The sequence below is a fragment of the Amblyraja radiata genome, unplaced genomic scaffold, assembly GCF_010909765.2.
Source record: "Amblyraja radiata isolate CabotCenter1 unplaced genomic scaffold, sAmbRad1.1.pri scaffold_503_ctg1, whole genome shotgun sequence".
Taxonomy (NCBI): Eukaryota; Metazoa; Chordata; class Chondrichthyes; order Rajiformes; family Rajidae; genus Amblyraja; species Amblyraja radiata.
In genome coordinates, this window is record NW_022630575.1 from 48461 (window position 1) to 113789 (window position 65329).

Genomic DNA, 65329 nt, shown 5'->3' on the forward strand with positions numbered 1-65329 from the left:
TGACAAAGTCCATGGAGATGTCTGACCAGGGGCGTGAGGGAACAGGCAGCGGATTCAGGAGGCCAAAGGCGGGCCGTCGCGTGGTTTTGTTCTGAGCACAAATACTGCAGGCGGCGACATACTCCTTAATCCCCCTCTCCATGGAAGGCCACCAAAACCGCTGTTTGGCCACAAACAGGGTTCGACAGACACCGGGATGACAGGAGATCCGAGACGTATGAGCCCAGTGAATCACCTGTGAGCGAAGAGACTCGGGAACAAACAGACGATTAGAAGGACACCCTAGCGGAGACTGAACACCAGCAGTTGCCTCGGAAACTCTCTTCTCAATCTCCCAAGTAACCGCCCCAACAAAACAGGAAGCAGGCAGAATGGGAGTTGAACCCTTAGGGGCCGGGTCAGGATCAAACTGTCTGGAGAGAGCATTAGTTTTGCCATTTTTGGCACCAGGGCGGTAAGACAATACAAAATCAAATCGATTAAAGAAGAGAGCCCACCTTGCTTGGCGCGAGTTGAGGCGTTTGGCTGACTTGATGTATTCCAGGTTCTTGTGGTCTGTCCAAACTAGAAACGGCTGCTCGGTGCCCTCCAACCAGTGTCTCCATTCCTCCAAGGCTGTTTTAACAGCTAACAGTTCACGGTTACCCACATGGTAATTTATCTCAGCAGGAGAAAGCTTTCTTGAGAGGAAAGCGCAGGGATGTAATCGACCATCTGTGGAGGATTTCTGGGAGAGTACGGCCCCGATGCCCACACCCGAGGCGTCCACCTCAACCACGAACTGGGGTGACGGGTCAGGGTGAACCAGGATGGGGGCTGAGGAGAAGCTCCTCTTGAGTCTCATAAATGCAGTTTCTGCTTGAGAGGACCAAGAGAAAGGCACGTTGGGTGAGGTAAGAGCATGGAGTGGTGCAGCAGTGACACTAAAGTTCCGGATAAACTTCCTATAAAAATTAGCAAACCCAAGGAACCCCTGAAGTCGCTTACGACTGGAGGGTGTAGGCCAGGTGGCCACAGCACTGACCTTGCTCGGGTCCATCTGTATACCAACAGGTGATACAACAAAACCAAGGAATTGAACAGTGTTAACATGAAATTCACATTTCTCAGCTTTCACAAACAGATCATTCAGGAGCAAACGTTCTAGCACCTGGTGTACATGCTGCACATGGGAAGTCTCGTCTGGAGAAAAAATCAAAATGTCATCAAGGTACACAAACACAAATCGGTTCAGCATGTCCCGTAATACATCATTAACCATGCCTTGAAAAACTGCTGGAGCATTAGTAAGACCAAACGGCATGACCAGATATTCATAATGACCACTGGGTGTGTTAAACGCAGTTTTCCATTCATCCCCGTCCCTTATCCTCACCAGATGATACGCATTTCTAAGATCTAACTTAGTGAATACTGCAGCGTCTTTTAACAGTTCAAATGCAGAGGAGATAAGAGGAAGAGGGTATCTGTTCTTAACAGTAATGTCATTGAGTCCTCTGTAGTCAATGCAGGGCCGAAGTGTTCCATCCTTCTTATCCACAAAGAAGAATCCAGCTCCTGCAGGTGAAGAAGAAGGTCTGATGATCCCAGCAGCAAGGGCATCGTCAATGTACTTTTCCATGGCGAGCCGCTCAGGTGAAGACAAGGAGTAGAGATGGCCCTTAGGAGGCGCTGTACCTGGCAGAAGGTCGATGCAGCAGTCGTACGGTCTATGCGGCGGAAGAGATGTGGCCTTGGCCTTGTTGAACACCTCCTTTAGGTCTAGATAATATGAGGGAACCTTGGTGAGATCTGGAAAATCCTCCTCCTTAAACGGGGAGGCTGCCGGAGGGTGGTCCTGGGAGATCCCAGCAAACTGCTCCTTGACGGATCCTTCATAGACTCAGGAGAAGAATCATGCAGATAGATGAGTTTGCAGTTATTCCCCCAAGAAATTACTTCCCCAGTACCCCAGTTCATGAGAGGATTATGGTAAGACAGCCAAGGGAGCCCCAACACCAGAGGATGAAGAGGACAGTCGAGGAGATGAAAACTGATTGTCTCAAGGTGATTACCTGCCACGATGAGTTGAACAGGTTGAGTTCGGTGAATTACCCTGTACAGTAGGCGCCCATCCAGTGCACTAGCCTGCAGAGGATTTTGAAGCTGTTCACGTTCCAGCTTCAATTCATCAGCCAAGCGAATGTCCATGAAGTTCTCATCTGCCCCAGAATCAACCAAAGCCTGTAGGGAGTGCCACTGGGAATGCACCAACAATTGTACCTTCGTGAGTTGACGAGAGGAACGGCCCATAGCAGTTGTACAACGCACCAATGTCCTCTCTTTCATTGGTGAGCTTTGTCTTTTACTGAACAGCTGTTCAACAAATGTCCCAGTTCACCACAGTAAAAACACCACCCCTCCCTTAGGCGGCGCTGCCGTTCCTCCGGGCTGAGTTTGGCTCGTCCCACCTGCATGGGCTCCTCTGAAGGGACAGGTGGCAATGTAGGCTGACTGGACCGGCCGAGAGGGAAGTAGTCCCGACCAAAGATCCTATAGCGGAGCAACGATGGATTACTCTCACGCAAACGTGTAGTACGCTCATGGGCGGATTCATGGGCGATTTTATGACTCATTTTAGCAACCTGCCCCCGCCATCTTGTTCCGCCATTTTGCTACGCCCTCTTGCTTCCGGCCAAAGATTGGATCCGCAGCGGGGAGAAGGAGTGCGGGGCCCGGGGCAGCGGGGAGAGAGAGTGCGGGGCCCGGGGCAGCGGGGAGAGGGAGTGCGGGGCCCGGGGCAGCGGGGAGAGAGAGTGCGGGGCCCGGGGCAGCGGGGAGAGGGAGTGCGGGGCCCGGGGCAGCGGGGAGAGGGAGTGCGGGGCCTGGGGCAGCGGACAGAGAGAGTGCGGGGCAGCGGGGAGAAGGAGTGCGGGGCAGCGGGGAGAAGGAGTGCGGGGCCCGGGGCAGCGGGGAGAGGGAGTGCGGGGCTCGGGGCAGCGGGGAGAAGGAGTGCGGGGCCCGGGGCAGCGGGGAGAAGGAGTGCGGGGCCCGGGGCAGCGGGGAGAGAGAGTGCGCGGCCCGGGGCAGCGGGGAGAGGGAGTGCGGGGCCCGGGGCAGCGGGGAGAAGGAGTGCGGGTCCCGGGGCAGCGGGAAGAAGGAGTGCGGGGCCCGGGGCAGCGGGGAGAGAGAGTGCGGGGCCCGGGGCAGCGGGGAGAGGGAGTGCGGGGCCCGGGGCAGCGGGGAGAGGGAGTGCGGGGTCCGGGGGAGCGAGGAGAGAGAGTGCGGGGCTCGGGGCAGCGGGGAGAAGGAGTGCGGGGCCCGGGGCAGCGGGGAGAGGGAGTTCGCGGCCCGGGGCAGCGGGGAGAAGGACTGCGGGGCCCGGGGCAGCGGTGAGAGAGAGTGTGGGGCCCGGGGAAGCGGGGAGAGGGAGTGCGGGGCTCGGGGCAGCGGGGAGAAGGAGTGCGGGGCCCGGGGCAGCGGGGAGAGAGAGTGCGCGGCCCGGGGCAGCGGGGAGAGGGAGTGCGGGGCCCGGGGCAGCGGGGAGAAGGAGTGCGGGTCCCGGGGCAGCGGGAAGAAGGAGTGCGGGGCCCGGGGCAGCGGGGAGAGAGAGTGCGGGGCCCGGGGCAGCGGGGAGAAGGAGTGCGGGGCCCGGGGCAGCGGGGAGAGGGAGTGCGGGGCCCGGGGCAGCGGGGAAAGGGAGTGCGGGGCAGCGGGGAGAAGGAGTGCGGGGCCCGGGGCAGCGGGGAGAAGGAGTGCGGGGCCCGGGGCAGCGAGGAGAGAGAGTGCGGGGCAGCGGGGAGAAGGAGTGCGGGGCCCGGGGCAGCGAGGAGAGAGAGTGCGGGGCCCGGGGCAGCGGGGAGAGGGAGTGCGGGGCCCGGGGCAGCGGGGAGAGGGAGGGCGGGGCCCGGGACAGCGGGGAGAATGAATGCGGGGCCCGGGGCAGCGAGGAGAGGGAGTGCGGGGCCCGGGGCAGCGGGGAGAAGGAGAGCGGGGCCCGGGGTAGCGGGGAGAGGGAGTGCGGGGCAGCGAGGAGATGGAGTGCGGGGCCCGGGGCAGCGAGGAGAGAGAGTGCGGGGCAGCGGGGAGAAGGAGTGCGGGGCCCGGGGCAGCGAGGGGAGAGAGTGCGGGGCCCGGGGCAGCGGGGAGAAGGAGTGCGGGGCCCGGGGCAGCGGGGAGAGGGAGTGCGGGGCCCGGGGCAGCGGGGAGAGGGAGTGCGGGGCCCGATGCAGCGGGGAGAATGAATGCGGGGCCCGGGGCAGCGAGGAGAGGGAGTGCGGGGCCCGGGGCAGCGGGGAGAAGGAGTGCGCGGCCCGGGGCAGCCGGGAGAAGGAGTGCGGGGCCCGGGGCAGCGGGGAGAAGGAGTGCGCGTCCCGGGTCATTAGGTTTGCCATTTTTGGCACCAGGGCGGTAAGATAGTACGAAATCAAATCTATTAAAGAAGAGAACCCACCTTGCTTGGCGCGAGTTGAGGCGTTTGGCTGACTTGATGTATTCCAGGTTCTTGTGGTCTGTCCAAACTAGAAACGGCTGCTCGGTGTCCTCCAACCAGTGTCTCCATTCCTCCAAGGCTGTTTTAACCGCTAACAGTTCACGGTTACCCACATGGAAATTTCTCTCAGCAGGAGAAAGCTTTCTTGAGAGGAAAGCGCAGGGATGTAATCGACCATCTGTGGGGGATTTCTGGGAGAGTACGGCCCCGATGCCCACACCCGAGGCATCCACCTCAACCACGAACTGGAGTGACGGGTCAGGGTGAACCAGGAGAAGCTCCTCTTGAGTCTCATAAATGCAGTTTCTGCTTGAGAGGACCAAGAGAACGGCACGTGGGGTGAGGTAAGAGTATGAAGTGGTGCAGCAGTGACACTAAAGTTCCGGATAAACTTCCTAAAACAATTAGCAATCCCAAGGAACCCCTGAAGTCGCTTACGACTGGAGGGTGTAGGCCAGTTGGCCACAGCACTGACTTTGCCCGGGTCCATCTGTATACCAGCAGGTGATACAACATAACCAAGGAATTGAACAGTGTTAACATGAAATTCACATTTCTCAGCTTTCACAAACAGATCATTCAGGAGCAAACGTTCCAGCACCTGGTGTACATGCTGCACATGGGAAGTCTCGTCTGGAGAAAAAATCAAAATGTCATCAAGGTACACAAACACAAATCTGATCAGCATGTCCCGTAATACATCATTAACCAGGCCTTGAAAAACTGCTGGAGCATTAGTAAGACCAAACGGCATGACCAAATATTCATAATAACCACAGGGTGTGTTAAACGCAGTTTTCCATTCATCCCCCTCCCTTATCCTCACCAGATTATAAGCATTTCTAAGATCTAACTTAGTGAATACTTTAGCGTCTTTTAACACTTCAAATGCAGAGGAGATAAGAGGGAGAGGGTATCTGTTTTTAACAGAAATGTCATTGAGTCCTCTGTAGTCAATGCAGGGCCGAAGTGTTCCATCCTTCTTATCCACAAAGAAGAATCCAGCTCCTGCAGGTGAAGAGGAAGGTCTGATGATCCCAGCAGCAAGTGCGTCATCAATGTACTTTTCCATGGCGAGCCGCTCAGGTGAAGACAAGGAATAGAGACGAACCTTAGGAGGCGCTGTACCTGGCAAAAGGTCGGTGCAGCAGTTGTACGGTCTATGCGGCGGAAGAGTTGTGGCCTTGGCCTTGTTGAACACCTCCTTTAGGTCTAGATAACATGAGGGAACCTTGGTGAGATCCGGGAAATCCCCCTCCCTTGAACGGGGAGGCTGCCGGAGGGTGGTCCTGGAAGATCCCAGCAAACTGCTCCTTGACGGATCCTTCATAGACTCAGGAGAAGAATCATGCAGATAGATGAGTTTACAGTTATTCCAATAAATTACTTCCCCAGTACCCCAGTTCATGTGAGGATTAGTGTAAGACAGCCAAGGGAGCCCCAACACCAGAGGATGAAGAGGACAGTCGAGGAGATGAAAACTGATGGTCTCAAGGTGATTACCTGCCACGATGAGTTGAACAGGTTGATTTCGGTGAATTACCCTGTACAGTAGGCGCCCATCCAGTGCACTAGCCTCCAGAGGATCTTGAAGCTGTTCACGTTCCAGCTTCAATTCATCAGCCAAGCGAATGTCCATGAAGTTCTCATCTGCCCCAGAATCAACCAAAGCCTGTAGGGAGTGCCACTGGGTATGCCCCAACAATTGTACCGTCGTGAGTTGACGAGAGGAACGGCCCATAGGAGCGGTACAACTCACCAATGTCCTCTCTTTCATTGGTGAGCCTTGTCTTTTACTGAACAGCTGTTCAACAAATGTCCCAGTTCACCACATTAAAAACACCACCCCTCCCTTAGGCGGCGCAGCCGTTCCTCCGGGCTGAGTTTGGCTCGTCCCACCTGCATGGGCTCCTCTGAAGGGATAGGTGGCAATGTAGGCTGACTGGACCAGCCGAGAGGGAAGTAGCCCCGACCAAAGATCCTATAGCGGAGCAAGATGGATTACTCTCACGCAAACGTGTAGTACGCTCATGGGCGGATTCATGGGCGATTTTATGACTAATTTTAGCAACCTGCCCCCGCCATCTTGTTCCGCCATTTTGCTCCGCCCTCTTGCTTCCGGCCAAAGATTGGACCCGCAGCGGGGAGAAGGAGTGCGGGGCCCGGGGCAGCGGGGAGAGAGAGTGCGGGGCCCGGGGGGTGAGGAGAGAGAGTGCGGGGCAGCGGGGCAGCGGGGAGAAGGAGTGCGGGGCCAGGGGGAGCGAGGAGAGAGAGTGCGGGGCAGCGGGGCAGCGGGGAGAAGGAGTGCGGGGCCCGGGGCAGCGGGGAGAGAGAGTGCGGGGCCCGGGGCAGCGGGTAGAGGGAGTGCGGGGCCCGGGGCAGCGGGGAAAAGGAGTGCGGGGCCCGGGGGAGCGAGGAGAGAGAGTGCGGGGCCCGGGGCAGCGGGGAGAGAGAGTGCGGGGCCCGGGGCAGCGGGGAGAGAGAGTGCGGGGCCCGGGGCAGCGGGGAGAAGGAGTGCGGGGCCCGGGGCAGCGGGGAGCAGGAGTGCGGGGCCCGGGGAGAAGGAGTGCGGGGCCCGGGGCAGCGGGGAGAAGGAGTGCGGGGCCCGGGGGAGCGAGGAGAGAGAGTGCGGGGCCCGGGGCAGCGGGGAGAGAGAATGCGGGGCCCGGGGCAGCGGGGAGAAGGAGTGCGGGGCCCGGGGCAGCGGGGAGAGGGAGTGCGGGTCCCGGGGCAGCGGGGAGAAGGAGTGCGGGGCAGCAGGGAGAAGGAGTGCGGGGCCCGGGGCAGCGGGGAGAAGGAGTGCGGGGCCCGGGGCAGCGGGGAGAAGGAGTGCGGGGCCCGGGGCAGCGGGGAGAAGGAGTGCGGGGCCCGGGGCAGCGGGGAGAAGGAGTGCGGGGCCCGGGGCAGCGGGGAGAGAGAGTGCGCGGCCCGGGGCAGCGGGGAGAGAGAGTGCGGGGCAGCGGGGAGAAGGAGTGCGGGGCCCGGGGCAGAGGGGAGAAGGAGTGCGGGGCCCGGGGCAGCGGGGAGAAGGAGGGCGGGGCCCGGGGCAGCGGGGAGAAGGAGTGCGGGGCAGCGGGGAGAATGAGTGCGGGGACCGGGGCAGCGGGGAGAAGGAGTGCGGGGCCCGGGGCAGCGGGGAGAAGGAGTGCGGGGCCCGGGGCAGCGGGGAGAAGGAGGGCGGGGCCCGGGGCAGCGGGGAGAAGGAGTGCGGGGCAGCGGGGAGAAGGAGTGCGGGGACCGGGGCAGCGGGGAGAAGGAGTGCGGGGCCCGGGGCAGCGGGGAGAAAGAGTGCGGGGCAGCGGGGAGAAGGAGTGCGGGGCCCGGGGCAGCGAGGAGAAGGAGTGAGAGCGCGGGGCATCGGGGAGAAGGAGTGCGCGGCCCGGGGCAGCGGGGAGAAGGAGTGCGGGGCAGCGGGGAGAAGGAGTGCGGGGCCCGTGGCAGCGGGGAGAAGGAGTGCGGGGCCCGGGGCAGCGGGGAGAAGGAGTGCGGGGCCCGGGGCAGCGGGGAGAAGGAGTGCGGGGCCCGGGGCAGCGGGGAGAAGGAGTGCGCGGCCCGGGGCAGCGGGGAGAAGGAGTGCGGGGCAGCGAGGAGAGAGAGTGCGGGGCCCGGGGCAGCGGGCAGAGAGAGTGCGGGGCAGCGGGGAGAGAGAGTGCGGGGCCCGGAGCAGCTGGAGAGGGAGAGAGGCAAAGGAGGGGGGATACATTGTAGTGAGGGGGCAGGCGAGGGAGTGCCGGGGGGGAGGGGGATAATGCCTAGTGTGTGTGAAGTTGCGGGGAGGTTTACAATGTTTCTTATTTACAATGTTTCTTATTTAATGTCCCTTGTCTAGTCTGAAATAAAGTTCATTATTGGATCAGAAGAAATATAATTGTGTGTGTTCTATGATTATATACATTTATATAATTTTCATGTATGTGTGTTTATAAACATTTTATTCTTTAACAAGAATTAACAGAATTATGAACTAACAGAATGATGAATCTAACCCTATATCACACACAAAAAGTTCCCCCGCAATGTCAATCACCCTGCGAGTCGGGGCGGTTCCGGTTACTACAAAATCAACTCAAACACTGCTTGTGAACCATTTAAAAAGAAATGATTTAAAAAACATTTAAAAAGACAATTACCAGAATCAAATGTTATTGTTGACAAGAAGTATGAACTGACAGATTTATGAATCTAACACACAAAAACTGTTGCCCCACAACATTTATTACATTGCGAGTCGGGTCGGGTCAGGTAGGCTCAGGTTACTAAAATGGGCGTGGAAAAATGCCCATGATCCCCTCCATAGCGTACTACACGTCAGTACATTGCATTTCGCATGAGTAGCCTATCTTGCTCCGCTATAAGATCTTTGGTCCCGACCGGGAGGTGAAGGGTGACGCTGCCGCCACGGCTGGGAGGAGGACCGAACTGCCGCCGATCTCCTCTCTCGCTCTCTTTCTCTGAGTCTAGCGTCAATCTGGACAGCCAGGGAAATCATAGACGCGAAGTCGGAAGGCTGGGTTAGTGGAGCCAATTGATCTTTGAAAGCTTCAGACAATCCATTGCGTAAAGCATCCAACAAATCAGCCTCATTCCATCCACTCTTAGCAGCAACAGTTCGAAAGTCAATAGCAAAATCCATAACTGAGCGATTACCTTGTTTCATGGAGACCAGGTTCTGTGAAGCCTCTCGGCCAGGATTGGAGTGATCAAACGTGCGGGACAAAGCTTCCATGAACAGGACCGACGTCTGGCAAACAGGAGAACTCCGAGACCTTTCCACCGTGGCCCAAGCCTCCGCTCTACCCGACAGGTGCGTGATGATAATCAATCAATCAATCAATCAATCAATCCTTTATTGTCAGCTTGCAAGCAACTTGTACAGTGCCAGATGAAAAGACGTTTCCCAGGGAATACCGGAGCATCGCACATGAAATTTCAAACATTTCACACATAATAACACTAAAAAACAATCCAGTCCCTGATGGAACAGTATAAATAGTTAAACGCAGGTAAAACAACAACGTTAAAATACAGTAAAACCAATCATAAAATGTCCGGGGCAGCTGATATGAGTGACCAGTGCCAGTTATTAAAGTGGCCAGTGCCAGTTATTAAAGTGTCCGTGCCAAGCCACAGAATCAGGTGACTATGAGTACAGAGTGGAATAAAGGCTACACTTGAGCGTTCTGATGGAAAGGAAGCCGCTTGAAGTTGGAAATGCAGTCCACACTGAATCAAACAAGGTCTACACTTCTCCGATTCCCCCGAAGAGTGTTCCGGTCTTGCCAGGTGGACGAATGAAGACGCTGTTGCAGCCGTGGCCATCGGATCTCCTGGAGACACAGACAAGGAAACGGACTCGGCAGGCACAGGAGCCGCAGCAGGAAACAAAGAATTCAGCCGAGTAACCAGGTGTTCAAACCGAGAACTTAAAGTGTTCACCTGTGTACCGATGTTCGCCTGGAACCCCTGCTGACGCTCGCCGAGGTCCCGGAACCCAGCGACGATCGAGGTGAGTTGACCCTCGTATTGCGAGACGCACTCCTCTTGCTTCTGGGGCGCTGCACGAAAAGGATCAGAGCCCGCTGAGTCCATTGTTGGCCAGTTCGTAATATCAGAACTGAACGAGGAGGACACAAATGCAGGCTCAGACACAGGGCAGATCAGTCGTCAGAGTTTAATCGGTCCAAGTCGGTACACATATAAGCAAAACACAGAGGCAACAGTACAATCTAGGAGCAGGCAAAAACAGTTGTCGAAAAACAGTCAATGGTCGAGATCACAAGGTGATAAGATTTCTAGAGCTGGATCGAGGTGATACCAAGTAGCATACACAACAAACTGGCAATGAGAACTAAAACACAAAGGGCTTAAATACAGACTAGCAGGGGATAACGAGACATAGGTGAAACACATCAGGGTGGGGCCAACAAATACATGAGGGTAAACGACCTGACTGGAAATGGGACCTGAAACAAGAGGAGATGTGAGACACCAAAATAAAACAAGAATGCAAACTCTAATACTAAAAACCAATAAGAAACAGAAACTAGATCAAACGCGAGACGTGACATGTCCCCAATATGTAGAGAGGAGATGCCCAAAGTAGGATAACTTAGAGCTTGTGTGAACAGGGGATCGATGGCCAGCATAGACTTGTTGGGCTGAAGGGCCTGATTCCATGCTGTCTCTCTACTAAACGAATTATATAATGATTGTACGTAAATAAAAGAAGAGGGGGTAATACAGTATTAATAATCAATTGGGTTCTGCGTCTCATATCAGTATTTCAACAACAGTCATTTTAAACGTGTATGTTTTTGTTAAAGTATTGAATATACTGTTAAAGTTAAGAGTTAATGACCAGAAGGTGGATATTAGATATTTTTGTTTAGTTGATAAAATATTGAACAATTATTTGATTTGGTATTTGAAATTATTAAAAGGCTGGACAAATATTGAAGTGGTTCACTGACTGATGAAATACTCAGGTTATTAATTGATCGACCAAATAGTTATTAACGGAGTCATTTTTTAGCACTACGGGAGCTTCTAAGACAGGATTGATGGCACAAGTAACATAACAGCTGCCTAAAAGCAAAAAAAAACCTGCAGATGGTGTCTTTCTGAAATAAAAATGATTATCCAGAGGAACTTGACATGGATCGAATATTGATGATTGTTAGAATCTCAGTTTGGACATAACTTCTCACCAGTTTTTTCACTTTTCATTGAAGTCTACAAGTATTAGATAGAAAACCTTTTGCTTTCACACAATAAGAAATATATAACATTTTTCATACATTTCTTCCTTTCAAAATGATTTCTGGTCAGCACCATTCGATTAACGAGCCTTTAAGACATTTTCAGCTCCAGAAACAATTGTCATATCAACCTCTGGTCGTGATTGTACCCAAATAGATTTGATAAGAAAATTAGGTAAATAAATGATGTTTGGTGTGGGTGTGCTGTGTCTAGCTTTCAATTTGTCACCTTTAAACATGTTTTCTCAATTGCCTGAATAAACTACAGCATTTGTTGAGAAAGGTTTCACTCCTGCCTTCTCAGACGTTGATCAAGTTATGTAATTGTCTAATTTCATTCTATTTTGTTTCTTTAGCTCCCACAATAATTTGCTTTTCGAAGCCAAATTGAGTTCACAGTGACTGGAGTAACATTGGATTTTTGGACAGTGAGACAGCGAATACAGGTAGCTATAAATCAGATGGCTTGCAACCTATTGAGCGTCACAATTTGCTTTGTCACATTTATATACTTATTCAGTGGCGCCCATCACAGGCGACTATTTGTGTGCTAGCCACAGAAGCAGATCTACAAACATATTTCAATCGCTCCACACACTTAGGGGCCTGTCCCACTTAGGTGATTTTTCAGCGGACTGCTGGCGACTGTCAAGTTGCCGACAATCACGTGATAAACCAGCAACTGAAACGGCGACAGTCAGAGTGGAACACACACACACGCACAAACATATCGCTTCCTTCACTAGCCAGTTATGGAGGCAGGGGACAGGGCAAGCAGGGGGAGGCTGTCTAAAACATTCACACGGTGCAAAGCCAAGGTGAACCACACACACACCATGATGAACAGTAAGGTTGGCGCTGTAAAAAGACGGCTGAAACACAGTGAACGGTAAAGGGCCTGTCCCACGAGCATGCGACTGCATGCGGCATGGGCGACCAAACTGGAATCGGGGGCCGCGCGGGGATCGCGTGGAGGTCGAGTGATCCCCGTACAGGGCCTGTCCCACCAGCATGCGCCTGCATGCGGCGAGCGCGACCAAACGAGAAGCGTGGACCGCGCAGTGGTCGAGTGAGTGACGGCGTCGAGACGTTGTGTATGCCCGTCGAGGCGATGTGTACGGCCTCAATGCGGCTGTGGGCCGGCAGGCCATTGCTGCGCGGAATTTTTGAACACTGTCAGATTTTCAGAGCCCCGCGTGTTGTCGGGACCAGCTCCGCACAACTCCATACAGCTCCGGCGTTCGAAGTGGGACCGGCCCCGTGAGGCCGTACGGCTCAAGCGACCACTTTAGGTCGCGCTTGCCGCATGCAGTCGCATGCTCGTTGGACAGGCTATCCAGTCCTTTAAAAGGGGGGGAAGAACGGGGGAGAAGGAGTGGAGACAACTTTTAAGAAGCCAGAGATACACGGCTGTGAAGCTCGGCGGACATTTAACATCGGTTATCCTTGGCTCTGAAAACTACTGCTTACCTTTTTATTTGCAAATGAGCCAATGAAATTCACCGATCAGCACCAGCTACAACCTACGCGAACCTTCGACCTCCTGGCAACCCATTAGGACCTCCTAGCGACTCACCCACGGCACGAGAATTCTCGCTACTCTCCATGGCGGTTTCATTCTAGTCGCTGCTAATTTTTCAACATGTTGAAAAATTCACAGCAACCATAACGAGGCCGCGCCTAGTTCCCAGAATTGCGGGAACTCCTCACGACCATGAAGACGACTCCCCGGCAACCACCCGCGAACATGTGGTGACTGCATAGTCTCCTGCAGTCACCAAAAAAGTCACCTAACTGGGACAGGCCCAATAAATCTCTAATATTGCAGCAATTTTTCGTACTTTATATTCCACTCAACGCTATTCCCTTATAATGTATCTATGGCTCGATTGTAATCATGAATTTTATTTCTGCTGACTGGATAGCACGCAACAAAAGCTTGTCACCGTACCTCGGTGCACGTGACAATAAACCAAACTAAACAGAGCCATTTGTTTTGTTAATTTCCAGGAATGGAATACTTTAATTCCTTAGCACTACTTGGTATGGTAACTATAGAACAGAACATCAAAAACAGGTCAACCCTATAGATTGCTACCATTAAGGAATAGTACACACCTACACAATACAACAGGTAGGTGTTTCACACATGAATTACATTCCGGTCCTTGGAGAACAAGCCACCTGTAGATCCCATTTCACTAAACCCCATTGTTCAAACATTCAAAGTTGGTCAGTCCTCAAAAATGTGTCCAAAGATAAGTTCATAAGTAACAGGAAACATCCGGCCCATCGAATCTGCTCTGCTATTCAATCATGGAAGATCTATCTTCCCCCTCTCAACCCCATTCTCCTGCCTTCTCCTCAGGACCTTTCATATTATTAATCAAGAGATTCTTGATTGTCAATCTCCACTTTAAAATTATCCATTGACTTGGCCTCCATAGATTCACCACCCTCTAACAAACAAAATTCCTCTTCATCTCCTTTCGAAAGATACATCCTTTTATTCTTAGATTAAAGATGAACTACGTTGCCCTCTTAAAAGAAATACCGTGTGCTGGAGTAACTCAGTGGCCCGGGCATCATCTCTAAGATTTGGTCGGTGATGTTTCAGGTTGGGACCCTTTATCTGACTTCTTTAAACCTGCTTGCCTTAACTCAATATTTTGACACATGAATTAAACAAAACTATTCCGATTTATGACTAAAGCCCTTGAGCATATTGGATAATGTTGAGCAAGTTAGGGCCTTATTCTTTGGAGCGCAGAAGGTTAAGGGGGGACTTGATAGAGGTCTTAAAAATGATGAGAGGGATAGACAGAGTTGACGTGGATAAGCTTTTCCCACTGAGAGTAGGGAAGTTTCAAACAAGGGGACATAACTTGAGAATTAAGGGACAGAAGTTTAGGGGTAACATGAGCGGGAACTTCTTTACTCAGAGAGTGGTAGCAGTGTGGAATGAGCTTCCAGTGAAAGTGGTGGAGGCAGGTTCGTTTTTATAATTTAAAAAATAATTGGATAGTTATATGGACGGGAAAGGAATGGGGGATTATGGTCTGAGCGCAGGTAGATGGGACTAGGGGAGAATACGTGTTCGGCACGGACTAGAAGGGTCGAGATGGCCTGTTTCCGTGCTGTAATTGTTATATGGTTATATAGTAATGTCTAAATCAACAACTATATCTCCTTCATCCCTCTTTAGCAGTTTGACACTAATTCATACACTTCATTCACAACAATTTAATGACCACCACTTTAGGAAATTGAACAAATGTTAAAAAAGTTTGTTCATAAGTTATCGGAGCAGAATTAGGCCATTCGGCACCATCAAATCTACTCTGCCATTCAATCATGGCTGGTCTATCTTTCCCTCTCAACCCCCATTCTCCTGCTTCTCCCCCATTAACCCTGACACCCGTACTAATCAAGAATAGACAACCAAACAATGGTAAAATTGCACATTGCATAATTGGTGACACGGCACAAAGAAAATCAGAACAATAATTGCACAATCCACAAGGTTGCAGGAAGGAGAAATTTTGTTTGACAAACCTTGTAAAAGTTTTTAAAGATGAAACTGGCAGCATGGATTAGGGGAAACAATGGATTTAATAGATCGGATTTCAAAAAAGCATCGACATTAAAGCAGAATTAGGTCAATCAGCCCACCGAGTCTGCCCTGCCATTCGATCTTTGCTGATCAATTTTCCCATTCTCGTGCCTTCTCCTCATAACCTTTGTTGCCCATACTAATCAAGAACCTATCAATCTCTGCTTTAAAAATACCCAATGACTAGGCCTCCACAGCAGTCTGTGGCAATGAATTCCACAGATTCAAAGATATTTGAAAAGTTAACAACAGAAGGTTACAACATAGAATGCGGACATGGGTTTGAGATAATATGAGAAGGTGAATTGGTTAAAGATCAGTAAGTAATAGGAAACAATGGCTTCTTACTGCCCATCCCATTTATTTTGCTGCTCTTAGTGTCTTTCAGTGGAAAAAAAGACATTCAAAAGATACATAGAATACTGGTCACTGCATTGTGAAGTAAGAAATTTCCTTGTTGAAATTTCCACCCACCTAGCATTTAGATTTTAGAAATACAGTATGGAAATTGCTCTTCAACCTACCATATCCACGCCGACCTGTACACTTGTTGTTTAAGAAGGAACTGCAGATGCTGGAAAAATCGAAGGTAGATAAAAGATGCTGGAGAAACTCAGCGGGTGAGGCAGCATCTATGGAACGAAGGAATAGGTGATGTTTCGGGTCGAGATCCTTCTTCTGAACATAGAACGAGTTAACGGGTGGCATGGGTTTTGTGGGCCGAAGTGTCTGTTTCCACGCTGTATCGTTAAACTAAACTAAACTAAGACAGAGTTCTTGATTAAGAAGGGCATCAAAGGTTATGGGGAGAAGGCAGGAAAAGGGGGTTGAGAGGGAAAAATAAATCAGCCAATGGTGGAGCAGACACGATGGCGTGAATGGCCTAATTCTGTTCGAATGCCTTATGGTCTTATAAAGACTCATTTTAGAGGCGGGAACATTCACCCATTCTATAGCAATCAAATGATGCGCAATTAATTTATTTATTTTATTAGAAGTAAGTACTTCTAATGAAATGTTCCTAAGTGCCTAATATATATTTTCATAATACATTTTATGTACAGCTTCTTTTTTTTGTTCTATTGAAGAAAGATTAGAAAAATAAGTTAGATAGTAAAGGACAGAAAGACGTGAAAAATATGGTGTGTGAAGAAAAAGGAAAAAAGACGAATAAGTGAAAAAAGTTGTGAAAAAGAAAATAGAAAAAAGAGAATAAAACATTTTAAAAAAAAAACAATTAAAAAAAAAATTGAAGCACCATAGGATTCCAAAAAGACGACGAATGGAGATCAACTCGTTCTGAATTGGTCTGAATAATCCATTAGGAGTAATCGCATTCCCTCAAGATGTGCGGTGTCCAACATACTTGCTATCCACATTTTAAGCGTTGGTATTGATGTATTTTTCCAAAATGTAAGTATTAATTTTTTTGCTATTAATGAACCATAGTTAAAAAATAAATTTTGAGATGTGTTCAATTTATTCCCATCTTCCATTACGCCAAATATAATCATTTCAGTTTTGGGTTCCATTCTTATCTTGAATAATTTTGTAAATATTTCGAAAATATCATGATGTGCACATTTTAAATGACTAATTTGAGATGTTTAACCTTAGAAAATGTGAGAAAGAAACGTTTAGATATACTTCCAAAAATGTATTCTGTAGTCACTATTCTACACCATAAAGCGTGCACCAATCAGCAGGGCTGGCCTTAAGCCAATTGGACCAATTGCTCCCAATTGGGCCCCGCGCCGAAGTAATCTACTCTCCTCTCGAGTAAATCTACCTCGGGTGGAGGGGCAAGAGAGGGATGGAGAGAGAGTAGAGGGGTGGAGGGGGAAGAAAGGGGTAGACGGGTAGGGGGATGTGAGGGGTGAATGGAGAAGAGGGAGGTGGGTCGTTCCCTCACGGTCCCGGGGCAGAACTCCGGCCCCTCCAGTCGCCGTGCTCCACGCACACAGCCCCAGCTCCCCCTCTCTCTCTCCCCGGGGAGGAGCGGGGACCAATACAGGGAGGGCCGGGCTGGGGATTGGAGCAACGATTACAAACCTCGGCCACCGATCACACCCATCCGTCCCGGCCCCGGCATCTGCTCCTGCCGCCGGCTCTCTCCCTCCCTTTCCTCCTTCCTTCCCTCCCTCCTTCCTCTCTCTCTTTGCCCTTCTCTCCTTTCCTCCCTCCGTCCCTTCTTTCTATCCATCCCTCCCTTCCTTCTCTCCCTTCTCTCCTCCCTCCCTTCTCTCCCTTCTCTACTTCCACACATAACGCACAGTCAACGAACACACACACAACTAACACACACACACACACACACACACACACACACATAACTAAGTTAGGACGGGGTAGAAGCCTATAGGGTAGGATGGGGCAGAAGCCCAACATTTAATGCCTGGACTGGTTTTTCGCCAATGCTTATTGTTTTTTCAGGATCCAGTTAATTAAATTACTTTTTTTTCATTTCACAGTCACTAAAACAAGTGGTATTGTAACTATGTACTTTTCAGAGATGATCTACACATTTTGTTTGTTACTTGTAGGCTTACACATATGCAATTTTATATTAAAAAGTAGCTTAGATCTGTTTGGTCCATTAACTCGCAGGCACTTTTTAAGCGCACATTTTGATTACTTTCTATTCTACCATAGAGATATAAAGTTTATAATAGACTGTATTTATATTTCTACGATTCTATAGACCTTGGCTGGGAACCTGGGGCTCACCAAAATTATTCCCAATTCGTCCCCGTACCTCCTAAGGCCAGCCCTGTCGATCAGTGCAGTACGCACAGAACAGCTCACTGAGTCCATATGCTAGAGGTGCCATTTTGGCCCCATTGAACAGTCCCAGCTGCAGCTGGACATGAAGGCCAGTTGGGGGGCGCCATCTGCAGCCAACCTCAAGCCACAGCTCAAATTCCCTCTTTCTAAATTGTAAGAGGTTGATGCTTCTGTATTAATCACTGTGGCATTCCATCTCTTACACCCAGCTAGAAAAAAAGATACACACCACACATTACTTCCTAACAAAAATTTGTAAAACATGCTTTCTCATTCATAAACCCACGATGGCTTTGTTTGGTTGCCTTAATGTTTCTCTTTAAGTGTCCTTTAATCTTTCAACATAATTAATGGTAGCCATTAACTTTTTCTCTGTCACAAATGTTAAGCTAACGAGCTGGTAATTTCCTGCTTTCTATTTAAGGTACATTCTGAGGAAAATTACTGGGACATTTTTAACCAGAAAGATCCCGAAGGGAAATTGTTGGTCATGCAGACAGCAACACCCGTCTGGGTAAAAACTGCACAGCAGATTAATCTAGTCTGATTTGGAAATTTCAGCAAATACACAGGAAGGAACAACGTGACTCTTAATTATCCACAGGTTAAAGATGATTGTATTTTTTCTGCATGTCTTTCATAGATCCATTTTAGCAAATCAATTATAATATGCGTACTGACCTTTTTAAAATATATAAAACATCCTCAATTAATAGCAATCAGAATATACGATTTTCAACTGAAACACAAGACTTAAGGAAACCAAAATCATTATATCGTGGCTTAATGTTAACTAATCAACCATTAACTTGGACAAAATGTGAGAAAAACATTCTTCAAAAAGAGTTGGTACACAAAAATGCTGGAGAAACTCAGCGGGTGCAGCAGCATCTATGGAGCGAAGGATATAGGTAACGTTTCGGGCCGAAACCCTTCTTCAGACTGAGTTCAAAAAGAGTTGTCTTTTATGCTCGTTATGAGTGGAGTATGAATGCACTGATTTTGGAGACAACAAAGGTGTCATTTGAAGCTGTGACTTCTTATTTCATTGTTCTTTGGTGTAATATGTTTTCTGAAATTGTTTCTTTCTTCTTGTAAATAATGTCATCTTAGAATATAGAGCACAGACGCAGCGGTAGAATTGCTGCCTTACAGCGCCAGAGACAGGGGTTCGATCCTGTCTATGGGTGCTGTTTGTACATTCTCCCCGTGACTGTGGGGTTTCTCTGGAACTCTAATTTCCTCCGACATTCCAAAAGACGTGCTGGTTTGTTGGTTAATTGTCTTCTCTAAATTGTCCCTAGTGTGCAGGATAGAATCATTGTATGGGTGATTGCTAGTCAATGCAGACTCGTTGGGCCAAAAGGCCTGTTTCCTCACAGTATCCCCAAACGAAATTGCACAGCACAGAAACAAGCCCTTTGGCCCACAATGTCTGAGCTGAACATTATGCCAAGGCCAACTCTTATCTGCCTGCATATAATCCATATCGCTCCATTCCCTGCATATTCATAATCACACATGGCACTATCATATCTAGATCCAAAACAAACCCTAGCAGCATGTTCCAGGAACACATCATCTTCTGTGAAAAAAATATGCCCCACACGTTTGTATACTCCTTTTCAGTCTCATCCCAATGCAGTGGAGTAACGGATAGAGCTGCTGCCTCCCAGTGCCAAAGATCCAGGTTAGTGGGCAAATGCATGGCAGATGCAGTATAATGTTGATAAATGTGAGGTTATCCACTTAGGTGGCAAAAACAGGAAAGTAGACTGTTATCTGAATGGTGGCCGACTAGGAAATGGGGAGTTGCAACGAGACCTGGATGTCATGGTACACCAGTCATTGAAAGTACGCATGCAGGTGCAGTAGGCAGTGAAGAAAACGAATGGTATGTTAGCATTCATAGCAAAAGGATCTGAGTATAGGAGCAGGGAGGTACTACTGCAGCTGTACAGGGTCTTTGTGAGACCACACCTGGAGTGTTGCGTACAGTTTTGGTCTCCTAATCAGAGGAAATACATTCTTGCCACAAAGGGAGTGCCATACAGATTCACCAGACTGATTCCTGGCATGTCTGGAATTTCATTTGAAGAAAGACTGGATAGACTCGGCTTGTACTCGCTAGAATTTGGAAGATTGAGGGGGGATCTTATAGAAGCTTACAACATTCTTAAGGGGTTTGGATAGGCTAGATGCAGGAAGATTGTTCCCAATGTTGGGGAAGTCCAGAACAAGGGGTCACAGTTTAAGGATAAGGGGGAAGTCCTTTAGGACTGATTTGAGAAAAACATGTTTCACACAGAGAGCGGTGAATATGTGGAATTTTCTGCCACAGAAGGTAGTTGAGGCCAGTTTGTTGGCTATATTTAAGAGGGAGTTAGATGTGGCCCTTGTGGCTAAAGGGATCAGGGGGTATGGAGAGAAGGCAGGTACAGGATACTGAGTTGGATGATCAGCCATGATCATATGGAATGGCGAATGGTGCAGGCTCGAAGGGCCGACACCTGCACCTCTTTTCTATGTTTCTATGTTAGAGCCTGACCTTGAGAGCTGCCTGTGTGGAGTGTGCACGTTCTCCCTGTGATTGCGTGGGTTCCCTGAGTGTTCCTATTTTCTTCCACATCCCAAAGATGTGTGGTTTGGATGGTTAGTTTAGTTTATTGTCACGTGTACCGAGGTACATGAAAAGTTTATATTGTGGGCCAACTAGAATGACTCTGCATCGAGCCACCCACAGTGTATTGATACATGATAAAGGGAATCATGTATAGTTAGGAATAACATTTAGTTTAATTGACCTCTGTAAAATGGTTTTTAGTGTTTAGGGCGTGGATGCAACATTGGAATAACATAGAACAAGAGTGAATCAATGGTCAGCATGGGCTCAGTGGGCCCAAGAGCCTGGTTCCATGCAGTATCTTCCAATCGATCAATCAATTAACCAACCAACCAATCAATCAATCAATACTCACTTTGATAGGCAGGTTACCATATCCCAGATTCAACTATCGGACTGTGCAGGGTTAGCTACATACACGGTAAGAATTAGGAAGCTGAAACCAATTAAAGTTGTGTCCTGTCCCACGAGCATGCGACTCCATGCGGCAAGCGCGACCTAACGTGGTCGCTTGAACCGTATGGCCTCGCGGGGCCGGTCCCTCTTCGAGCGCCGGAGCCGTATGGAGTTGTGCGGAGCTGGTTCCGGCATCGACATGGGCTCCGAAAAACTGACCGTGTTCAAAAATTCTGCGCGGCATCCGCCTGTCGGCCCGCAGACGTCTCGACGCCGTATGTCACGCGTGAACTTCCCACGGACTTCGCTCAAACGTCATGTCACTCACTCGACCTCCGCGCGGCCCCCGCTTCTGGTTTGGTCGCGCTTGCCGCATGCAGGCGCATGCTGGTGGGACAGGCCCTTTAGGTTGCGCTTGATGCATGGAGTCGCATGCTCATGGGACAGGCCCTTAATTAAATAACTAATCCATTGATTTGCTTGTGATTTAAAAACACTGAAGCTAATAATGGAATACTTGTATTCCAATCTTTGTCTTATAAAAATAAAACACTTTTCAAACACCTAAGCTCTGTGCAATACCATACACCCTTTATAAAAGGACTGGACAAGCTAGATGCAGGAAAAATGTTCCCAATCTTGGGCAAGTCCAGAACCAGGGGCCGCAGTGTTAGAATAAAGGGGAGGTAATTTAAGACTGAGGTGAGAAAAAACTTTTTCACCCAGAGAGTTGTGAATTTATGGAATTGCCTGCCACAGAGGGCAGTGGAGGCCAAGTCATTGGCTGGATTTAAGAGAGAGTTAGATAGAGCTCTAGGGGCTAGAGGAATCAAGGGATATGGGGAGAAGGCAGGCACGGGTTAATGATGAGGGACGATCAGCCATGATCACAATGAATGGCGCTGCTGGCTTGATGGGCCGAATGGCCTCCTCCTGCACCTATTTTCTATGTTTCTATCTATGTTTCACCTATCACCTATGTGCATCACCTATGGAATCATTTTAACTTCATGCTTTCGGGAAGATTTATACCACAGTAAGTGACCACAGCAAGTTGCAAATATTATCTCCCAACATTATATTTGTATAATCTACCATCAGGTAGATATTGGTTTTAAGGGCAAATACACATGTTTTCTTCAGACTAACCTGTAATGCCATCCATTTGTACTGTGCTCAGTGTTATGACAGCAAATTCTTCAAAATATTCATGCATGCCTGCAAGCCATAAGAGATTGTCGGTCTGTGTAGTATTAGTCGAGTTAACTTGAGTCATTTCCTCATGAAAAGTTTTAAGATTGTCTTTTAAGAAGTTTGTAAGAAAAAATTCCAGTTTCCATAACTTTCTACAGATATAAGAACAGTGGATATGAGTCTTGCTTCATGAATCCGATGGATTTTGTAGTGCGCAGTTTGTTTTGAGTTTCATTTCACTTTGCTTATGTTTGGTATTTTGTCTTTAAATCGACTGTTGTAAAAATGAGGGGTGTCCGTTCTAGAAAACAGAAACTGCTTATTCATTGATGGGAGCCAAGCTAAATTTTTGTAATTGACTATTCATATAATGAAATATTGTACACCAGTGCAACTTCACTTGGACTATTGTGTATTGAGTGGTTGATCTTCGAGAAAATCTCCAAGCCTTGGAGAAAACTAATCTATGGATTGGCTCTCACTAATTCGTGACGGTTCTTGTTGCCTCAGATAAGAAATGGGATAATCTTGGATTATGTTTTCTTGAGGTGTAATATGTTTGAAGGTCGCTGAGGGCATACAGTGAAAGTTTTTTCTACTTGTTACAAAATTAGGAACAAATAGTCAGAATTGGAGAATCTAGGTCAAGTGTAGTGCTGGGTGAATTCAGAAACCATTACTTCGTAAACAGCTAATGTGGCTTTAAAGGCTGTGTTCATTGTGCAGGAACAATATTAACACAGACATTCTTACTTGCAGCAGACAACAGGTTAATAAACGCAATACTCAATAGATAATGTAGTACAGAAAAAAGTTCAATAAATTTGAAATAAACCATGAAGTATAAAAAGCTTGAAGTCTTTGGGAGTTGCCAAGGCAATTTTGAGTTATATTCAAATTAGGATTTCTCTTTAAATTATTGTGCATTTGTTTCTGCAAATATCAGTAGAGGTGGGACTCATATTTCCAAAATCTACCTAGAGCATCAAGTATTTTAAGTCTTGGTCACCAAAAAGTCAAGAACATAAAACAATTGATTCACTTGTCTATCCCTGCTTATTTTCCAAAAATCACTAGTTTGCAGCCTTGACCTGCTCGATTACAATCCACATCCCTCCTAACATAGCCGGTTTAATTGATGCAAGAATCTGCATTTCATTCTTAACTGATCTTGTGAAGACTTGGCAATTACAGTATTTTGACAAATTATCCAGTTATACTGGGCTGTCAAAATAACAGTGTGTGTGTGTATTTTGAGAATAACCTGTATGTCCTTGAATAGTTATCGTATGAATAAAAAAATAAAAAAAGGACTTTGGATGTAAAAGAAATGTAGACATCAATCTGCAGATTGATCTTTATTGTTTTCTGCATTAGGTTGGTCACAAGTCAAGTCAATATTATTTCTATAGCACATATAAAAACAACTCTCGTTGGCCAAAGTGCTTTACATTAGTGCAGGTACTAACGTGCTACACACAGTGGTACATAGATCAACAATACATACATAAATACATACAAACAGCGCTCCCTCAGAGGACCTCAAGAAAGGCACATGGTTGTCACATGTACTGAGTGAGGTACATTGAAAAGCTTTGTTTTGCATGTTATCCGATCAGATACAGCATAAAGAAATACGATCAAGACAAACTCAAATACAATTGAAAGGGGCGGGTCAGTGGGGTAGCGGTAGAGTTGCAATCCTGACTACAGATGGAGTTCATACCTTCTCCCTGTGACCACGTGGGTTTTATCTGGGTGCTCTGGTATTCTGCCACTCTCGAAAGACGTACAGGTTTGTATGTTAATTACCTTCGATAACATTTTAAATTGTCCCTGGTGTGTAGGATAGTGCTAGTTTATGGGGTGATCGCTGGTCAGCACGGACTCTGTGGGACAAAGGGTCTGTTTCCTTGGTATATCTCTAAAGTAAGGGAATCAAGAACCAGAAGGTGTAGGTTTAAGGAGAGTGGGGAAAGATTAAGCAGGATCCCAAGTGCCAACTTTTCCACTCGGTGGGGGGTGGTATGTGGAGTGAGCTGCCAGATGCAGTAGTTGAGGCAGGTACAAGAATATCCTTGTTATATTACTGCTGAGGTGACCCGTTGTCTTGTCAAACACATTTCATTGTACCATTGACCCTGTGTTAACCTACATATGACAATTAAAACTGAAGTTGAATTGAACATTTAAAAGACACTTGCACCTGTAGATGACTAGGTATGGTTTAGAGAGATATGGGCCACATTCAGGTAAATAAGACTAGCTTAGATGGGACGTTTTGGTCAGCGTAGACAAGTTGGGCCAAAGGGTGATGTATGACAATGTCCCAGATTCAGGCTTGTCCCCTCACAAGCAATAAGCCATGAGCTTGTTTCTATAAAAATGTAAACCTTATGTATAAACACTGGGATTTCCAGTATTCATTTGGATAATTATTTGGTTTAGAGATGACGTCTGACTCCTTTCTAAAATGACTTAACAATTTAAGAAACAGCTTTATGAATTGAGCATTTCAGATCCTGAAACCGAGTGAAATTTGTCACTTCACTTCTAGACTTTGGACAAGAATTTTAGATCTTGCACTCTGGGCTCTCACCAACGCAGTTACTAACGCAATGTTTAAGACACATTTAGATGGGTACATGGATTTTTAGGTGCAGCGGTAAATGGGCCAAGTGCAGAAAGGACTAGTGCAGATGAGACATGTTGGTTGGTGTGGGCAATTTGGACTGAAGGGCCAGTTTCCATGCTTTATTACTGACTCAAGATCCAATCCTATATCTTAGTTTGTCCTCCACCTACCCCATGTCATCATTTTGAAAACCTTTTTAATATAGCTCCTAATTTCCAATTTTCCGATCTCATTACTCAACCATCTTGGAAACCTGTTCATAAACCTCTCCTATACCTACCTGTCTGTGATGCACTGCTATATACTTATTTCATGGTACTTTATTGTTACATGTACCAAGGTGCGGTGAAATTCTTTTTTGCATACAATTCAGTAAATCTGTACATACACGAGCACAATCAACCCAACTGTGTAAGAATAGTACATTACACTGAGGCAGTACACGAGTTGTCACATTTCTGGTGCCTTCAAGTTCCAAAGTTCTTAAAAAATACAGAGTCTTGTCCAACACCCATTGTCTTGGCAGTGGATAGACACAAGGTGCTGGCCTAACTCAGCCGGTCAGGCAGCATCTCTGGATAAAAAAAGTATGGGTGATGTTTTGGTTCCAAACCATTCATCAGACTGAGCAGTGGCAGTCTTGGTCGTGACACTGGGTCGGTGTTGCAGCGATCAAAACAAGACTAAATATGGTGGAATCCATGAAAAGCATCAAGTGAACACAAGTTTGTGGTTCGTTTATTGTCACTGGTACTGAGGTACCATGAAACACTTTTGTTGCATGCTAACCAGTCAGCAGAAAGACAATACATGATTACAGTCGAGCCATTCACAGTGTACAGATGTATGATCTCGACCTGAAACATCACCTATTCCTTTTCCCCAGAGATGCTGCCTGAACCGCTGAGTTACTCCAGCATTTTGTGTCTATCCAAAACTAATGGGTATTGGTGGCATGTGTTAACCTATCCATGAAACATGGTCCAACATCAACATACCACAACATTATCATCTTATTCAACGAGGATCGTAGGATTGTGATTAATGTATTCGTATTGTTTCTTTTGGAAACTTGGGACATAGTCCACTGGGAACATTGTTTTATTTTCTCAGACGAGACATCCAAAAGCTGGAGTAACTCAGCAGGTCAGACAGCATCTCTGGGGAAAAGGAATGGGTGATGTTTCTGGTTGAGAACCTTCTCAATTATTAATTGAAAATTGTGGTGCGTGGGTCTCAGAATGAAGCACGAAGTCGTGTTTTGAGAGGCACTTTTTATTCTGTTCCTCCCGGTTGTAGGGAAGACCAAACGAGAGGAAGATGGCACCCAAACCCCTGCCTTTAAAGCCTCCGGCTAAGGGCCGCCTCCGGACTGAACTACTCCTGTGCCGAGGGGTTCGGCACTATGGTGGCACGACCCTTGGGAGCCGCCACAGGACCCCCCCCCCCAGAACCAGAGGCACGAAACGCACCGGCGGGCGAACGACCCGGCCGGCCCGCGTGCGGAATTTACCCGCTCTTGGGGCTTGCGGAGGCATAGGTGGAGGGACAGGACGAGGGACCGGCGGGAGGACAGGTGGAGTGACAGGCGGAGGGAGCCGTGAAGGGGGGCGCCCTCGAGGCCTAAGTTGGGCAACCAGCACCGGCTGGTCAATGTCCAGGTGTGCCGGCTTCAAACGGTCGATCGACACGGCCTCCGGCCGGCCCCCCATGTCCAGGACAAAAGTCGACTGCCCGTGTTCCAGCACTCGGAACGGGCCCTCGTACGGCCTCTGGAGTGGCGTCCGGTGGGCATCACGGCGCAGGAAGACGTATGGGCAGTATCTGAGGGCTGATGGCACGTGTGGGCGAAATATCCCATGGCGGGACGTCGGGACGGGTGCGAGCCTGCCAACTTGCTCGCGAAGGCGCTGTAGGGTGGAGGAGGGCGTTCCCTGCTGCTCCGGTGCCAACGGCACGAACTCCCCGGGCACTGTGAGTGGCGACCCGTACAGGAGCTCCGCCGATGATGAGGCCAAGTCCTCTTTAGGAGCGGTCCGGATGCCCAGCATGACCCACGGCAACTCGTCCATCCAGTCCGGGCCGGAGAGTCGTGCCTTCAGCGCTGCCTTCAGCTGCCGGTGGAATCTCTCCACCAGACCGTTAGCTTGCGGGTGGTAAGCCGTGGTGTGGTGTAGCCGCATCCCCAGCAAGCGAGCCATGGCTGACCACAGCTCGGAGGTGAACTGTTACCCCCGGTCTGAGGAGATGTGCGCCGGCACCCCGAAGCGAGCAATCCAGTGCGCGGACAACGCACGAGCACATGTAGCCGTTGAAGTATCGGTCAAAGGAATGGCCTCCGGCCTCCGCGTGAAGCGGTCCACCATTGTAAGGAGGTGGGTGATACCCCGGGACGGCGGGAGAGGCCCTACAATGTCTATGTGGAGATGGTCGAACCGCCGGTGAGGTAGACCAAACTCCTGGAGAGGCGCACGGACATGGCGCTGGATTTTTGCCGTCTGGCACGGAATGCAGGTGCGAGCCCAATGGCCAACCTGCTTGCGCAGACCGTGCCACATGAAACGAGCGGCCACTAGTGCCGTTGTCGCCCGGATTGATGGGTGAGCCAGTCCGTGGATCACCTCGAACACCCTCCGGCGCCAGGTGGCAGGGACGATGGGGCGCGGCTGACCGGACGACACATCGCACAGGATTGTCACTCCCCCAGGACCGAGAGGGACATCCTCAAGGCGGAGGCCGGAGATGGCAGTCCGGTAGGCGGGCACCTCATCGTCCGTGAGCTGTGCCGCCGCCAGAGCAGAATGGTCCATTTCGGGCGCCACCTCGAACACGGCGTTGATAGCGGGCCGGGACAATGCGGCGGCCACCCGGTTCTCTTTCCCCTTGATGTAGCAGATATAGGTCGTGTACTCCGATATGTAGGCCAATTGCCGCTGCTGTCGTGCGGACCAGGGATCGGAAACCTTCCGCAGGGCGAAAGTGAGCGGCTTATGGTCGGTGTAGGCGGTGAACGGGCGGCCCTCCAGGAAGTAACGAAAATGGCGCACAGCCAGGTACAGAGCCAGGAGCTCACGATCGAACGCGCTGTACTTGGTCTGCGCACGGTTGAGGTGCCGACTGAAGAAGGCCAGGGGCCGCCAACCTCCGCCCGTCAGTTGCTCCAGCACAGCACCAACCGCCGACTCCGAGGCGTCTACCGTGAGAGCAGTCAGGGCATCTCCCCGCGGGTGTACCAGCAGTACGGCCCGAGCAAGGGCCTCCTTCGCGCCGTCAAAAGCTGACTCCGCCTCGTGGGCCCACTCAAAGCTCTTGTGCTGCCCACCCGCCAGAAGTTGATACAGGGGCCGCATGATGTGGGCCGCGGATGGCACGAAACGATGGTAGAATGCCACCATGCCGACAAATTCCTGCAGGCCACGCACCGTGCGTGGGCGGGGAAACCGACGGATGGCGTCGACCCTGTCAGGCAGGCGAACCGCGCCTTGCGCAGTCACGCGGTGGCCGAGGAAGTCAATTTCGTTCACCCCAAAACGGCACTTGTCCAGGTTGATGGCCAAACCATGCTCGCTGAGCCGCTGACAGAGCTGCCGAAGGTGAGCGCAGTGTTCCTGTTGCGAGCGGCTGGCCACCAGGATGTCGTCCAGGTACACGAACACGAAATCGAGGCCACGACAAACCCCATCCATGAGGCGCTGAAAGGCCTGTGCAGCGTTTTTGAGGCCGAACGGCATCCGGGTAAACTCGTAAAGCCCGAATGGCGTGATGATCGCCGTCTTCGGCACGTCATCCGGGTGAACCGGGATCTGATTATAACCCCGTACCAGATCCACTTTGGAAAAAATTGTGGCCCCAGCCAAATGGGCCGTGAAGTCCTGGATGTGGGGTACGGGGTATCGATCCGCTGTTGTTGCAGCGTTCAGCCGTCGGTAATCCCCACAGGTCGCCAGCCCGCGCTTGACTTGGGGACCATGTGGAGTGGGGACGCCCAAGGGCTGCTCGAAGGGCGGACGATCCCCAAGGCTTCCATCGTGCGGAATTCCCGCCGTGCCAGACGCAGTTTATCTGGTGGCAGTCGCCGTGCTCGTGCATGGAGTGGTGGGCCGGTAGTCGGGGTATAATGCAACACCCCGTGGCTGGGGGTTGCTGATTGAAACTGCGGAGTGAGAATGTCCGGGAACGCAGCCAAGATCCGTGCAAATCGGGAGTCCACGGACGCCAGTGGCCGTCCCACCGGTTGATCCACACGCAACGTGATCGGCTCCATCGTAGTGGCGTTGACCAAACGCTGACGCCCGACGTCCACCATGAGGGAATGCGCCCGGAGGAAATCGGCCCCGAGCAATGGTTGGGAGACGTCGGCAATGGTGAAGCTCCATGAGAAATGGCAGGAGCCGAGCACGATGGGAACCATGCGCAGTCCATATGTGCGGATGGGGCTGCCGTTCGCCGCGGTGAGGACGGGCCCCCGCTTACCGGAACGAATGTCGGCCAGCGAAGGGGGCAGGACGCTGAGCTCCGCTCCTGTATCCACGAGGAAGCGGGTCCCGGAGCGCCGATCCCAGGCGAAAAGGCGGTGAATTTGGCCGGCCGCCGCGGGGACTATTGGCAGCCGGCCCAGGCGTTTCCCGGGAACGTGCACGGCTGGCGGCATTGTCGTGCTGCAGCACCCCAGCGTTGATGGTAGTAGCACCAGTGTCTCTTGTTGGAGTCACTTGGAGCTTGCCTGCTCCTGCTGGTGGTGCCTGCAGCTGCAGTACCCCTCACTGCCGCTTGGGGGCGATCGTACGGGCCGTCGGGCTGGAGCTGTCACTCCTTCCACAGCTCCCCCGCCCCACCGGAGGAAATCAGGAGCTGCTGGGGTGATGTCATCGGCGTGCCTGCTGACGGCGAGCGCGTTGACGTCATCAGGGCGCGTCGACCTCAGCGCGACCCCGTCTCTGCTGACGCCTAGCGCGCTGACGTCATCAGGGCGCGCCATCCACAGGGCGTCGGCGCGCCTCCCGAGGGCCCGAAGGTCGGCAAACGAGGCGTCGGTGAGCTGCAACCGAATGTAGGCCGGCAGCAGATGCAGGTAGGTATACTCGAACAACAGGCACGGCATGTGCCCATCTAGTAGAGCCATCATCTCCTTTAGGAGGGTAGATGGCCACCGGTCGCCCAGGCCCCCCATATGCAGGATCCTACCTGCCCGCCCCATCCTACTCAGTCCGTAAATCAGGAGCAGGAGCTCTTTCAGTCCGATGTATTTATCATCGTTCGGGGGGTCTGCGAGGAAGTCCGTGACCTCTTCAACCGCATCCTGGTCAAGTGCTCCCACCAGGTAATAGAAGCGGGTGGCATCGACCGTGATGCCCCGCAGGTTGAACTGGGCCTCCGCCTGCTGGAACCAGATGAGCGGCCGGGTGGTCCAGAAGTTGGGCAGTTTTATGGAGACCGCGTCCAGAGACAGGGCCGGGCCGGCCTGTGAGGAGGTAGGGCTTTGTCTGTTCTCCATCATGACGCCAATGGAGCGTCGGGGGTCACCAATGTGGCGCGTGGGTCTCAGAATGAAGCACGAAGTCGTGTTTTGAGAGGCACTTTTTATTCTGTTCCTCCCGGTTGTAGGGAAGACCAAACGAGAGGAAGATGGCACCCAAACCCCTGCCTTTAAAGCCTCCGGCTAAGGGCCGCCTCCGGACTGAACCACTCCTGTGCCGAGGGGTTCGACACTATGGTGGCACGACCCTTGGGAGCCGCCACAAAATAAGATAAAACTTGTCTTCGATATTTCTTTTAAATGTCATAAATTGAGGATGTCCATGCTAAACTTTGAGAAAGATATATGAAGCAAGCACTTCTGCTTGACATGTTTAGGCATCAGTTTAAATGGTAACTGGAAAAATATTTATGTGACTTATGGAGGCCTGGTTAGTGGGCAGATCGAGCAGCAGCTGCACGGAGAGGTGATAGAAGGAGCCGATGGCATTGTGCTGGGCCAGGCCGACTTTTACTGTAGAGACCCACTGCCGCCAGCACACCGGGCCTTAATGTGAGAATATAACAATTGCATGTGTCCTTGTCCGGGTCAAGATCAAACTTTTCAGCGACTTGGAAGTTGCAAGATGGCACTGGGATGTGGCGACTCTCTGCGTGATATTCCAACACATGATCTATTGTACTGCTGGATAGTGTGATATGCTGGATAGCACGCAGAACAAGCATTTCATTGTATCTCTGTGACAATAAAGAAACAATTGATCTCTCTGACAGCAGAGGTCTGTGCACCATCTACAACGTACGTCTGGTGTGTGGCATAGAATGCTCTCCACTTATCAATAGTGTTTTATTGTTACGTCCCAAATGACAATGAAATTCTAACTTGCAGCAGCCCAACAGAATATGTCAACATAATGCTCTGTAAATAATATAATAAACAGAAACAAGTTATATATATATATATATATATATGCGCACAGATACACACACACGCACACGACAATTTACAATTTTATAAATCCAATTAACCTACAAACCTGTACGTCTTTGGAGTGTGGGAGGAAACCGGAGCTACCAGAGAAAACCCACATGGCCATGTGGAGAAACGCCACATGGATCGCAAAAAAAATGTTAATTTTTGTGGAAGTGCATTCTTGCTATTTGATTTTCTAAAGCATCCATTGCATTTATTTGTATTTCTTGCTGTATTGTTACGGGAAAGTTTCTTCACTGGAATTGATTGTGCTGAGCTTGTGGAAACCATGATCCACCAGTACAAATGAATGAACATTGGTGATTTTGGGCTAAATTCAAACAAAGTATTTTGTATGGGGGGCAATGTGAGCTGTGAGGAGGATGCTGGGAGGCTGCAAGGTGACTTGGATAGGTTGGGTGAGTGGGCAAATGCATGGCAGATGCAGTATAATGTGGATAAATGTGAGGTTATCCACTTTGGTGGCAAAAACAGGAAAGTAGACTATTATCTGAATGGTGGCCGATTAGGAAAAGGGGAGATGCAACGAGACCTGGATGTCATGGTACACCAGTCATTCAAAGTTGGCATGCAGGTGCAGCAGGCAGTGAAGAAAGCGAATGGCATGTTAGCATTCATAGCAAAAGGATTTGAGTCTAGGAGCAGGGAGGCTCTACTGCAGTTGTACAGAGTTTTGGTGAGACCACACCTGGAGTATTGCGTACAGTTTTGGTCTCCAAATCTGAGGAAATACATTCTTGCCATAGAGGGAGTACAGAGAAGGTTCACCAGACTGATTCCTGGGGTGTCAGGACTTTCATATAAAGAAAGACTGGATAGACTCGGCTTGTACTCGCTATAATTTAGAAGATTGAGGTCTTATAGAAACTTGCAAAATTCTTAAGGGATTGGACAGGCTAGATGCAGGAAGATTGTTCCCGATTGTTGGGGAAGTCCAGAACAAGGGGTCATAGTTTAAGGATAAGGGGGAAATCTTTTAGGACCGAGATGAGAAAAACATTTTTCACACAGAGAGTGGTGAATCTGTGGAATTCTCTGCCACAGAAAGTAGTTGAGGCCAGTTCATTGGCTATATTTAAGAGGGAGTTAGATGTGGCCCTTGTGGCTAAATGGACCAGGGGGTATGGAGGTAAGGCAGGTACAAGATACTGAGTTGGATGATGAGCCATGATCATATTGAATGGTGGTGCAGGCTCGAAGGGCCGAATGGCCTACTCCTGCACCTATTTACTATATTTCTATGTTTCTATTCTCATTGTTATTCACCTGACGGAGAAAAGGATAGAAAATCAGATGCTAATATCGCAGGATGTCCAATAACACTTCTGACTCTGATTGTTGTTAATGTTTCATAAATGAACTATTTTTGTAAATGTAACATTTTTTTCCTGAATATGATGGAAATGAGCAGCACAGCTGGTAAAGCTGCTGCCTCACAGCGCCAGAAATCCAGGTTCATTCCTGACCTCGGGTGTTGTCTGTGTGGCATTTGCATGTTCTCTCTTTGACAGAATGAGTTTCCACTGGTTGTCCTCCCGTTTCCTTCCACATCCCAAAGACATGTGAGTTTTGAAGGTTAATTGGTTTCTGTAAATTGTCCCTAGTTTGTAGGGAGTGGATGAAAAAATGGGATAATATGGAACAATAGGTGCAGGAGTAGAGGCCATTCGGCCATTCGAGCCAGCACCATTCGCCATTCAATGTGATCATGGCTGATCATTCACAATCAGTACCCTGTTCCTACCTTCTCCACATATCCCCTGACTCCGCTATCTTTAAGAGCCCTATCTAGCTCTCTCTTGAAAGTATCCAGAGAACCGGCCCCCACCGCTCTCTGAGGCAGAGAATTCCACAGACTCACAACTCTGTGTTAAAAAGTGTTTCCTCATCTCTGTTCTAAATGGCTTACCTCTTATTCTTAAACTGTGGCCCCTGGTTCTGGATTCCCTCCAAAATGCGGAACACGTTTCCTTAACCCTTAATCTTAAATTTCAATAAGATCCCCTCTCATTGAACATGTGATCGATTGTTCACGCTGTGTGCTATAGGGCCTGTTTCTATGCTGTATCTTTAAACAAAACCATTCGCAGTTTTTATTACCAATTATAATCTGCCTCACCAGAGCTGTATTGAAATCATTGAACGCAGAAAATTAATTAAGGTAAAAATCAGATGTCCACAGTGCAGTTTTATGTTTAATTTAATGTGGCTCACAAATAAGTTGACTGTATTAAATTTAGCCCTTTAGTAATCGAAATTTACCACAATATCTTTCTTCAGTTATGACTGTACCTAATCCCAGCTCACTGTCTCGATATTCAGAGTTCAATTAACTTGGCAGATAAACTTTAAATATTCCCACTGATATATATTCCCTATGACCCTGGAAATGTAATTATTCTACTGAATTTTGTTTACAAAAAGACTCAATGCCCCGATATAGTCTAGATATTAAGTAGAATAAATGTAATTACAAAGAATAATATTTTCAAAATAAGGGGAGAAAACCCTCCACAAGTGCTGGAGTAATTCAGGAGATCAGGCAGCATCTCTTTAGGACATGGACAGGCCATGTTTTAGTCTGAAGAAAGGCAACGTTACAGACGAGAACTGAGTCACTCCCACACTTTGTTTTATTTGTGGCAAACCAGCATCTGCAGTTCCTTGTAGCTGCTTAAACTGGGATTTATTAATTCTTCTCATAATTTGAATCTACTGTAAATGAAGTGGTTTTACAAGCAATGTACTGTGTAAGCGCTGGAAGCATATTTATAATTTGTACAATACAAGAAAATGGACAAATTGTAACAAACGTGGATCGATTTCCCAAGATTAACGATGTTTTACATTTCACTTACATTTACATCCATACGCCCAGGGGCTATAATAAAATCCTTGGTTTAACCAGCAAAAATAAATGCACCGCTCCATAGTAATGAACAGCAGCGATGCGATTCAATTGTAAAGTGAATTGCAAACTTCCCTGGACTGTCTGAATGGTGCGTGTGTCCCCGCTCGCTGTTCACATTGTTCCCAGTGTAAGGTGCAAGATATAACCACATAACAATAACCATATAACAATTACAGCACGGAAACAGGCCATCTCGACCCTTCTAGTCCATGCCGAACACATATTCTCCCCTAGTCCCATCTACCTGCACTCAGACCATAACCCTCCATTCCTTTCCCGTCCATATAACTATCCAATTTATTTTTAAGTGATAAAATCAAACCTGCCTCCACCACTTCCACTGGAAGCTCATTCCACACAGTTACCACTCTCTGAGTAAAGAAGTTCCCCCTCATGTTACCCCAAAACCTCTGTCCCTTCTGTCTATCCCTCTCATCATTTTAAAGACCTCTATCAAGTCCCCCCTTAACCTTCTGCGCTCTTGGTGTACAATTTTGGTCGTCCAATTATAGGAAGGATGTCAACAAAATAGAGAGAGTACAGAGGAGATTCACTAGAATGTTGCCTGGGTTTCAGCAACTAAGTTACAGAGAAAGGTTGAATAAGTTAGGTCTTTATTCTCTGGAGCGCAGAAGGTTAAGGGGGGGACTTGATATAAGTCTTTAAAATGATGAGAGGGATAGACAGAGTTGACGTGGATAAGCTTTTCCAATTAAGAGTAGGGAAGATTCACACAAGAGGACATGAATTCAGAATTAAGGGATAGAAGTTTAGGGGTAACATGAGGGGGAACTTCTTTACTCAGAGAGTGGTAGCCGTGTGGAATGAGCTTCCAGTGGAAGTGGTGGAGGCAGGTTCGATTTTATCATTTAAGAATAAATTGGATAGGTATATGGATGGGAAATGAATGGAGGGTTGTGGTCTGAGTGCAGGTAGATGGGACTAGGGGAGAATACGCGTTCGGCACGGACTTGTAGGGCCGAGATGGCCTGTTTCCGTGCCGTCATGGTTATATGGTAATACAAATAAAAATCTAATTAAATCAAATCGCAATTGATAGGTCAGCACAGTGGCACAGCGGCAGAGTTGTTGCCTTACAGCCTTGGAGACCTGGGATGATACTGACTACGGGTGCTGTATGTACAGAGTTTGCACGTTCTCCCTGGGACCACGTGGGTTTTCTCTGGGTGCTCTGCTTTCCTTCAACATCCCAAAGACATGCAGGTTTGTAGGTTAATTGGCTTCTGTAAATTGTCTCTAGTGAACAGTTGAGCGGTGGGATGAAGGGCCTGTTTGCACATTGCCTCTAAACCAAATTTAAAAAAAACACTAATCACCTAAAGCATACATGGAGACATTTTAGTTTGGAGATAGTGTGTAAACTGACCTTTTCGGCCCACTGAGTCCATGTTGACCAACGATCCTCACACACTAACACTATCCTGCACACTCTAGGGACAATTTGCAAAATTTACCAAGCCAATTCCTGGGATGTCAGGATATGAAGAAAGACTGGACAGACTCGGCTTATACTCTCTAGAATTTAGGAGATTGAGAGGGGATCTTATAGAAACTTACAAAATTATTAAGGGGTTGTACAGGCTAGATGCAGGAAGATTGTTCCCGATGTTGGGGAAGTCCAGGACAAGAGGTCACAGCTTAAGGATAAGGGGGAAATCATTTAAGACCGAGACGAGAAAAACATTTTTTCACACAGAGAGTGGTGAATCTCTGGAACTCTCTGCCACGGAGGGTGGTTGAGGCCAGTCCATCCGCTATATTTAAAAGGGAGTTAGATGTGGCCCTTGTGGCTAAAGGGATCAGGGTGTATGAAGAGAAGGAAGGTACAGGATACTGAGTTGGATGATCAGCCATTATCATATTGAATGGCGGTGCAGGCTCGAAGGGCCGAATGGCCTTCTCCTGCACCTTATTTTTATGTTTCTATGTTTCAATTAGCCTACAAGCCCGTATGTCTTTGGAGTGTGGGAGGAAACCGGAGCATCCAGAGAAAGCCCATGCAGGTCACGTACAAACTCCAATCAGACAGCACCTGTAGTCGGGATCAAACCCCTGTCTCTGGAACTGTAAGGCAGCAACACTACTGCTGCACCACCGTGCAGCCCTCCATCAAATACAAATCTTTAGTATAATAATTATGAACAGTGAAAGTATTGATTCGTATGGAAATGGTACGAGAGTGTTGAATATCTTTCACTGCTGGTGATGGGGTTGAATCTCCCCAGAGAAGGGATTGCAAAAATCCATCCATGAATAATGCCGGCTGGAATGAGGAGAGAGCATTCATTAAATTCAAATGCTTTGCCAGGTCACACACTATCCACCCTCTCTCCCACTCAGTCCTATGCATTTGTCTTCTGCTGAAGTTGAGCATTATAGCTTTCCAAAATGTGAAAGGATTCAATACCTAATAACAATCATCCATCTCCATTAGCCAATGCTGGCCAAAATGCATCAGTTCTTTGACCCACAGCACAGAAACATTGTTGTGTCTCACAAAGTATTTAATCAAGAGATGATAGTTGACCTCCAATTGCATTTTGAAACATCTGTGTGCTTGTCTTGTGACAAAAACAACGCATCGGTTATTTTTACTGGATCTCTAATTGATTTTCTGGAAACAAGTTTGTATTTTATTATCTCACTTAAGGTTGGTAAATTTAAAATCTGAGACAATCACTTAAACTTTATAAGAAGTAATGGGTGACGTTTCGGGTCGGGACCCTTCTTCACACCAGTATTTTGTGTCTATCTTTGGTGTAAACCAGCATCTGCAGTTCCTTCCTACACACTTGAACTTTATGTTTTTAACCATGTAACCATATTACCATATAACAATTACAGCACGGAAACAGGCCATCTCAGCCCTACAAGTCCGTGCCGAACAATTATTTCCCCTAGTCCCATCTACCTGCACTCATACCATAACCTTCCATTCCTCTCCCATCCATATACCTATCCAATTTATTTTTAAATGATAAAAGCGAACCTGCCTCAACCACTTCCATTGGAAGCTCATTCCACACAGCTACCACTCTCCGAGTAAAGCAGTTCCCCCTCATGTTACCCCTAAACTTCTGTCCCTTAATTCTCAAGTCATGTCCTCTTGTTTGAATCTTCCCTACTCTCAATGGGAATAGCTTATCCACGTCAACTCTGTCTATCCCTCTCATCGTTTTAAATACCTCTATCAAGTCCCCCCCTTAACCTTCTGCGCTCCAGAGAATAAAGAACTAACTTATTCAACCTTTCTCTGTAACTTAGTTGTTGAAACCCAGGCAACATTCTAGTAAATATCCTCTGTACTCTCTTTATTTTGTTGACATCCTTCCTATAATTGGGCGACCAAAATTGTACCCAATACTCCAGAATTGGTCTCACCAATGCCTTGTACTTTTTCTTTTGCAACTTTTATTTTGTTTAAAGTCAATATTTATTTTCATATTTATATTCCTCCGTTAGGTAACTAATTTGATTCTAATCCACCCTGTGATTTGTCACTCGTGTATTGTTTCTTTCTCAATCAGGAAGTTTTGTCACGATCCGAAATGTCATCCATCCCTTCTCTCCAGAGATGCTGCCTGTCCTGCTGTTAGCTTTTCGTTCTATCTGCAGCTCCTTCCTACACAAACTGTTGGACTCTCTGTTCATCTGAAGGACAGATACACTGCTCTTTGTCCAATGCCACTTAGAATGGCACCTCTGGATGTGGTGGAGAGGACAGCCAAGACAAAGCGTGGCAAGTAATGGGTGAACCCAGGCAAAGCAGAAATTTAAACAGAAATTCTGTGACAAGAGACGTTCAGATGTCAAAGACTCTCAAAATACGTGCAGGATTGTAGGGTAGCTGGCTTTCCATAAAGAAAAAAATGTCCTTAGTGTGTGTGTGTGTGTGTGTGTGTGTGTGTGTGTGTGTGTGTGTGTGTGTGTGTGTGTGTGTGTGTGTGTGTGTGTGTGTGTGTGTGTGTGTGTGTGTGTGTGTGTGTGTGTGTGTGTGTGTGTGTGTGTAGGATATTGTTAATGTGCGGGGATCGCTGGTCGGTACGGACATTGTGAGACAAAGGGCTTGTTTCCGCGCTATATCTCTAAACTAAAAGGATGGAATAGTTGCTTCACGTTTTGATTATAATATCCGGCCTCCTCAACTAATACCCGTCACAGTCCTGCCTCTCTTGCAGCTTTCTTGCTCATTCCAACTTCCCAGAATATCATCCAGCTGCTAATCTTGCCACAAGGTGCCCTACTTGAGACCATATATAGTGTTTACCCATATTCGAGTGCAACTTCTTAACTCCATCCTTTTGTGCTCATCTTAAATGTGGCAATAATGTCTGTCTCTCCTTTTTACTTGTCAGATTTGCTATTTTTAATTTAACCTGGTTCGTTCTTATAAATCTCAGGCAATTTACAACCTGGAGACTATTTAACCCATTGAGTCGATGCCAATCAGTGAAGTTACTAACACCTATGAGAGAGAAGCGAGTGTCACCAAACTTCTGAATTCTCTGGGGTGGAACCCTCTCCAAGACAGACACACGTGAAGCTCACCGTTTGACCTGATTTTATAAAATGTTAAATGGTCAGCTAGACATAGATCACGAGACCTATACCAACCCCAAACCAAATAGGAGCAGACAAGGGCATTCAATCCAATTTGTGATCCCAGCCACAAAGACAGATGTGTACAGTAATTCGTTCTGCCCCCGTACAATTAAAGCATGGAATAATCTCCACCAAACTAATCTCCACCTGCTCCTATTCTCAATTCCTTTTGCTATGAATGCTAACATACCATTCGCTTTCTTCACTGCCTGCTGCACCTGCATGCCTACTTTTAATGACTGGTGAACCATGACACCCAGGTCTTGTTGCATCTCACGAATAACACGATAAGGGCTATTCAACTGGTTGCAGGTGTTCATTCATGCAGAACAATGAAAGGAATTAATTGACAAGGTGGAATATTATATTTAAAGTGAGAATTTACCTTCTTGATTCTTGATTGTCGTTTCAGAAGAAAAAATGGCACAGCACCACAGAATAGTATTGGAAGAAATACTAAAATGTGGAACTCACTGAAGTGTGGAGTTTGAAGCAGAATCTGTTGAAGAGAAAGCTTGGTGTGCAGGAAAGAGAAAGTAATAGAATAATGTGATGAGAAAATGTGTGGAGATAATTGGAACAGTAGGAGGTTTGTGTGAGACTGGTTGGATTCAATGATCTGTTTTGATTCATGACATTCTATTCAACTGCTACTTTATTACCAATTCTCTTGAAATATTTTCGTATTCTGTGTTCCAACAATGGTCATCGAGTCATAAATGATAGAAACAGGTCCTTCAGCACAACTTGCCCAAGATGCCCCATCTACACTAGTCCCACAGGCCCGCGCGCAGCCCATATCCCTCTAAACCTTATCAGTCCACGTACCTGTCCAAATGTTTTTTAAATGCTCTTAGAAACATAGAAACATAGAAAATAGGTGCAGGAGTAGGCCATTCGGCCCTTCGAGCCTGCACTGCCATTTGATATGATCATGGCTGATCATCCAACTCAGTATCCTATCCCTGCCTTCTCCCCACACCCCCTGATCCCTTTAGCCACAAGAGCCAAATCTAACTCCCTCTTAAATATAGCCAATGAATTGGCCGCAACTACGTTCTGTGGCAGAGAATTCCACAGATTCACCACTCTCTGTGTAAAAAATGATTTCCTCATCTCGGTCCGAAAAATCTTCCCTCTTATCCTTAAACTGTGACCCCTAGTTCTGGACTTCCCCAACATCGGGAATAATCTTCCTGCATCTAGCCTGTCCAACTCCTTAAAAAAATTATAAGTTTCTATAAGATCCCCCCTCAGTCTTCTGAATTCCAATGTGTACAAGCCGAGTCTATCCAGTCTTTCCTCATATCGTGAAGTTTGCAGACGACACAACAGTGATTGGGCTGATCACCAACGGTAATGAAACAAACTACAGAGCGGAGGTGCAGAACCTGGCGGACTGGTGCACACGTAACAACTTGTCACTAAACACCTCCAAGACCAAGGAGCTGATTATTGACTTCAGGAGGTCCCATAATGGAGAATACGCCCCAATCTCCATTTACGGGGAAAGTCTGGAGAGAGTGTCCAGCTTTAAGTTTCTGGGCACTCTCTTTTCAGTGGACCTCACACAAGAGCTACCAGCCTTGGAGGGCATCTAGCACACACGGTGCCTCAGGAAGGCCGTCAGCATCCATAAAGACTCATCACACCCCTGTAACGGACTGTTTGAACTACTTCCCTCCGGCAGACGTTACAAGGCCTTCTACGCCCGAACCTCCAGACTCGGAAACGGCTTTATTCCAAGAGCTATAGCGGCTCTGAACCGGCCCTGCTGAGTGCCCCCCACCCCCCCTGGACTGTCTCCCTCGGATGGTCACATCACACAGCTTATTTATTTATTTTACTTTTCTTGTACATCGGTTGGAAGCTGCATACTAAATCTTGTTGCACTGACGTGCAATGACAATAAAATATATTATTATTATTATTATTATTATTATTATTATTATTATTATTATTATTATTATTATTATTATTATTATTATTATTATTATTATTATTATTATTATTATTATTATTATTATTATTATTATTATTATTATTATTATATGAAAGTCCTGCCATCCCAGGAATCAGTCTTATAGTGGTTGCCTCAACTACCTGCTCTGGCAGTGTGTTCCATATACCCATCACCCTCTGTGTAAATAAGTTGCCCCTCGGGTTCCTATTATATCTTTTCCCTCTCACTTTAAATCTGTGTCCCCTGGTTCTTAATTCCCTTTGGTTGAAAGACATAACCTATAAAAAGGGAAAAGGGCCAGATTTCTACAAGGGATTTATACAAGCAGTAATTCTGTAAAACAAAATTGGAGGGTAATATTAAACCAATGTAGAGAAATTAATATGCTTTCAATCTCCATTTGAACATATTGTGGAACTGTTAAAACTTGACTCAATAAGTTGGGCCAATTAGGCATGACTCATTTAAATAGCCATAGACGTGAAACAAATGGAAGAATGTAGGAAGGAACTTTAGATACTGGTTTACACCAAAATTAGACACAAAATGCTGGAGTAACTCAGCAGATCAGGCAGCATCTATGGAGAAAAGGAAAAGGTGACATTTTGCGTCGAGACCTTTCCTCAGACTGAGAGTCAAATTCAGATTCAGATTCAACTTTAATTGTCATTGTCAGTGTACATTACAGAGACAACGAAATGCAGTTAGCATCTCCCTGGAAGAGCGACATAGAATATGATTTCAATAAATAAATCTATGCATACAGTCATAGACTTCTTTTTTCCTGTGGGAGGAGTGTCCGGGGGGGGGGGGTGATTGTTTGTCACCGAGGTACATTGTTGAGTAGAGTGACAGCCGCAGGGAAGAAGCTGTTCCTGGACCTGCTGGTCCGGCAACGGAGAAACATGTAGCCTCCCGGATGGTAGGAGGGTAAACAGTCCATGTTTGGGGTGAGAGCAGTCCTTGGCGAGGCAGAGCGCCCTCCGCAGACAACCCTTGCTTTGGACAGACTCAATGGAGAGGAGCGAGGAACCGGTGATGCGTTGGGCAATTTTCGCCGCCCTCTGCAATGCTTTCCGGTCGGAGACAAAGCAGTTGTCATACCATACAGTGATACAGTTGGTAAGGATGCGCTCGATGGTGCAGCGGTAGAAGTTTACCAGGATCTGAGGAGACAGATGGACGTTCTTCAGTCTCCTCAGGAAGAAGAGACGCTGGTGAGCCTTCTTGACCAGAGTTGAGGTATTGTGGGTCCAAGAGAGGTCATCGGAGGTGTTGACCCCCAGGAACCTGAAGCTGGAAACACGCTCCACCTCCGTCCCGTTGATATGGATGGGGGTGTGCGTGCTGCCCCTGGACTTCCTGATGTCTACAATGAGCTCCTTGGTCTTCTTGGAGTTAAGGGCCAGGTTGTTGTCAGCGCACCATGCTGCTAAGCGCTGGACCTCCTCCCTGTAGGCCGACTCATCGTTGTTGCTGATGAGGCCACTCACCGTTGTATCATCTGCATACTTGATGATGGTGTTAGTACCATATACAGGTGTGCAGTCATAGGTGAAGAGGGAGTAGAGGAGGGGGCTCAGCACACAGCACTGTGGAACGCCGGTGTTCAGGTTGAGGGTTGAAGAGGTGTGCTTGTCTAACCTAACAGACTGTTGTCTGTTGGTTAGAAAGTCCAGTATCCAGGGGAGACAGAACTAGAGATATAAAGAGATAAAAAGAACAAACGATGAAAGGTATACAAAGGACAAACCAAGGCCAGAGCAATGATTCAGGAAAGATGGAGCCCACATTGATCTATTGTTGCCGGTGGAGAAGGTGAGAATGAGTGAACGTGCGAGTGAAATAGTGAAACCAAGTTGGACGACAGTGAAACTAATTGGACGACTAGGGTGGGGGAGGGACGGAGAGAGAGGGAATGTGAGATTGAAAGCAAACTTACTCATTTACATCCAATATCTCACAAAAATACTGTTTAATAATACTCTGCTTCTTCTTCGCTCTGGTTCCCTGTTGCAGCCATTAAAATGAGAAATTGCTGCATCCCCACGGATTCTATCCAGACCAGCCTAATCCCTGGGTTGAAAGGAACGTTATGCCCCTGTCCCACTTAGGAACCCTGAACAGGAACCTCTGGAGACGTTATGCCCCACCCAACGTTTCCGTGCGGTTCCCGGAGGTTTTTGTCAGTCTTCCTACCTGCTTCCACTATCTGCAACCTCCGGCAACCACCTGCAATCTCCAGGAACCGCACGGAAACCTTGGGTGGGGCGCAAAGTCTCCATAGGTTTCCGTTCAGGTTTCCTTTTTTTTTTTTTTTTTTTTTTTGAAAATATTTTTTATTGGAGATAGGTACATAACCTAATTACATCATTACAGTCTTACATTTTTAAATTGATAATATTGTCAATTATTATTACATTGTCTCCAATACTTTTTTTTTTTTTTTTTTTTAAACTAGATAGAACTAAAGAGATAGATGAAGTAAAGAAAGAAAAGAAAGAGAAGAAAAACAAAGACAAAAACAAAAAAAAACAAAACAAAAAGGAAAAAGATAGTTAAAGAAGAATGGAAAAATTTATTTAAATAAAAAAGACTTCATTCGAGATATATTCGTACATTTCAGAGTATAGTATTTCATCCATTCTTTAGCCCGCGTGCTAGTCAGGTTCCTGTGCTGAGCCATTCTGACCCTTTAAGTAATCAATAAAAGGAGACCATGTTCCAACGAATAATTCCTGTTTGTCCAACAGGGAAAATCTGATTCTTTCCACGTTTAAGGTCTCCGTCATTTCTATAATCCACATTTTGATTGTGGGGGCCGTAGGGCCTTTCCAAAATTTTAGAATTAATTTTTTTCCTGTTATTAAACTATAATCAATAAAGTTTATTTGTGTTGTTCTAAGTGTTTGATTTAATTCCAATATTCCGAGTATTATTAATTTTGGATCTGGGTCCAATTGTGTGCTGGTTTCTTTAGATATTATACTAAAAATATTTACACAGAATTTTTAAATTTTTATACAGTTTGCAAACATATGAGATAATGTAGCTTCTAAATGTTGACATTTATCACATATAGGTGAGATATGATGAAAAATGTTATGTAGTTGTGTTTTTGAATAATGTAACCTATGTTTACTTTAAATTGTATTAGAGAATGTCTGGCGTTTAGTGAACACTGATGTATGTGTTGCAAACTTTCTTCCCAAGTATCTTTCGTTATTACTTGATTTAATTCTTTTTCCCATGTTTGTCTGTGTAAGTCCGTCGAAGGAATGTCACTGTCTAATAAGATATTATATATATAAGATATTAATTTTTCTGTATTAGGATGTTTGTTCCAACATTCATCAAGAATTTCTGAATTTCTAATTCGAAAATTTTGGGAGTTCGATTATACATAATCTCTAAGTTGAAGATATCTGAAATAATCATTTCCTCGAAGTCCATAAGTCTGTTGCAACTTCTGAAATGTCAGAAAAGTGCCTTCCTTGTAAAGTTGTCCCATATTTTTAATTCCATAATTCTTCCATTGTGTAAAACCCCCGTCCAACCATGAAGGCTTAAACAAAGGATTATTCACAATTGGAAGAAAAAGTGATAAATTATCTAATTTTAATGTCTTTTTTAAGTGTTTCCAAATTCGTATAGCACTAAATATTATTGGGTTTTCCCTATAATTTTTTTTGTTTAATTTAGACGTAGCAAATAATATCGAACCGATATCAAAAGGTAAACAATCTTCCTTTTCCATTTTTAACCAGTCTGGTTGATGATCTATTTCTTCCAACCAGAAATTCATATTTTTAATGTTAACTGCCCAGAAAAAAAACAAAAAATTGGGTAAAACCAAGCCTCCATTTATTTTTGATTTACACAAGTGTCTTTTGTTTATCCTATGATTTTTATAATCCCAGATAAAATCATTAACAATAGAGTCCAATTTAAAAAAAAAGTTTTTTGCCAGATATATCGGAATTGTCTGAAAAATATATAATATTTGCGGTAAAAAAATCATTTTTATGGCATTGATTTTGCCTACCATTGAGATAGGAAGTGTTTTCCAGTATTGAATATTCTTATGTAGTTTGTTCAGTAATGGGGGGAAATTTGCTTTAAATAATGATGTATATATCTTAGTTACATAAATACCTAGATATTTAAAATTTTCATTTACTATTTTAAATGGAAATTGTTGTATTATCTGTTTGTTATGTTCCCTTATTGGCATAATTTCACTTTTATTCCAAATTATTCTGTATCCTGAAAGTGAACCAAATTGGGTTATTAGCTTTAATAAGTTTGGAATACTAATTTCTGGTTTTGTAATGTAAATTAATACATCATCTGCGTATAGAGAAATTTTATTCACTGTGTCCTTTGTGTTATACCCATGTATTTCCGGATGCCCCCTAACTCTTTCTGCCAGTGGCTCAATAGCAAGCGCAAATAATAATGGAGATAATGGGCATCCTTGTCTACAACATCTAGATAGGCTAAATTTAGGTGACAACCTTTGGTTTGTAAATATTCTAGCCGTGGGATTTGTATATAACAGTTTTATCCATGTACAGAATTTCTCCCCTAGCTGCATATTTTCCATCACCGAAAATAAATAAGGCCATTCGACCTGATCAAATGCTTTTTCAGCGTCAAGTGAAATTATTGCTAGATCTTCATTAATAATTCTCTTGGAATATATAATATTAAATAATCTTCTTAGATTATAATATGAGTACCGTTTCTGAATAAAGCCTGTTTGGTCAGGGTGTATTAATTTATTCATCACTGTACTTAATCTATGCGCTAGTATTTTAGTTAAAATTTTCTGATCTGTATTTAAAAGTGCAATTGCTCTGTATGATCCCGGGTCTTCCAGATCTTTATCAGCTTTAGGAATAAGTGTTATTATTGATTCATTTAAAGTGTCTGGAAGTTTATGTTGAGTATATATATACTCATACAGTCTTTGTAAACGTGGGCTAAGCATATCATAATTTTTTTTATAAAATTCGGAACCTAAACCATCTGGTCCTACTGCTTTACCATGTTTTAAAGAGCCAATAGACTCCTCAATATCCTTTATCGTAATCTCCCTTTCTAATAATTCTCTATCGTTTGAATCTAAACCTTTTAAATTACATTTTATTAAAAAATCTGCTATTCCTTCTGATTGTGCTACGGTTTTAGTTGAATAAAGGTTATGATAGTATTGGAGAAATCTATCATTTATGCCCTTGGGCATTTTTAATAATTCTCCTGTCTCTGTTCTAATTTTATGAATTGTTTTTTCCCCTTCCATTTTTCGTAACTGACGTGCTAATAATTTTTGTGGTTTGTCTCCAAATTCAAAATGTAGTTGTTTGGTTTTTTGATAAAGTTTTATTACTTGTTCAGAATACATTTTATTTAATTTATATTTCAATACAGCAATTTTATTATGTTTTAAAGTAGATGGCATTCTCGCATTTTCTATATCTAGTTGCTTGATTTCACTTTCCAATGTTTGTTGCTTAATCCTGTTCTCTTTATTATAAAATGCTTGAGCAGAAATTAATGTACCTCGAACATACGCTTTAAACGTTTCCCACATAAGAGAAGTAGGTGTGTCAGGGTTGTCATTTACCTCAAAAAATATTTGAATCTGTTTAATAATATATTCCTGGCATGATCTTTCGTTCAAAATTTGTGGGTTAAATCTCCAATATGCTTGTTTCTCGGACATTCCATTTAATTTAATCATGGATGTTACAGGTGCGTGATCTGAGATTATAATGTTATGGTATTTTGAATTATAAATAAATGGGATAAACGTAGAGTCAACTAAAAATAATCTATTCTTGAGTATGTTTTGTGTACTGGTGAGTAAAATGAATATTCCCGTCCAGTTGGGTTTTCTATTCTCCAGACATCCTTAATATTAGTGGTATTAATAAATGAATTTAGAAATACACTTGATTGAGATTTAACTTTTTTTGCCTTGATGATCTATCTAAGTATGGATCTAATGTACAATTGAAGTCTCCTCCAATTATTAATTTATATTGTGTAAATTCAGGAATTTTATTAAATGTTTTATTAAAAAACTTGGGGTTATCAAAATTAGGCCCATAAACATTAAGAAGAATCACTTTTTCTCCATTTAACTCTCCAACTAATATAATATATCTACCATCAATATCCACTATTGTTGAAGAGTTCTTAAAAGGTATTCCTTTACGAATTAGTATTGCAACTCCTCTGGACTTATGGGAAAAGGAGGAATGATATGATTCAGCGATCCACTTAGCTTTAAGTCTATGTTGAGATTCCTTTTTAAGGTGTGTTTCTTGAAGAAATATTATATCTGTTTTGATTAAATTTAGATGTGCCAAAACTTTACCTCTCTTAATTGGTTCATTGATTCCCTTGACATTCCAACTACAAAATGTTATTCCCTATGTCATATTAACATCTTGCATATTGTTTCTAAGGTGGTCTATAACCGAACAGAAGGTACAACACATAGAACCTGACCCTGCTCCCGAACCTCAAATAGATGAATTTAAAATCATATACATCGCTCTTCCGAACACATCTCCTTGTATTAGTCTTATTTTTCCATTCAAACATTAAGTTATAAAAATATTTAAAGTGAAAAAAGTGATAGAGTTGGTTAGTATAGGGTGAAAGAAAAAGAACTACATCTACAATTAGTGTAGTTAGTGATAGCCACACTAACGTGGCTAGAATTCTAAAGACTTCCGTAGCCTTTGTAAAAAAAAAAATTTCCAGCTCCGTGCCCGAAGAAAAAAAAAAAAAAAGATTATTTCTAACATTCAAATAACTTCTTTGGGAGTAACAAACTTATTTACATACCCATACATACACACACACAATATACACACACATATATATATATATATATATATATATATATATATATACCCATATGTATACATACATAAGCACGTAACCCTGCAGAAAAGTTCAAAAACAGCAAAAATTCACAACGTTATTATTCTCACATATCATATTAATTTTTTCGCTAAATCTATAAATTTAATTTTAAATCGAAAAATAAAGAGAAAAACCGTTAAACTTTTTTAATGACGTAAGCTAATTTACCTCTTGCATATCTTCCTATATAATATAAGTATGTAATTCATTTCTACGTTAATCGAAGACTATTAATTATTAATCATTGTTATCAATCATATACAGTATTAAATTTTTATGAGAAATGTTAATGTTAATAATTTTAGTGGTAATATAGATATTTAATAAGTATTAGTTGTTACATATATAGTTAGGCATGAATATACAGATAATAATATTGATTAATAAACAAAAATACAAAGATCACGGTTTTATCCAATGTCCTTCGTCCATTTCGGTTTCCGAATGTCCTTAAAGCTATTAAAAGAACTTTAAAGGTCCTTTTAGATCTGGCTTGACTCCTAAGGAGTAATGTGAATTCTTCAGTCTATGGTCATGTTACCGACTTCTTTGGCATATTCCAGTGCTTTTTCATGGTCTGTAAAAAAGTGCTCCTTGGACATGTAGAAGACTCTTAGTCTTGCGGGGTAAAACAAGCTGTATTTCAAATCAGGTACATTATTCAGTATTCTCTTTGTCTCAGTGAACAGCGCTCTTTTCTTGAAGACTTCTGCCGGATAATCTCGGTAAATACTGAATCTCGCACCTTCAAAAAGGAGCTGTCCACCTCGAACAATTGTCTTCATTATATCATCAAATTCATGATCCAATTGCACCTTTACGATAATTTGTCTTGGATGGGCATCATCTTGTGTACGACGTCGCTGCGCTCTATGAGCTCGACCGAGTGAAGGTTTGTGATCCAATTTTAAGGCTTTTTGTAATAGGTCTGCCACAAAATCCCGAGTGCCCATTTCCTTCTCACTTCCTTCTTTCACCCCTACAATTCTTAGATTCTTACGTCTTTGACGCCCCTCCAAATCAATACACTTATCACTTAATTTGATCACCATATCGGAGAGGCGTTGGTTTTCAATAAGGAGTCGACTTACAGTTTCCGTACTTGTGGTCGCCCATTTCTCAAGTTCGGTTATCGCTGTTCTATGTTGGTCAAGTTGGTGATGAATGGGGTCCACCTCCGTTTTAACCTTCGTTTCCACCGAAACGAGCCTGGTTTCCAGCACTTCCATCTGATCCTTGATCTCTTCCTCCCTCGTCCTCTTCCAGATTTCCAGCATTTTTTGAACGGTAAAAAGCATTTCTGCTTTAAAATCTACCTTAAAAGAGTCAAGTTCCTCTTTAAACTTCTCTCCAAACTTCTCTCCAAAGGTTTTCATTTCGGCAGCGAGAAAGATTTTAAGATCCTCCATTTCAGACCTTTTCTGTTTCATTTTCTTCGGAGGGTCTTCCTGGGCCGTCGGTGTAACTGAGGCCGAGGCCTCTGTAGGGCCTTCCTCTTCCATCTGCGGTTTCCCTTTACCGGCTTTTTTTGTGTCCCACGGGGGGGGGGGGGGGTACGTTGTAACGACGACATACCATAAAGTCGCGCGCCTGATGACGTCACGCAGGCAGCCGTTCAGATCGCGATCGCTGCAGGTAAGACCCGATTTTCTCCCGTTTTAAATTTCTTCGGCACGGAGCTAGTTGCCGCTGGACTCAAGCCTCCATAGCGCCACCGGAAGTCCCGTTCAGGTTTCCTAAGTGGGACAGGGGCTTAAGGCATTCGGGCCGCACAGCTGACGTCATTACATTGGGGTGGCAAGTAGATCCTGTTTTAGGGGTTGTGACATATAGTGCATTAAAACCTCAAACTGAATCACTGTTGAGATTGCACCAAGTAGCCAGCACTTCTGATTTCAATTCAGCGATTCAGCTGGAAAGTGGTCGTGACTTCCTATCTACCCCATTGGAGTTCAATAATTGTTCTTTACTGAACTTTCCCTTGTACAGAATGTTATTCCCTTTATCCTGTGTCTGTACACTGTGGATGGCTTGATTGTAATCACGTATAGCCTTTTCACTGACATTGAAACATAGAAACATAGAAATTTGGTGCAGGAGTAGGCCATTCGGCCCTTCGAGCCTGCACCGCCATTCAATATGATCATGGCTGATCATGCAACTCAGTATAATGTCTTCTCTCCATACCCCCTTTCCCCTTTAGCCACAAGGGCCACATCTAACTTAAATATAGCCAATAAACTGGCCTCAACTACCTTCTGTGGCAGAGATTTACTACTCTCTGTGTGAAAAATGTTTTTCTCATCTCGGTCCTAAAGGATTTCCCCCTTATCCTTAAACTGTGACCCCTTGTTCTGGACGTCCCCAACATCGGGAACAATCTTCCTGCATCTAGCCTGTCCAACCCCTTAAGAAGTTTGTAAGTTTCTATAAGATCCCCCCTCAATCTTCTAAATTCTAGCGAGTACAAGCCGAGTCTATCCAGTCTTTCTTCATATGAAAGTCCTGACATCCCAGGAATCAGCCTGGTGAACCTTCTTTGTACTCCCTCAATGGCAAGAATGTATTTCCTCAGATTAGGAGACCAAAACTGTACGCAATACTCCAGGCGTGGTCTCACCAAGACTCTGTACAACTACAGTAGAACCTCCCTGCTCCTATACTCAAATCCTTTTGCTATGAATTCTGAATAGCACTCAACAAAAAAAGCATTTCACATGATCTTTCACAAAGATCTGACGCCATAGAATTTCAAAACTGAATCAATGAACGCTGCCACCAAAAAAACGAATAAAACCGAATAAAACCATTAAGATTGTTTAATCTTAATGTCACATTTAATATGGTACAGATTACTGACGTCTTCAAGTCGGGTTTTTTTTCAACCCCGGATATAGAGTCTGTAAACCAATGTCTTTAACACAAGTTCTCCCAGTACACGTATACGCAGTATGGGATATTGACATTGGGTTATCAATACATCACCAAAGCCAGCTACATCCTTAGTCATGACACTAGGATCAGCACAATCAGGGCAGACATTGCAGAAGTGGAGGCAGGTTCGATTTTATCATTTAAAACTAAATTGGATAGGTATATGGATGGGAAAGGAATGGAGGGTTATGGTCTGAGTGCAGGTAGATGGGACTAGGGGAAAATAATTGTTCGGCACGGAGAAGTAGGGCCGAGATGGCCTGTTTCCGTACTGTAATTGTTATATGGTTATATGGTTATAGATAGGATGGAAATGGCTGCAGATGCCATTACGTTTTACATTCTGATCAATAGAAGCAGAGCAGACGAAGGGTGGCAGGATTTAAGATCGTATTTCGACATACCCCACGGACTCACGTCTCTATGTGAGGGCAGGTTTGCTATATTATATCGGGGCCACTTGAACCCTACGAGGTGTGGAATCAGCATTGTTTTTTAGCCACAAACAATCACACAAGAAAAAGTCAGTTCAGACTATTTCAAGGTGGCTGAAGCAGGTTCTGGTTTATGCAGATATTGACACTGATGATTTTACATCTCATTCCATCAGGGCAGAATGGACGTTCCCATTGACCATATCCTCGTGACCGCAGGATGGTCAAGTGAATGCATTTTCAATTTTTTTTTGCCATAAACTGATTGCCGACCCGGGCTGTTTGCCCATTCTGTTTTGTGTTCACTTTAGCCTCCCCTGACATAGAGGGGTTGCTATTGATTGCTTTATTCACATAAGCCATTAATACATTTGAATCAATGTTATAGTTAATGCATTGTTGATTATTCACTCGTTCGGAGTCAATCGATGCAGTGAGACGCCGGGATTTGAATCTGAGGCATGAAATCACAGAGCTTTGAACTCTTCACGGAATCACTCACGTGACTCCGAAGTAAATTAGTAAGATCAAACGAGAACTTACCATTTTAAAGTTTGATCTTTATTTTATGAGGAGTTACGTTGGTGATTACGTGCCCAACCCTCTCTCTCATAAAGGTCATATGGTAGTTATCATGTTTGCTGATCTTACTATGTTACGTCAAATATTCTGTTATCTGTGATTGCATACCGTTGCTTTTAAGATTGACGTGCATGCTCACTGGCAGGTCTTCTTCACGTAATCACCAACGTAACTCCTCATAAAATAAAGATCAAACTTCAAACGGGTAAGCTGCGTTTAATCTTACTATTCTGAATGATAATAGGGAGCATCTGTCTAACTTACAAGCAATTTTTCACTTTCATCGGACACAATATAATATCATTATTTTACAGCATAACAGAAAATGCTGCTGAAAATAAGAATCAATCTTCCTAATGTATTTAGTTTATGAATGTTTTATTGGTGATTTTGACTAAATGCTGATGATTAAATCTCTCCTCAATACATATTCTAAACTCATGATAATTTTAAGATTTAATAGTTCAATTAAAAATAACACTAATGCTAATGCATACTTGTAAGAAGACAGAATTTTATTGTAATTTAAAGTACAAAGTTGTCTCTTTCATCACAATATTGATGCTCTAAATATTCCCAAGTTAATTCTTCATACCTCTCCAGTTCATCATTTTACAATATTTAAAAATGTGACATGGAATAAAATGTTTAAGATATCTTGTAAAATCCTGCAAACTGAAACCCAGCTGTTTGCAGAAAACCTTGGAAAAGAGTCTGAAGATGGGTCACGACCCGAAACGTCACGCATTCTTTTTCTCCAGAGATGCTGCCTGACCCACTGAGTTACTGCAGCTTTTTGTGCCTAACTTCGGTTTAAACCAGCATCTGCAGTTCCTTCCTACGCATTGGAAATAGATTTGGATGGTAATTTCTATCTACTCCACCCCCCTGCCTCTCTTATTTGGACCATTATTTGGCCCATTTTAAAAGGCAGTTAGATAGATACATGCATAGGAAAGGTGTAGAGGGGGTATGGGCCAAGGGCGGGCAAATGTGATCTTTGTATGGAGTTTGCACATTCTCCCTGTGACTATGTACGGTTTCCTTCAACATCCTATAGATGTGCAGGTGTGTAGGTTAATTGGCTAATTGGGATAACATAGCACTAGTGCGAATGAGTGATCGATATCTGGTATGGACTTGGTGGGCCTAAGTGTCTGTTGCTATGTTGTACATTTCAATCCGTTCAATCAAAAACTTCGCTAGAGCATCTTGGCTAGCATGGACAAGTTGGGCCAAAGGGCCCGTTTCCACGTTAGATGATGTGACAGCTCTATCATCTCCATCTTTACCTGGATACATCTGTCATCTGCTAGCCCCTCTTTACCCCTCTCTGTCATGTCTTTATGCTGGCAATCTCCCCTCTACACTCCCAGGGTCTCCATCTCAAACGACAACCATCCTCCTGCCTCCACGGATGCTGCCTCAGTCCTTCAGCAGTTTTCCTTCCCATTCCCACACTGACCAGTCTGAAGAAGGGTCTCGACCCAAAGCGTTAGCTATACCTTTTCAGGAATTGGAAGCAAGAAAAGACCAGGACAAATCAGAACCGACAACAGATGACATGGCCAACCGTTGACTTTTTGGAAATCCCGAGCCAACAATCAGCCTATCAGGGAACCACCCTGCCTGATGTTAGTTGTTGCTGGCCGTTATTTGTCCTGGTCTTTTCTAAATTCCAGTTCCACCGCCCTACAATAAGTCTGAAGAAGTGTCCCAACCGGAAACGTCACCTATCCATTTTATTTACATAGAAACATAGAAATAGAAACATAGAAAATAGGTGCAGGAGTAGGCCATTCGACCCTTCGAGCCTGCACCGCAATTTAATATGATCATGGCTGATCATTCAACTCAGTATTTTGTACCTGCCTTCTCTCCATACCCCCTGATCCCTTTAGCCACAAGGGCCACATCTAACTCCCTCTTAATTATAGCCAATGAACGGTGGCCTCAACTACCTTATGTGGTAGAGAATTCCAGAGATTCATCACTCTCTGTGTGAAAAATGTTCTAAAAGATTTCCCCCTTATCCTTAAACTGTGACCCCTTGTTCTGGACTTCTCCAACATCGGGAACAATCTTCCTGCATCTAATGTCTAATTAATGTCAAATGGGCTAGTGGAGGATGGAGTTAAAGGGAAAGGGTTTCTTAAATGTGTGAGCGTAGAGACAGAGGGGTGTAAAATGAGGGTAGAAGCAATAGGTAGCAAGGTGAAAAGTAAAAGTGGCAGGCCGGAAAATCCAGGGCAAAAATCTAAAAGGGCCACTTTTCAACAAAATTGTATAAGGGGAAAAAGTGTTGTAAAAACAAGCCTGAAGGCTTTGTGTCTCAATGCAAGGAGCATTCGTAATAAGGTGGATGAGTTGAATGTGCAGATAGCTATTAATGACTATGATATATTTGGGATCATGGAGACATGGCTCCAGGGTGACCAAGGCTGGGAGCTGAACATCCAGGGATATTCAATATTCAGGAGGGATAGAGAGAAAGGGAAAGGAGGTGGGGTAGCGTTGCTGATTAGAGAGGATATTAACGCAATGGAAAGGAAGGACATTAGTTTGCAGGATGTGGAATCGGTATGGGTAGAGCTGCGAAACACTAAGGGACAGAACACGCTGGTGGGTGTTGTGTACAGGCCACCTAACAGTAGTAGTGAAGTTGGAGATGGTATCAAACAGGAAATTAGAAATGCGTGCGACAAAGGCAAAACCGTTATAATGGGTGACTTCAATCTACATATAGATTGGGTTAATCAAATTGGCAGGGGTGCTGAGGAAGAGGATTTTTTGGAATGTATGCGGGATAGTTATCTAAATCAACATGTAGAGGAACCAACGAGAGAGCAGGCTATTTTAGACTGGGTATTGAGTAATGAGGAAGGGTTAGTTAGCAGTCTTGTTGTACGTGCCCCCTTGGGCAAGAGTGACCATAATATGGTTGAGTTCTTCATTAGGATGGAGAGTGACATTGTTAATTCAGAAACAATGGTTCTGAACTTAAAGAAAGGTAACTTTGAGGGTATGAGACGTGAATTGGCCAAGATTGACTGGCAATTAATTCTAAAAGGGTTGACGGTGGATATGCAATGGAAGACATTTAAAGACTGCATGGATGAACTACAAAAATTGTTCATCCCAGTTTGGCAAAAGAATAAATCAGGGAAGGTAGTGCATCCGTGGATAACAAGGCAAATCAGGGATAGTATCAAAGCGAAGGATGATGCGTACAAATTAGCCAGAAAAAGCAGCATACCGGAGGACTGGGAGAAATTCAGAGACCAGCAGAGGAGGACAAAGGGCTTAATTAGGAAAGGAAAAATAGATTATGAAAGAAAACTGGCAGGGAACATAAAAACTGACTGCAAAAGTTTTTATAGATATGTGAAAAGAAAGAGATTAGTTAAAACAAATGTAGGTCCCTTGCAGTCAGAAACAGGTGAGTTGATCATGGGGAACAAGGATATGGCGGACCAATTGAATAACTACTTTGGTTCCGTCTTCACTAAGGAAGACATAAATAATCTGCCGGAAATAGCAGGGGACCGCGGGTCAAAGGAGTTGGAGGAATTGAGTGAAATCCAGGTTAGCCGGGAAGTGGTGTTGGGTAAATTAAATGGATTAAAGGCCGATAAATCCCCAGGGCCAGATAGGCTGCATCCCAGAGTACTTAAGGAAGTAGCTCCAGAAATAGTGGATGCATTAGTAATAATCTTTCAAAACTCTTTAGATTCTGGAGTAGTTCCTGAGGATTGGCCGGTAGCAAACGTAACCCCACTTTTTAAGAAGGGAGGGATAGAGAAAACGGGGAATTACAGAACAGTTAGTCTAACATCGGTAGTGGGGAAACTGCTAGAGTCACTTATTAAAGATGGGATAGCAGCACATTTGGAAAGTGGTGAAATCATTGGACAAAGTCAGCATGGATTTACAAAAGGTAAATCATGTCTGACGAATCTTATAGAATTTTTCGAGGATGTAACTAGTAGCGTGGATAGGGGAGAACCAGTGGATGTGGTGTATCTGGACTTCCAGAAGGCTTTCGACAAGGTCCCACATAAGAGATTAGTTTACAAACTTAAAGCACACGGCATTGGGGGTTCAGTATTGATGTGGATAGAGAACTGGTTGGCAAACAGGAAGCAAAGAGTAGGAGTAAACGGATCATTTTCACAATGGCAGGCAGTGACTAGTGGGGTACCGCAAGGCTCAGGGCTGGGACCCCAGCTGTTTACAATATATATTAATGATCTGGATGAGGGAATTGAAGGCAATATCTCCAAGTTTGCGGATGTCACTAAGCTGGGGGGCAGTGTTAGCTGTGAGGAGGATGCTAGGAGACTGCAAGGTGACTTGGATAGGCTGGGTGAGTGGGCTAATGTTTGGCAGATGCAGTATAATGTGGATATATGTGAGGTTATCCATTTTGGTGGCAAAAACAGGAAAGCAGACCATTATCTAAATGGTGGCCGACTAGGAAAAGGGGAGATGCAGCGAGACCTGGGTGTCATGGTACACCAGTCATTGAAAGTGGGCATGCAGGTGCAGCAGGCAGTGAAGAAAGCGAATGGTATGTATCACAGCAAAAGGATTTGAGTATAGGAGCAGGGAGGTTCTACTGCAGTTGTACAGGGTCTTGGTGAGACCACACCTGGAGTATTGCGTACAGTTTTGGTCTCCAAATCTGAGGAAGGACATTATTGCCATAGAGGGAGTGCAGAGAAGGTTCACCAGACTGATTCCTGGGATGTCAGGACTGTCTTATGAAGAAAGACTGGATAGACTTGGTTTATACTCTCTAGAATTTAGGAGATTGAGAGGGGATCTTATAGAAACTTACAACATTCTTAAGGGGTTGGACAGGCTAGATGCAGGAAGATTGCTCCCGACGTTGGGGAAGTCCAGGACAAGGGGTCACACCTTAAGGATAAGGGGGAAATCCTTTAAAACCGAGATGAGAAGAACTTTTTTCACACAGAGAGTGGTGAATCTCTGGAACTCCCTGCCACAGAGGGTAGTCGAGGCCAGTTCATTGGCTATATTTCAGAGGGAGTTAGATGTGGCCCTTGTGGCTAAGGAGATCAGAGGGTATGGAGAGAAGGCAGGTACGGGATACTGAGCCATGATCATATTGAATGGCGGTGCAGGCCCGAAGGGCCGAATGGCCTACTCCTGCACCTAATTTCTATGTTTCTATGTTTCTATCTAGCCTGTCCAACCCCTTAAGAATTTTGTAAATTCATCTGCTGAGTTACTCCAGCACTTTGTGTATATCTTTAGCAAGAAATTTATCTTGGTAAATAATGAATGAGGGACTACTATTACTAATGAATGAAGCAACACCCTAGCAATAATGTCACCAGTTTTAATATTCATTCAAGGGATGTGGGCTTTGCAGACAGAGCCAGAAATGTATTGTCCTTGTTTTGCTTGGAAAGGTGGCGGTTAGCTTCCTTTTAAATCTGCTGCAGTTCTTCGGGTGTGGATATTCTCTCAGTGCTGTTCGGAGGGAGTTCCAGCATTTTGACTCAGTGACCCAGTTTAATCTAGCATCACAGAGGGTGTAAAGCTGATGCTGGATTCCCAAAAGGTTAATTTAGACTTTGGATTTTGGAGATACCTTTGTCTACCGAGTCTGCGCTGACCAGCGATCATCCCGTAACGTTACCTACACACACTAGGAACAATTTGTTTCTACAATTTACCGAAACCAATTAACCTGTAAACCTGTACGTCTTTGGAGTGTGGGAGGAAACTGGAGCACCCGGAGAAAATCAACGATGTCACAGGGAGAACGTACAAGCTCCATTCAGACAGCACCCGTAGTCAGGCTCGAACCTGGGTCTCTGGGGCTGTAAGGCAGCAACATTACCGCTGCATCATTGTGCGGTCCTGTGCTGTCTAAGGCAAAGATCCTATAGCAAGATAGCTTACTCCTGCGTAATGCAATGGGCTGACGTGTAGTACGCTACGGAGGGGATCCTGGTCATTTATCTCCGCCCATTTTAGTATCCGGAGCATACCTGACCCGATCCGACTCGCAGTGTAATCAATGTGGCGGGGCAACAGTTTGTGTGTGTGGTATAGGGTTAGATTCATCATTCTGTCAGTTCATACTTCTGTTCATTATTGTTAAAGAATAAAATGTTTATAAACACACATACATGAATGTGATATAAATGTATAGAATCATATAACACACAATTATTTTTCTAATGATGAACTTTATTTCAGACTAGACAAGGGACATTAAATAATAAACATTGTAAACCTCCCCGCAACTTCACACACACACTAGGCCCTATCCCACTCCCTCGCCTCCCCCCACACTACAATGTCACCCCCCCCCCATGTCCCTCTCCCCGCTGCCCCGGGCCCCACACCCCCTCTCCCCGCTGCCCCGGGTACCCACACCCCCTCTCCCCGCTGCCCCGGGCCACACACGCCCTCTCCCCGCTACCCCGGGCCCCACACCCCTTCTCCCCGCTGCCCCGGGCCCAACACCCCCTCTCCCCGCTGCACCGGGCTCCACACCCCCTCTCTCCACTGCCCCGGGCCCCACACCCCCTCTCCCCGCTGCCCCGGGCCCCACACCCCCTCTCCCCGCTGCCCCGGGCCCCACACCACCTCTCCCCGCTGCACCGGGCTCCACACCCCCTCTCCCCACTGCCCCGGGCCCCACACCCCCTCTCCCCACTGCCCCACACCCCTCTCCCCGCTGCCCCGGGCACCACACCCCCTCTCCCCACTGCCCCACACCCCCTCTCCCCGCTGCCCCGGGCCCCACACCCCCTCTCCCCACTGCCCAGGGCCCCACACCCCCTATCCCCTCTGCTCCAGTCCCCACACCCCCTCTCCCCGGGCCCCGGGCCCCACACCCCCTCTCCCCGCTGCCCCAGGCCCCACACCCCCTCTCCCCGCTGCCCCAGGCCCCACACCCCCTCTCCCCGCTGCCCCGGGCCCCACACCCCCTCTCCCCGCTGCCCCGGGCCCCACACCCCCTCTCCCCACTGCCCCGGGCCCCACACCCCCTCTCCCCACTGCCCCGGGCCCCACACCCCCTCTCCCCGCTGCCCCGGGCCCCACACCCCCTCTCCCCGCTGCCCCGGGCCCCACACCCCCTCTCCCCGCTGCCCCGGGCCCAACACCCCCTCTTCCCACTGCCCCGGGCCCCACACCCCCTCTCCCCGCCGCCCCAGGCCCCACACCCCCTCTCCCGGCTGCCTCGGGCCCACACCCCCTCTCCCTGCTGCCCCAGGCCCCACACCCCCTCTCCCCGCTGTCCCACACCCCCTCTCCCTGCTGCCCCAGGCCCCACACCGCCTCTCCCCGCTGCCCCGGGCCCCACACCCCCTCTCCCCGCTGCCCCGGGCCCCACACCACCTCTCCCCGCTGCCCCGGGACCCACACCCCCTCTCCCTGCTGCCCCAGGCCCCACACCCCCTCTCCCCGCTGTCCCACACCCCCTCTCCCTGCTGCCCCAGGCCCCACACCGCCTCTTCCCGCTGCCCCGGGCCCCACACCCCCTCTCCCCGCTGCCCCGGGCCCCACACCGCCTCTCCCCGCTGCCCCGGGCCCCACACCCCCTCTCCCCGCTGCCCCGGGCCCCACACCCCCTCTCCCCGCTGCCCCGGGCCCCACACCCCCTCTCCCCGCTGCCCCGGGCCCCACACCCCCTCTCCCCGCTGCCCCGGGCCCCACACCCCTCTCCCCGCTGCCCCGGGCCCCACATCCCCTCTCCCCGCTGCCCCCTATGGACGGGTTCATAGGTGGAGTGAGTGAATGTTGGTGGATGCAGTGCCTATCAAGCGGATTGCTATGTCCTGTGTAGTACTGAGCTACTGAGTATTGTTGAAGCTACACTCAACCAGGCAAGTGGAGAATGATTCATCACACACCCGTTTTGAGCCACAGAGATATGGGGCAGGTTTTAATAGGTAGGAAAGTGAGTTATTCACCAAAGCATTGATCAGCTCTCAGTTGCTAATGGTTTCAACTCCGCTTCTCAATCCTATACTGACCTTTCTGTCCTGGGCCTCCTCCATTGCTAGAGGGAGGTCACACACAAATTGGATGAACAACACTTCATATTTTGGTTGGGTAGCTTACAAACAGGCAGTGGCACGGTGGCGCAGCAGTAGAGTTGCTGCCTTTACAGCACTTACAGCACAGGAGACCCGGGTTCCATCCCGACTACGGGCGCTGTCTGTATGAAGTATGTATGTTCTCCCCGTGACCTGGGTGGGTTTTCTCCGAGATCTTACGTTTCCTTCCACAATCCAAAGACATACAGGATTGTCTTGGTGTATGTGTAAATCGTCCCTAGTAGTGTCTTTCTCATCAACACTCCATAGGACTTTATTCTTTGGAGCGCAGAAGGTTAAGAGGGGACTTAATAGAGGTCTTTAAAATGATGAGAGGGATAGACAGAGTTGACGTGGATAAGCTTTTCCCGCTGAAAGTAGGGAAGATTCAAACTAGGGGACATGCCTCCTCAGCGGCCCGGACCTCCCGATCAGCCGCCTCCCGCAGTCCGCTGCTCCCGAGTCCGCAGGCCGAGCCGGGCAGAGTCGCAGGACTCCACGATGTTTGTCAGCGCCTCTCTAAAAGCCTCTTCAATGCCACTATCGTACCTGTCTTCACCACCACCCTGGCAATGCTTTTCAGGCACCCACCGTGCTCTGTGTAAAAACATCGTGCCTCGCACCTCTCTGTTAAACTCCCCCCCATTACATCTTAAAGCTATGCCCTCTAATCTCTGACATGCCCACCATGGGGGGAAAAATATTCTGATTATCTACCGGATTTACACCATTCATCATTTTGATAAACTTTATCAACTCTCCCCTCAACCTCCAAGCCATTTAGAACGGAGACAAGGAAACACTTATTCACACAGAGAGTGGTGAGTCTGTGGAATTATCTGCCTCAGTGAGCGGTGGAGGTTGGATCTCTGGATATTTTCAAGAGAGAGCTAATAATAATAATAATAATAATAATAATAATAATAATAATAATAATAATAATAATAATAATAATAATATATGTTATTGTCATTGCACGTCAGTGCAACAAGATTTAGTATGCAGCTCCAACCGATGTAAAAGAAAAGTAAAATAAATAAATAAGCTGTGTGACGTGACCATCCGAGGGAGAAAGTCCAGGGGTGTGGGGGCACTCAGCATGACCGGTTCAGAGCCGCTATAGCTCTTGGAATAAAGCTGTTTCTGTGTCTGGAGGTTCGAACGTAGAAGGCCTTGTAACGTCTGCCGGAGGGAAGTAGTTCAAACAGTCGGTTACAGGGGGGTGATGAGTCCTTATGGATGCTGACGGCCTTCCTGAGGCACCGTGTGTGGTAGATGCCCTCCAAGGCTGGTAGCTCTGTCCCAATGATCCTCTGCATTCTGTGGACGACGCGCTGAAGAGCTCTCCTCTCCGCCTCCGTGCAGCTGAGACACCACACAGATATGCCATACGTTAATATGCTCTCTGTGGTGCAGCGGTAGAATAGGGCTAGATAGGGCTCTTAAAGATAGCGGAGTCCGGGGATATGGGGAGAAGGCAGTAACGGGGTACTGATTGTGGATGATCAGCCATGATCACCTTGAATGGCGGTGCTGGCTCGAAGGGCAGAATGGCCTCTACTCCTGCATCTATTGTCGGTTGATGAGGTGCGTGAAAGGGTAAATTAGATGAGTTCGGAATTACAGCATGGAAACAGGCCCTTCATTAAACCTAGCCAATACCAACCATCGATCAGCCATGTGCACTAGTTCTCTGATATTCAACGTTCTCATCCCCTTCCTACATAATGAGGGCACTTTGTTTTACGGAGGCCAAGTAACCTACATACCTGCACTTCTTTGTCATGTGGGAGGAAACTGAGCACCCAGAGGCGGCTGGCTCGACGGGCCGAATGGCCTATCCTGCAGCTATTGTCTGTTGAAACTCACACGGTCACAGGGAGAACGTGCAAACTCCACACAGGCAGCGCCCAAAATCGGGATCTGGCGCTGTGAGGCAGCAGCTCTACCTGCTGTGCCACAGTGCCATAAATAAAGGACAAGTGAATTCCATAAATCATAGTGTAGGTATGTTGCAAAACGTACCTGAAGCGTCGCTGAAAATCTGTCCCAGCCCGTGTGCGCGATTTTGGCGCCGTTTAGAGGGGGGCCGGGTTTAAAACGCGATTTTCCCTAGGCTGTTCAAATCGAGGTTTTTCAGCCGAGTTAATTATTAACAAAAAATCGCTGGAAGATTCTGTCACTCGAGCTATTTTTAGTTTTAAGGGGTTTATTTAATTGTTATAGTAGGTTAAAAATTAACCTCCAAACCCGCGACCGCCAGCAACGGGCCGGATCTCATACAGGGGACCATGGAAGGTAGGCTATTTATTTTTACTTTAAAAAGGGCTTCTTAAGATCCCTTTATACAATGTTTAATGTTGCGAGTAGCTAATTTGGGGCCTCATTATATCCCACAGTATTTTTCTGGGCATTTGGGGCACAAATCTATAGCAATGTGAACGTTCTAAACCAGCGCGTTCCACACGAAAACAACTCGAAAGCTGATTTAAATGCCATTTAATTTACAACAATTGAACCCTAAATTCTTTCCATTTGGCCTATAAATTAATGTAAATGAGATTTAAAAATCATGTTTTATTGTGAATTATTTATGAATATTATTTGGACACTTAGGCTATTTAAAAATGTTAATCATTTATTAAGAAATGGATAGATGTTTAGATCTAGTAATTGAAGTTTGGAATTAGCTACAATTGGGTAACTAACTAATTATATGCTTTACTTTCAGGTCATCCAAGTAAGATTATTTTATATTTGTTTCAGAATGCTTCAATCTATGATAATTGAAAATTTCATTCAGTTCTCTTAATTTTTAAGAAAGTTATGGGCTTTTGACTGTCCACGATCACAGCTTTTTTGTTATGTCCATAGAAAATCAATAGGGAACAAGATGCTCATTTCCGAGTATGAAAATGGCCATAACTTTTTAAATACTTGAGATATGAAAGTGAATTAGCTGTCAAATTAAACTTATTTTTATGCTTTATCTGATGGGCTAAATTGCAGACTTGATTTTTTTAATCTCAAAATGTTGTAACATTGCTACATCATGTTCAGCATGGACATTGCTGAATACTTTTCGATCAGCACATTGGCTGGGCAGGGAATAGAAGCATGTGCAGAGAGAGGAGATTAGTTTAACTTGGCATTATGTTCAGCATGAACACTGTGGGCTGAAGGATCTGTACCTAAATTAGAATTTAGATCATAGTCTTTAGAGATGCAGCGTGGAAACAGGTCCTTTGGCCCACTGAGTCCGTGCCAACCACTGGGACTAGCACTATCCTGCACACTGGGGACAATTTACAATTTTACCCAAGCCAATTAACCTACAAACCTGTACGTCTTTGGAGTGTGGGAGAAAACTAGAGCACCCGGAGAAATTCCAAAGTGGTGACAGGAAGAAGGTACAACTCTGTTCAGACAGTACTCCTTGGCAGAATCGAATGTGGAACACTGGTGCTGTAATGGCAGCTACTCTACCACTGTTTCACTGTGCCCCCCAATGTTCCATATCATCTCTTCACTTTGTTTCTGTATGTCTTCCGCTTCCTAGTTATGCTATCTTTCCACTATTTAAGAAGGAACTGTAGAAGCTGGATAATCGAAGGCACACAAAAATGCTGGAGAAACTCAGCGGGTGCAGCAGCATAGAAACATAGAAACATAGAAAATAGGTGCAGGAGTAGAGGCCATTCTGCCTTTCGAGCCTGCACCACCATTCAATATGATCATGGCTGATCATCCAACTCAGTATCCCATCCCTGTCTACTCTCCATACCCCCTGATTCCTTTAGCCACAAGGGCCACATCTAACTCCCTCTTAAATATAGCCAATGAACTGGCCTCAACTACCTTCTGTGGCAGAGAATTCCGCAGATTCACCACTCTCTGTGTAAAAAATGATTTTCTCATCTCGGTCCTAAAAGACTTACCTCGTATCCTTAAACTGTGACCCCTAGTTCTGGACTTCCCCAACATCGGGAATAACCTATGGAGCAAAGGAGATAGGCAATGTTTCAGGCCGAAACCCTTCTTCAGACCCTATCTTTCCAGTAGCTGCTTCATCGACAAAACATCTTCCAAATCCAATGAAAATGAAATTTACTGTTTGCCTTGTCAAAGTAACCTATGATAAATGATAAATGATAAATTTGAAAAGAGTACAAAGATTTACGAGGATGTTGAGGGCTTGAGGGCCTGAGCTATAGGGAGAGGGTGGGCAGACTAGGACTTTATTCCTTGTAGCGCAGGAGGGTGAGGGCTGAACTTATTGATGTGTATAAGATCTTGAGGGGAATAGATGCACAGTCCTTTACCCAGTGTTGGTGAACCAAGAACCAAGGGACATAGGTTTAAGATGAGAGGGGAAATATGTAATAGGAACCCAAAGGGGAACTTTCACACACAGAGGGTGGTGGGAATATAGAATGAGATGCCAGAGGAGGTAGTTAAGGCAGGTGTTATAATGACATTTAAAGGACATTTGAACATGGAAAGGAAAGGTTTAGAGGGATATGGGCTAAACAGGGGCAGGTGGGACTAGCTTGGTTGGGGCATCTTGGTCGACATGTGCGTGTTGGACCGAAGAGCCTGTTTCCGTGCTGTATGACTCCACGACTCACTATTTTAACTGGTTAAAATTCAGATTCAGATTCTGATTCAGATTCAACTTTAATTGTCATTATCAGTGTACAGTACAGAGCCAACAAAATGCAGTTAGCATCTCCCTGGAAGAGCGACATAGAATAGGATTTCAATAAATAAATCTATTTACATGTATATAGACATAGTGTTTTTCCTGTGGGAGGAGTGTCCGGGGGGGAGGGGGGGGGGGGGTGATTGGCAGTCACCGAGGTACATTGTTGAGGAGAGTGACAGCCGCAGGGAAGAAGCTGTTCCTGGACCTGCTGGTCTGGCAACGGAGAGACCTGTAGCGCCTCCCGGATAGTAGGAGGGTAAACAGTCCATGGATGGGGTGAGAGCAGTCCTTGGCGAAGCTGAGCGCCCTCCGCAGACAACGCTTGCTTTGGACAGGCTCAATGGAGGGGGGAGGGGGGAGGGGGTTAAGAATTATTTTTGTCAAGGCACAAACAAGCAATTGGCTCAATGCTTTGAAGTCTGATGTTTTTTTAATTGTGGTTAATGGAGAAGAAAATTAAACGAGTAGTTAACAGGTGGAGGTACATTGACAGAAATTTGATATGCCTGGCTAGGTTTGAATATTAACTCCGTGTGTGCTTATTCTGCCCACCTGCCGGTATTAATTCCGTGTCAAAAGAGTTTGATTGAATACAACTTTCCAGGGTCATATCCTTTTTTCAGCCTTGTTTTTATTGAAAGCGGTAAGACCAAAGGAAGATACAAAATGTGTGAAAAAATGCCTGCAAATGTTTTAGATTTTCAAAGCATCACTTTTACACGAGTACATAGAAACATAGAAACATAGACAACAGGTGTAGGAGTAGAGGCCATTCGGCCCTTCGAACCTGAACCATTCGCCATTTAATATGATCATGGCTGATCATCCAACTCAGTATCCTGTGCCTGCCTTCTCTCCATACCTCCTGATCCCTTTAGCCACAAGGGCCACATCTAACTCCCTCTTAAATATAGCCAATGAACTGTTGCCTCAATAACCTTCTGTGGCAGAGAATTCCACAGATTCACCACTCTCTGTGTGGGGAAAAAATTGGTTTTACTTCAGAGATACAGCGCGGAAACAGGCCCTTCGGCCCCACCGAGTCCGTGCCGACCAGCGATCCCCGCATACTAACACTATCCCACACACACACACACACACACACACACACACACACACACACACACACACACACACACACACACACACACACACACACACACACACACACACACACACACACACACACACACACACCACACACACAC

General features: G+C 46.2%; 1 long non-coding RNA gene across 1 annotated transcript; it reads left to right on the forward strand.

Moving 5' to 3' along the window:
* The first annotated feature begins 51858 nt into the window (after positions 1-51858).
* Positions 51859-60640, forward strand: LOC116970068. Its single transcript, XR_004410996.1, has 3 exons — positions 51859-51869; positions 52487-52491; positions 60462-60640. It is a non-coding gene; the product is annotated as an uncharacterized LOC116970068 (long non-coding RNA).
* The last annotated feature ends 4689 nt before the right edge of the window (positions 60641-65329 follow it).